Here is a 72,089-nt window from a genome sequence, read left to right on the forward strand (position 1 = left end):
TTTAATCTCTAATTTTTGGTTTAATTCCTTTGTTTGTCTACAATTATTTTCAGAGTTAATTACCCAATCTTTCCTTTGTTTTGGTTACTATTTTATAAGTTGTTTTTGGTTGATTTTACATTAATTTAGTTAAAAAGTCCCTGTGGATACGAACTTTGATGCTTTGTCACTGTATTACTTGTTGCCGATTGTGTATACTTGCGCATATTTTAATTGTTAGAAAATTCACAACAGTATTCAATCTTTTGTGGCATAAATCTAATTATATACATTGACAACAATTATTACTTATTTTCTTGCTTGTCGTAAGAATAAGTATGTAAATTATTTAGTGATGATGAACATTTAAATAATTATTTATTTAAATTTTATTTTTTCCTCCAAAGTTACATTAAGGTCCATATGAGTAATTAATTATCCTATCTATAATAATTATTTGGTAATGATGCTTAATATAGTGAAGAAAGTCTATCGAATTTTATGAACCACAATTTATCTATCCTCTAGATAGTAAATTCAAGTATTTTATTATAATGCTTAATAGATTGTTCTTACTTATGAATGAGTTTCTATCTTTTGTTTATTTACTTATGAATGAGAACCACTCCGGCTCCGTTCTCTCTCTCTCCTCTCATCACAATCTCTCTCTCTTCATCTTCTTCTTCAATGGCGGAAGCTTCAGCCATCTCTTGGGTCCAAGGACCGATCTCTCTCTTCTCCAAAGAGTTTTCTCCGTCGTTCTTTTCCTCTTCTCCTCCACGTTCTTCCTTTCCTCACCGGCCAACCTCTCTATTTCTCCGATTCACCGCCAAAGGTTCCTCCTCCAATTTTTTCTACGATGACTCTTCCAGCTTGTTCCCTTGATCTGATGGAGACTCTGGTAACTCATCTTTTACATGTTCTTTTCCTTCCAGCAAGTTCTTAATTGATTCGCGTAATTGTTGTTTAGATCACAAATTGGTAACAGAGTGTAGTTTGATCAAAATTGGGTAGTTATATTATTATTTGAGAGAAGATTAATGTAACGGTATTGTACCAAATAAATATAAAAATGTATAATATTATAAAAATAAATATTTTATTGAAATTATTTAGTTATTAGAATATTACTTATTGCCTGTTATAAGTGACAACTCGGCCAGCACATTGTTTTGGCCTCTTTTCTATTCAACCACAAAATGCAATCCCCATGGTTAAGTCCTCCGATGATTTATTGTACGTGCCTTTTGAGAACAAAATCAAGTTTTCTAATCATGGTTTAACAAGTATCAAAAGTACATAAAACTACTCAAGAGAAAAGGGATTAAAATGTGATCTTTAAACGACCAGGTTGCCGCCGACCAAGCACTAAGTCAACAACAAATCGGCACTATTGAGAAAATTTGACTGTTAAAACCAAATTCAAAAAGTAATTTTAAATTAATGAAATAAAATTTCTTCCAGTGACAAAGCTCAAGCTGTTATCCAATTTCTTAACTGAATGGGTACCGAATTGCTCGTATAGCAACAACATTTTTAATTAGTAATTCCAATAACTGAATGAGAAGCCATGTAGTCATGTACATCATCATTTATCACAATCATAATATCCATATAAAAGTTAATCGCCTGTACAATTATGCAGTTGATATTTTATGCTCAACATTAGAGTCCTATAAATATACACGTATATATAATTAATAAGAGGACAAGGGCAAATCTCTATAGGTAAAGCAGATTATTCCCACATGTCAAACTTCAGATGTTGGCCATCTGTGATCCATGAAATATAAACTATATACCACAAAAAAATTTCTATGTTCAAGTTCCTAGATGGTCTTATTGATTAAATATCAGATGTTGGGTTAGAAAAATCCTCTTAAACTGTTAAATAAGGTCTCCCAAGATGTCACCTATATAGACTAAAGACACATAAGTTTATTCAGTAGTATTTTCTGACCATCAACTCTAGAGTTTTCACCAAGTCTAAATATAACACCACTATTTCTTTAGTCTCTTTTTGTTTTCTAGAAAAGAATGAATAAATGATAGTCAAGAACCAAATTTCTACTAAGCTTAAAATGGGTTGAGGTCTATGAGCATGAATACTAAGAATTAAACCCCATCAAATAAAAGTCAGTTCCATGTTAAATGTGGGCAGGATGAAGTTCACCTAATTAAATCTCTAAAAGAGTAAACTGACCATCTCTATCTATGACAAACTACGCAATTCATCAAAGATGTTCAGAAATGATGCATCCTTAGAAAACCTCCTAATTAGGCGAAACACTTGAAGTAGAAATTTAATTTAGAACAAATAAGTCTTCTTCCTAAGTTATTCAGATGTTAAAACAGACTACTCGTGCAAAACAAAGCTAACCATTCAGCCAATGACAAGTCTCACCAAAACTATAAGAACTATAGTCTAGAATCAAATCTCGATGGACACCATTTGAAAATACACAGATATCAGAGTCTCCCAACATTTATTTGCATAATTGACTAAATCATATTTGACAAGGCTTATCACTTCTACTCCTAAAAAAAAAGGCATCAAGACAAAACATGAGAAGTTCTGATTTGATTCCTACTAAATAGCTGCACCACTCATTCCTCTAAAAGGGGAGAACCTCTTATACACCTCCAGAAGAAATGTCCCAGAACACAGCAGATCGTGCATTTATCACCTTATGTCAACGCAGACAGAAATTTGTGATATATATTTACATATACACCCTGCATTGCAAATCTGCAACTTCATTCTCTCCATAAAATCTTCAATATCATCTTCCAGAAAAGCCCCCATTTAAATAAGTAAACTAAAGTCTCCTATCTCCATAGGAAAATTAAAATCTTAACCTGAATCCTTTTACCTCAAGTAAGTCCCCACTTTGTCTCTTTCGAATCACAAGTTTAAATATCATCAAGAAATATTGATCCATACCAACAATTATAAATAAAGCAGAAAATGAAATCTGCACTTATGCACAAGAACTCATAACTCAAGTCATCAACCCGTTCATACCTAGGGGTAAAGGGGGCATCTCTGTACCTCTCCATCATATGAAAAGTAAATTATAATCTTACTCAGGAATCTTAGAACTTGGAAGACAACCTAAACTCGAAACTCTAGCACTCTGGATACTCTACCAAAAATATATATAAGAGCAAGCCATGAGGAAGAGTAAAGTAGAAAAAAGCAAGGAGTAAGAAGGGAAATGATATGGAACTTCAGCTCTTTCAAACAGCAAGCCTCTAGTCCATCAGAAGAGTTCCTCATGCATTTTCATGCCCACCTACACACAATATATGAGAACCTTTGAAACATTGAGATGGGTAATCATTATAAAATTCAAAATCATCATTGCAAAGGAATTTTTATTACCAAAGTTCCTTGAGATTAATAGTAGTAGCCACCACCATATGGGGGATCACCTCCATAGTATGATGAATAAGGACCTCCAGCATTCTGCAAGGCCAGCTGAATAATTAGAGATATCAATAAAACATCATTATCGTGCCATATCATTAAAAGCAACAATTTCTTACATCAGGGCCATAATAATCACGAGGATAGACACTGCTGCCGGCTCCATTAGTATCTGAATTTAAAAATACAAAAGAACAACATGATTAGAATATATATTATACATGTGTACATGACGGAATTGATGAGCAGATACTAGAGGTAAAACCAGATGTAAACACCCTTACCATGATAACGGCTTCCACGAAAGGAAGCTGCTGGATCAGAATATTCTAATCTTGGGCGAATTCTGCTTGGCTCCACAAAATCAGGATCAGGGTCCTAAATCCAGGAGCATAGTACCAATCATAAGATTCAATAGATTATAAGATAAACCATATTAAAAGTTAACAAGAAAAAAAGGACATCTTACCCTCGTGTACAATGGCCGCTTCATGCCACGCATACTGTCATTATAACCATAAGGGTCATCAAAGTGATTTCCTGGGAAAGGTCTGTCAAAATGGCCTTCCGGAGAATAAGGCTGCCTCATAGGAGGGTAGTGCATTTCCCGTTCTCTGTTGGGGACACCATGCCATGATCTATCAAAATTACGTCCAGCAAACCTACCAGAAGGGTAATCACCACTTCTGAAAGAACCTCTCCTTCCACCTATTATTCGTTGGTAAAATCTTACTTTAAAGAATTGACTCAGAAAATTGGAACAGGGAAGACAAAAATAATTAAAAATAAATAATAATTACAAGAAATTTGAAAAATAACCTCGTCCAACGTTTTGTCTCCCATGAAATTCAGCATGCGGGTTATCAAATCCATATTCGTTAGGAAAATTCATTCTGCCCATATGACCACGTCCACCATGATGAAAACCCCTGCGGAAATTTGCATTGTTAGAGGAATTTCCACCTCTTCCATTACCTCGCCCTGCAAGAACAAGTAAAAAGGACATGACAAACTATCCTCTGCTGAGCTACCACTATAAATAAGCAAACATATAGACATATGAACACACCAGATTTAGGAAAATATCCATCACCATGACCAATTCGAAATCCACCACACATTCCACCCTTCACAGCCTGAGTTTTTGGCATAGGATTTGAGAGTCTTGCTTTTACTTTAACCTGTATTGCAAAAACAAACTTATATCATCAAAACCAAATCATATTGCACTATTGAAGTTTGAAAGTAAAATAATTTGATGATAGGAACTGAGCCATTCATATACATGGGCAAAGAGAAGAAAACAAGAGGAGGAAACTGAATAATAACACAGATGACGTTAACTTAAACAATTCCTTCCCAGTTCAACCACAAAATTTATCTAAACATAGATCTCTCTCTCTATACATGTATGAGTGTTATTATATGAGGTCCTCCCGTTGAACAATGCACATTTATTTCAACATTCCTCATAACCAATATCTCAAAAATTGTTAAGCAAGAAAACCATAGACCTACCTTTGAGTCCCCATCGTACAGCTCAGCATTGTTTACACCATCAACACAAGCCACAGCTGCTTCATGTGTAGAGAAATCAACAAATCCAAAATCTTTTCTCTTGGCTGTTGACATATTTCGGGCAAGACAAACACGTACAATTTCTCCGTAACCTTTTAATTGCTCCCTTACCTGGTGTTCATCCCACTGAGGTGGAAGCCCATCAACGAATATCGATTTAACCTGGGCCATGACATCTGGATCAGGCTCACGTAAAGGTTCAGCAAAAGCAACTTTTGCAGATCTCTCAAGGTGGCCAAATACAACGTCAGGTTTTTGAAGCCTCTTGTAGGCAAACATGGCTTCAGCATGACATGAAAATTCAATGAATGCAAAACCTCGACTCAATCCTTCACGTTGAACATCAGCAACAAGAGTAATGTTCTCAACACCTTCAATACCATACTCCTTCAGCTTTTGGCTTATCTGACATGCAATGTTGTATAAAGATTAAACACAAACCTAAAAGTACATGCTCACTAGAAAATTTAATTAATTATAACTATTCTATTAATTTATAGAGTCACTCACTGCTTCCTTGGTCCAGGTGTTGCAGATATTTCCCAAGAACAACGTGTCATTGTCCTCGCTTGGTGCAGTCCCACAACGCTTTCCATGAATCTGCATTAATTTTAAAATATTAGAACAAGACCTTTCAAATTTGGAATCAGAGGAAAACAAGTCGAACAGATGCATACAACTGGATTTTTCATTTCTGACAAAGCTCGCATTGCATGCTCCTTCTTTGCATATTCAACAAATGCATATCCTTTATTCTTATGCGTTGAAAGATTCTTGTGCAACCTAATTTCAACTATTTCCCCAATCTTCTCGAAAACCTTTCTCACATCCTCCTCCGCAGCATCCCGATCCAACCCACCAACAAATACTTCACGCTCTTTCCGTCTCTTGCGCTCCTTAACAATGGCAGCCAATTCCCTTTGTTCCTCTTCCTTTTTCTTAGTTTCTTCAGAATGATCATCAACATCAACATCATCCTCTCTATGCTCTTCATTGCCATTTTCTCCAAGATCCACTTTTTCTCCATATTCCATTTCATCACGATCAACCTCCTTCATCGGCTCATTATCTTCTAGTTGCAAATCCTCTTTGTCAATTTCCTCCATGTTAGAAGGCCCAACATCCAGCTTCTCCTTAACTCCACCATCCCTTGACTTCTCTTGATTCACACTCCCTTCTAATTCATCCATTACGCCACAAGATGCTACTTTATTTAATACTGCAGTGACTTCCTTACCACTAGGCTCTTTTTGTTCCAAAGTATCTGCTGAGCTCTCACTGTCACTAGAAATTGTTACTAGTTCCATTGTGTTTTGCTCATTCAAAGTACATTCTCCGACATTTTCAGTTACTGGTTCCTCATTTTCTTCTGCGTGACCATCCTCCTTCACAGGTTCCTCCAGGGTACTTTCAGCCGTGAGTTGTCTCGGTTCCTCATTCATAGACTCCACAACCTGGGCTTCTATAACTACGGTGGGTTGACTCGGTTCCTCACTCATAGGCTCTACAACCTGGGTTTCTATAACTACGGTGGGTTGACTCGGTTCCTCATTCATAGACTCTACAACCTGGGTTTCTATAGCTACAGTGGGTGGACTCGGTTCCTTCTCCGTAAACCTCACAACCGGGGCTTCCCCCACTTCATACTTAGACTCTTCAACATTTGCCTCGCCGGACTCCCTAATGTCAGACCCCTGTGGTGAAATACATTTGCTTAAAGTAGGTGTATTAGTCTTCCCAGTTGTTCTGTTAGCCACTGATTTTGTTACTCTACCGACCTTGGAAGTTGTTGTCACATGACAAGCACCAGGCGATGCCTCGTCATCTTCCGTACCTTCTCATTGAAGATAATGCAATAAAAACACAAATTAAATAATCAAACTTCAAAAAAAAAATTAGATTCAAACTGAATTGATCTCTTCAAAGTCCTAATAATAACGAGATTTACCAATAGCTATCGGTTCAAAAATCAAAGTTCAGAAAATTAATTCAAACCTACAAAACCAATTTCAAACCTCATGTTTCTAATCAATTAAACAAAGAAATAACTCAAATACTTACCCGATGGTTGTTCGAGCTTCGAATCAGTCAGGGGTGTGGTTTGGTTCTTCTTGATCGGCCTGCCTCTGGTAGCAGGGGAGCGCTTGGTTTCGCTAGTTTTGGGTGTGGATGATTCAGAGCCCACCTCAGCAGATGTCGCAGTGGCTTTGACGGCGGATTTCTTGCCCGGTGGCGTCTTCTTCGGAGTGGGTGATTTCAGATTGGCGGCATTACGGGTTCTCATGATGAGAATATGATTGGCTGAAACCCTAGTTACCAGTTATGAAGATCGGGAATACTCGTTTCGATTTTGATTGATAGAGATGATCAGAACGAATCTTCGGTTTGGCCGCAGATGCATTGGTGTCCATGTATATATAGGAGAGATTGGGCCCGATTTTATTTTTATATTTAAATAAAAAAAAAAACATTTGTCGTTAATTATAAACGACAATAAAAAAACATATAAACGGCATAATCTAAGCATCAATACGATATCGTTTTACGAAAATAAAAATTTATTAAGCGAATGTATTGGTAAAACAAAAAGGTTATCTAACAAGAAAAAAAAAGAGAAAGAAGGCGAGTAGAGGATCAAGCTCATCCATGGAGTCCTTTTTCTCAACTTTCAAGTTTCTCATCTTTCAAATTAATAGGTACACTTTTTTATGGGGTTTGTTTCGATTTTTCTCTTTTAGTTTTAGAGTCTAGTATGGCGTTTTCCCTTGATGGGTCCTCATCGTTTGTATCTGGGGTCTCTCTTTGCACTTAAATCTGTACTGGGTTTTCCTTCAAACTTGTGTTTATATGATTTTAGTTTTGGTTTATTAAGGTGGTTGATAGTTCCAGCAATTTTACTATAAATGCTTGAATTTTGTTCGTGTAAAAAGTGCATTTTTACTTGTTTATTATTTTCTGGGCTTGCCCATTTTTATTTTGGTGGTCTGTTATTCCTTTATATTTGTTCTACACCTTTCACTTTGCTATTTGTTCTACCTGTCTCTTAGTTGTTCCATATTTAACCGATATGTATACATGTATATATATTTAAAATCTTTTGTTCAATGCTTGTATGCAGTTGAAGGGTTGAATTAGTGTATTTAGAAGAAATTAATCCAATTTACTGATTAAGTGTCTTTTGTTGTGTTACTGGTTAGTGTTGAAAGTTGGATTTTGAGTTGTTTATACGAGAACTTCTAAGCAATCTATTGTCTTATTGAGGAATCAGTATGAATGTAGTATGAAAATTCATCAAAATGTTTGTGAATAATTTTCTGTATTTTATTAAAAATGTTTTTGATAGATAAAGCATTGGTATTGGCAGAATTGTTTGATAATGGTTGATGACAATGATTTCCCGTTTGATTAACAGTACAAACCATTGAATCTAAAATTTATAGAAATTGGCACATTTAGTTTTGTCCAATTGAGGTCTTACACTGTCACTTCCTATACCTGTTTAGTTTTGTCCAAAGCTGAGTAGATTTGATATGTAGATATGTAGGTTCTTTGTTTCTCTTCCCAATCCAAATTATAGTTTTCCCTTATTCTTTAAGACTATATTTAAACAAAACATTGGAATAATTTGTAGATTGTTTGATGGTTTTTCAGAAAACCCAAAACATAGGATGGCCTTGTCCTGTTTTTATGTCCTGTGCCAAGTTCTGACTTGGATTGATTAGAGGAGACACTCGTACCTAAAGATTTCGCGGCCTTCTTCCTCATTTCTCCCGTCGGTGACAGCCTAAGATTATAGACAGAATCACACCCACAAAACAGTGTGTTTCACTCATGGGTGCCTCAGAGTCGATTCTTTCAAACTCACAGGTATCAATGGTGAATTCACCTTGTTTTTTTTTATTTGCAATTTCCCCTAAAATTTCCCAACTTTGTATTCTAAAGCTCCAATTGATCATGCTTGAAGAGGCCAATCGACGAAATCACAACTGTATCGGAGCGATCAGAAATCGCTGATCCCATCTTACAGCGGCTCAAATCGCTCAAAATTGTGAGTGCTTTTTTTTACTTGCCCTATCCAATGTCCCAATTTAGGAATCAATTTACAAACATTTTGGTTTATAATTATCAGGGTTCTAGTTTTTGGTTTATATTATAGTTTAAAGTATTAAGGTTCTTTGGTTTATATGATTGCAGTCGACGCCGATTTTGACTGCTCCTCCGATTGAGAGTAGCTTGACTGACATTCTAGTGAGGAAGCCTTCATCTTCATCAGCTCCAAGTGAGTTTTTTTTTTTTAATTATGTAACTGTATTGAATTTTTTATTTTAACTGGCCAACTGGGTCAGAGAAGAATTACTGATACATGAAATGGGATTGTTGAGAACTTGAGAGGATGATAATGGTTACTCTATGTTTAATGGTACCCTTAGGTACTGTTGATCCAAAGGTGCTACTAGAACTCTTCTCAATGTACCGTGACTATCATGAGCAGAAGGCCCAGGAAATTAGCAAAAATCAGGTTTCTTTTACTATACATATGTGTGTGTATTTATGTATGTATGTATAGACACACATTGAATTACACTTGGATTACTGGATTGTGTATCTTGCTCATATTTTCATCCTAGTTTGATCTGCTATGCTAAAAAACTTTCTTGTGTTAGTATTTCATCTTTTTTAACATGCTAGTAAACTTTGTAGTATATGAAACCTGATTAAATACAAATCAAATCAGGAAGAGATAGAGAACAAGATTGAAGTTGCAGATGCCTTGGCTTTTAAACTTCTGCAACGTCTTAATTATTCAGTGTCAGCAATGAAGACTACTACACAAAATTTATCTGAAGGTACTTGATGAGCATCTCTCTCTGAATTATTGGTTCGGTTTTAGCAACATCTCAAACTTCTTTATCACAAAATTTGTCAATCTTCCTTGCCCTTTTCTATCAGCTCTGGATTTCTTTTAGTTTCACATTGGAACATACAGTTCATTCACTGCAGGTGGAGATTGGGGAGCTTAAAGGAAGGTTGACAGAAGTTATTAGTAACTGTGACTCCTTATGCAGAAGAATTGCAGCAGAAGGACCAGAATCTCTTAGGTTATCTGTAAAGCCATTTGCAGTCCCAGTTGCTGCTAAAGAAGATAGTTCTGGCCCATCGTCGTCTATGCAAAGTGTCGTTCGAAGAAATCCACCTACAGAACAAAGTTAGGCCAAGATTTTTGCATTTACTTTTCTTTTTTCTATGAACAGTTGAGATTGAGTTTCAACCTTGTATTCTGATCTTATATATTTGTATTCTTTGTTGAATTAGCAATGTCTTGGAATGAAAGAGAGGAATGCTTATGGTGAAATATTTTCATGTGATGTTGGTTCGAAAACACTTTATACTTCATCTTGTCAAATCTTTGACAAACATAATTTGAGAGTCACACATGTCCAAAATTGTAATATACTTTTGGAAGTAACAATTTGTAACCTCCAAAAGTTCACCTATTAATGTGTAAAATAAAGGTTACACATTCTTAAATTGAATTTATTATGTTGAATAGCTGTTGGAGATGCAATTTTTACTCCTATTAAGTGTATGGAAGTTACAAAATCAAAAGGAAAAAAGTTTGGACTTTTTGTGGCAAAGTGCAAAAAGTGGGGTTGCAAGTGCTCTAGGCCTGCTTGTTTTGTAACTTTTGCTTTGAGTTTGTATTCATCTTCTTCTCTTTTTCTATATTCTCTATATTTATTTGTATTTTAAGCATACTATTGTAATTTTATTTTGTTAATCATCTTGTCAAATTGTATTTCTTATTTGTAATATTAGTTTCTATTATTTCCGTTAAAATATAATATTCTCTAACAATCAACAAATATAAAAATGTATACATCAATATACCCAAATTAATAAATCTTGGAGAAAATTATGTAGAATTTGGATTAGTTTTCTTTCTTTTCATAAATATGGAATTTGGATTAGTTTTCTTTCTTTTCATAAATATGTACATGTTAAGAATTTTTTTAATCTATGACTTTTCTAATTGTATGGAAAAATATTTCCATGTTTTAAGTTTTATTTTAAATAAAGCCCTATTTTCTTTATTAGTTTAGTGTTTAGAGATTTGTGTTATTTTTTTAAGTATTTTTGTCATTACATCTTATTAAGGATTTTATTTATAATTGTGTATATATTTTTTAAATATATTAATTTACGTTGTAGAAAACTTGATAGGTCATTTCTATATAATGTAATATATAGATGAAACATACAACTTGATCAATAACTTAAAGTTTGTTGTGTGCTATCCCTGTTTTTCCCTCAGGACACGTGGCATAACGCAATGGGTCCATGGGCTCCCTTAAAGAGAATCAGGCCCATCTTGAGCTCGATGAACAGGGAAGAAGAAAATCCTAATGGCTCAATCGTCAATGAGCACAAGTGTTCAATGGGCGTGACCATAACAAGGGAACCGGGACCAAGATGCAGATCCAACTCATATTCCCGGTCCCAACCTATCTGTATCCTCCGAGATGCCAATAGAGGTGGTTAGTTCACTAGTCTGGGAATAAACCTTGCCACGGAAGAACCCGTCCAAGCGAGCGAACCAAGACTCTGGCAAATGAACTGGGACAATAGTAAGGGAACCCGGACCAAACGTTCGGATAGGGCAAGATTGATTTTCCCTGACGCTGACATGTCCCCAAGAAACACGGAAGTTGGTATCCTCAACTAACATGTAGAATAGGTTATGCACGAAATGTATGCTGCTACTAGGAAACAGTTCTGCCACTACTCTAACAGATCCTGTCCCCAGGATCCTGTTGATCCCAAAAGAGGGTGTTTTAATAATTATACTCGCAAGTGCACGAATCGTTTCGGAATATAATGCTCATGTAAGTACGAGGTCGAACTCATGGGAGTTGACTAACATCAAAAGAAACTATTTCAAACAAAGCAAGAATATTCTAACCTAGTTCCAAATATTTGATGAGATTTTGTTTTAGAAAAATAAAAAACAAGTAATAAAAAGATTTAAGATTAAATAGAAAAATGGTTTTCAAATGAGATATGTAAAATAAGATTATTAAGATATTAGAATCCCCAAAATGCAAGTTCAATAGTATTTATAAGTATATTGATTCCCAAGTTTAGATATAGTTGAAATAAATCACACTATATATTTTTTCAAAATATATTTTCTATTCAAGCACAAGTTACTTTAAAAAATGTAGGATTTTTCTTCACTTATATAAGGTATAATTTCTAAGCATTAGTTGTATTACAACCTAATGAAACTACAAGAAATCAAAGAGATTATGTTTAGGCAAAATATGATACTTATGCTCTAAGAATTAGATGTGAACAATTTAATGAAAAACATTTAATCAAAGAATATCATATTTTTGCATAATGAAGAACTAAGTGTAATATGCTTTAACACTCAATAATAGATGAAAAATGCATATCTTTGATAGAAAAATCCATAAACAATGTTGTACAAATGGGAAATCAACATACAACAAAAAAATACTATCTAGTTACATTTTGCTTCATCATCATCTTAATAACCTTTGAAAAAGATTAGAAGCTCATAACTAGATTGAAATAAAAATTACAAAATAACATACTTGTCTTCAAAAGATGAAGATGGTAGAGAGAAAATAGTGAAAAGAAGAGAGAAAAATATGTGTAGAAGATGTTGAAAAGATGAAGAAGAAGAGCCCTCCAAATGGTCTTACAAGACTCTATTTATAGGCAAAATATGGAGATTAAATAAATCAAATTAAAATAAATAAATTGATTAATTTAATTGTGTTGAAAAGTGGTAGGATAAATAGAGTAAGTGTAAGAGTATTGGAAATATAAAATGTTTGGTTGGGTAAAAGATTAGTGAAAAGCTAGGGTAAAAAAAATAAATTAGGAATGTTTATTTAGGTAAGAAAAATAGGAAAGAGTGAATTGATATTTGAGTGAAAAATATTGGGAATAAAAACATGATTTTTTTTTTGTCTTATTTTTGTGGCTGTGGCAGCTTGGTTGACTGGCCATTTGGGCCTTGTGCGTGATGGGCCTTGGGGTTGGCGCAGGTCCATGGTGGGAAGGGAGGCAGCACTTGGGCCTTTACTGAGGAGGCTGGCCCACGTTGGTGGCATATGGCATATGGGGCGATGGCTGAATGCTAGACGTGAGCTTCAGCTGGGATTGTTGTAAATGCTGAAGGCTTGGAATGCTGAAGAAACTTGGGACAGCTGGCGTGGAGGCTAGAGGGACACGGGCCAGGTGGTTGCTGATGGTGGATGGTGGCTGCTGATGGTGGGCCTCGATTTGGGCTCCTGGAGGCAGGCCCAATGGCTGGTGGAAGGGAATGACTTTTGGGCCTTTGAAAAATGTCAAAATCTCTTTGTCTTTCTCACAAAATTATCACTTTTCTCTTCTTTATTTTCAAGCATAAAAATTTCAACGTTCCCTACAAAATAAATATAAAATAAATCATAATAAAATATTTTCAACTATAAAATAAATCAAATTAATTTTTTTGAAAATATTAATTATAACTTAATTTATATTTAACATTTAAGCTCAATAATACAACATTTTTTACCACTATCTTAACAATAATAATTCAAATAATTAACTACAACATTTTACAACAAAATAATTATAAAACACACAAAAGTATATAAAATTAAATTAAAGCTAGTAAATTCAAAAAGTAATTAAAACTTAATAATTTAATTAAAAACTTAAGAACTAAATCATTTTTAGCTTAAAAAATGTGGTAAAATAACTCTAATTTCTAGAGTTATCAGATCCCCTTAGAAGTCCACGCGGACCAGTCTAAGGTTGTGTACTATTGTCAGCTGTAAGGCTTGGCCATGCCCAAGCCAGCCCAATGGGTCTTGATTAATATGTTTACTTTAGCAACATCATTTGTATTATGCCACCATTAGCGAGCAAACCATGATTACATCCCTATTGGGCCTGGATTAGTCTGGCCTAAGCTCATTGCATCTGATTACTTATAAATAGGACCAGTTGTGAACTATAGTGTGGATCCCAGATTTTCTCTAGTAAGCAATTACTCTGCTCAAGTTTGCAGAAAACTTCATTGTCAAAAGCTCTCTAAAATCTAATACAATAGACTCGTGGACTGAGGCTCATTAACGCCCCAACCCACGTAAAAACTCTGCTTGTTTATCTTCGATCATGTCTTTTTAGCTCTCATTTCTCATTATATTTATAGTTTTCGAAAAACTCGGTAAATTTGATGTATATTATAATTCTATTAATATATATAAATATATGAGAAAATTTTAGGTGCACCCGTAAAAATGAGCATATTGGTGCACCCCATTTTAGTTTTTGACTCAAGAAGTATTTTCGGCGCAAATTTTTTTTATGACCGACTAGCCGTGCAAATTTTTAATAACTAAAATAAAAAAAAACAGATTTCTTTTATTTTTATTTTTTTAAAAAAAAGAAAGAAAATTTTATTTTATTTTATTTCTGTGGGGTGAGTTTTTCTCTCTCCCGTACACCCTCTCCCTCTCTCTATCTCATCTCCTTCTCTTCTCTCTCTCACAAGCTCTCTGCCAGCCACGACCGGCATCTCTCTGGCCACTGTCCACCTACACGCGTCGCCCAGGCGTGTTCCCTGGCCCCCGAAACCCCTAGCCCCGTGAGCCCAAGTCGTACGCGTCGCCAGCCCTCTCGACGATGCCTTTAAAGTTCGGTGACTGTGTGGGTTTCCAAAACTTCTTGGGAATTTTTCGACCGTCTCGAGGCACCCCAAGCCAAATGACCACCACCACTGCAATCCTTGTGCTTTGGGCTTCAAAACCGACTCAATGATCAGGCTCAACAATCGTCGAAATTTGAAGTCGATGTTCACTGGAATCCATGGAGATCCGAGAATGCATGGCACTATCCGGACACTCTAGGTCGTTCCAAGGGAAACCGTCAACACCACGAGACTCCCTGAGACCTAGGCTTCGAAACCTAGTAGCTATTTTTCCCCAACCACCACCTTTGAGTGATGCTGCCATAAAAATGAAAATTTCCCTAATTTTAATACTAATAAATAGGCCCGCGCTTTGTGCTGTCTTTATAAAATTTTTAAATTATATATATAAAAAAAATTATGTTTTGTTTAATATTATTAAATAATAAAATCGTATGAAATTTCAATTAATTCTCCCATGAGGAATTATATACATTATCAAAATTTCATATTTAAAATATATAGTTTCATTTTATATATGTATATAGTATGAAATTTTAAGACTAATATTATTTTTATTATTATGTATATTTAGTTATACATTTTATTTTTATTTGAGTTGTTTATTTCACTACAACAATAAGAATTTTATTACTTTATTTGGGAGACATTGTAGACTTTTAATGTCTCCCGTTAGGGGAAACATGGTAGTTGTAAGTGTACATCTCACGTCTCTCAATGGGAGATGTTGAAAGGTGTCAAAGCATATGGACTTTCAATGTCTCTCACTGTGAGACATGAGATGTCTCTCACCATTCTCAGTGGGAGACATTGAAAGTCCATTTGAGACTTTTCAATGTCTCCTACTGTGAGACGTGAGATGTCTCTCACCTCTCCCAGTAACAGACAGTGAAAAGTCTCCCAGTTTCTTTTTTAAATATATTAATTAAATGAAAATATAATTAATATCGATTTAAATGATTTAGTAATTAATTAAAATGAATTTGATTTGATAATTAATATAAATTTAAATTATTTAATAATTAATATAAATTATAATTTATTTAATAATCAATTAAAATGAAATTTCTTTTAATAATTAATTAAAATGAATTTAATTTAATAATTAATTAAATTGAAATTGATATAATTACTCAAAATGAAATTGCAAATATTCATTAATGCAAATTTAGATTGTTTTACAATATAAGCAATATTTGTTAGACATATGCAAAATTAACAAATATTGCACTATATATATATATGAAGAAAGCATTAAAAAGTAAGAAAACCTAACAACAAGGTCAGGGGCTTTGGATTATTGGTAACATATCTTTCGCTCATTTTTGTTGCAACTCATCAATTTGTGCCTCTATATATGGCGTACTTGTTGGCTGCAAAAAGTAAAATATATTAATTAATTATTCGATTACATTTATATATATATATGGTTTCAAAAATAATTTGTAAACTTTAATTGATAATATCATTCTCAAGTAATGTCCTCTCCCATGTTCAATAAAAAAAACAACACTAAATAAGCACGATATATAACTTATGTCTATATAAAACTAATTATTTGTAAATTTGGGCAGCATTCCTCTTATATTATTAACCTAACAATCTATTGATTTAATCAAACCAATTAGACAAGCACAACATAATATAAAACACAAGAGGAAAAAAATATAATCCTAGATAAAATCGGGCAACATTTCCCCTATAATAGTGACCTAAACATCTGCATGTGAATAGCAAAACACATAAAGTTCTCAACCTTTCGTTATCACCGCAGCACACAATTTTAATCTCCGAATTTACTTCACTATGGATGAATATTTAAGATATTCAAACTCTTCTAACATTTGTTTAATAATATTAAAAGTAGAAGTAAGAGAATATATATATATATACCTCTTGCAATTAATAATCCAACAAAATTAAATTAATAATTAATAAATAAAATATCACTAAATATCTAACAATATATAACTTATTCTTGTAATTTTATAAACTTAATTACCTTAAATGCGTGCTTGAAATACAAATTTTAAGGCAAAAAATACCCTAAAATCTCACTTCAACAAAACTACAACCTACAAAATTAATTTAATTAATATAGAAAAAATTACTAAACAAATATCACTAAACAATTTCCAACCTAAACAAAAAATGTGGTATATATAGAGCTTAGACTTATAAACTCTAACAACTAAGTCACTAAAAACTCAATAATCAACAAAAATATATAACTTTTCATATACCTCTAATTTTTTAAATTATTTAAAAAATTTATTTTAACATAACTATATATAATCAACCTAGCTATAATGTTAATAAAAAAATTAAAAATATATATATAAAATATACATAATTTTCAAATTAAATAATAATAAAAATAAAAAAAATCATAAACATATACTTGAATCAAATCTATACACAATGTGATATGTAAAATTAAAATTAATTTCTACATTGTCAACAAAATTATTTTATTAGAAACCCACTCAAAATCTCCAAATAATCACAACAAATATAGAAAAATATCACTAAATGTCACTTTAACAATGATTAATACTTATAATTTTGAAAACTTACTTCAAATGTGTGCTTGCAATAAAAATTTTGAGTCAAAATCTCAAGTTCCCACATTTTCTATATTCTCCTAGAAAATCCTAAAAAATCTAATGAAAAAACTCATAATCATAAAAAACTAACACAAAATCAAGTAGACATATAAAAAGTTACTATTTAATTTTTCTATAACTTCATAAAATTATTTACCATACTAAAGGAATTTATTTGTCAAGGGATTTTATTAAACTACTGGTCCTTTAATGTTATTTGTTTTCGTATTAGTATTTATAAGCTCATCTCATATCTTTTTCTTCCGGGAAATGCTCAGTTTGAGACCCGTGGATACTAGGATAGATGGAAATCTAATGTTTGAATTTTTCCTAATTTATTCCAATATAGTTTTCTTCAAAAGTTTCATGTTCAAGGAAGGTGAAGTGTATGACTTAAGAATTATTTTAATTTTATTAAGGTCAGTGAGGTGGATTTAAGCTAAGTTATTTAGTTTTAAGGAATTATAGATATGCTAAGTATAATTTTAGGTCCGTTCAGCAATCATTTTTTGAAATGGTTTTCCGTTTATTAAAATAAAAAATTGACAACAAAAGATAAAAATATGTTCGGTTAGATTATTTTTGTTTTTTATTTTTTAAAAATGTAATTAAAATTTCATAAAATATGAAAACAACTTTTGGATGTTTTTAATTGTTTTTTCCGTTTTTTCTTCTTCTTCTTCTTCGGAGGTCAGTGTGCCAAGGCCATTTTTTCTCCGCTCCACTTTACACAAATTTTCTTTTATTTTTAAAAAGAAATGGTTAATAAACATGTTTTTATTTTCAAAAATAAAAAATATAAAACTTAAGTTTATTTTCTATATTAAAGAAACAAAAACACAAAAGTTTTGCCGAGCAGCCCCATAATGATTTACAACTTATTAAATTTAACTATTTTATAACTACATAAATTGGGGTATTATTGTTCTATATATGATATTGAATGACCCTAAACTACTAGTTTACATTTGTGTATTATTTTTGGAGTTATTCCATTATCTTTAAAATTAAATTTATATTCCTTTATCATATAAAGGAAAGTGACATTTATAAATTTTATTTTTCCACAAGGGTCAAAATATGTGATCTTTAACTACCCAAGTTATAGTTATTATATTCTTCTATATATATTTAACTAGTTGTGTTTTTTGGAATATTTTCAAAACTAAAATTTACAACAGTTATAAATATCTATAAATACAAATTCTAAACAAGGTCTTATAAATATCTATTTTCTCTCATAAAATTTTTCGATACTAAAATACAAGTTCCAAACAAGGTCTTATATTTCTTGAAAATTAAGAAGGTGTGTTTAACTCCTCAACTAAAAAACTATTTTTTGTTTTTAAAACTTAAAAACTGTTTTCTGAAAACAAGTATGGTGTTTGACATTGTTTTCAGAAAAAAAATTTTAAAAACAAAGTTACAAAAAATAGAAAATTTTAAGAACAACAAAAAATTGTTTTTTAGTTGTTCTCAATTTTTTTTTGTCAATTTTTTTCTCATATAACATTTTTTGTTATTATTATTTCACATCACTTTCTCTCTCATTAATTTATCTCTCATCACTTTTGATCTTCTCATTTTTTTTCTTGCATCAATTTTTCTCTTCTTAATTTTTCTTCCTCAAAATTTATCTATTTATTTTTCATCATTTTTTATTTCACATTACTTTATCTCATTATTATTACAAATTTTAAAAATAATTTTCTCTTTGTAAATATATTTATTAATTTTTTATTTAAGATTTAAAAAAAAAATTAAAACTAAAAAATTATTTTTAGAAAATATTAAACAAACACATGTTGTTTTTTTAATTACAAAAACTGTTTTCTGTTCTCATTTCTGAAAATACATTTTAAAAACAAAAAACAGAAAATAATATCAAACAGACCTCTCTAATTTTGTAAAGTCTATTAATTTTGTTCGTATAATTTTGTAAACCAGAGTATATAATAACTCAAATATTTTTTATGCATAGTAAAGAAGATATGATCCATTGTCTAAATTCAACATATACAATCTACTAACCTCAAATCTTTTAATTCGCTTCTCCTTTTAGAGTATAAAAATCTACTAAATTAAACATAATAATAACACTTTTTAAAAAAAAACATAATAATGAAATAAGTTTTTTTTTTTTGCTGAATTAATAATGAAATAAGTTAAGTACTCTTTCACGCTGGTTATGCTATGTATCTTATGCATTTTTTAGTCACTAATGTTTTCGGCAATGATGGGCAGAGGAAGCCAATTTTTTGAATAAAAATTATATAAATACATATGTGTTGTGTTGTAAACAAATAAAATTACGAATTAAACTCAGATTAATTTAGTTTTAATTATAATTGTCTAATATTTCAAATCCTCAAAAACTAATATATAGAACCGCCAATCATGCATGCATGGTTATAAAATTATAATAGCAGAAACTGTAAAAATAAATAAATATAAATATGTATATATATCCAAAAGTTCCAAACAGTACCATATGCTTTTTTTTTCAAGCAAAAATAATGATAACATTTTTATTTTAACTGTGTAATTAACAACTACAATATTGTAATAACAATGTTCTGTGACTTGTCAAATAATTTTTTTAGGCCTTACTTGGAAAAGTTGGGATACTTTGTTCATTCCTGAAGAAATTTTCTGGATCGACAGCAGTCTTGACCTTGACCAACCTATCAAAATTCTGACCAAAGTACTTGACCCCATAAACCTTTCCTTGTTCATAGCTATATTTACCGAAGTCATTAACACCAATATCCAAGTCCCTGTAATTCAAGAAAGCACTTCTTGGATTTTTGGACACAAATGGAGTCATGTAACTGAAAAGCCTCCTGATCTCAGTAGTGTAATTCTTCTGTAACTCTACATTAGGGTCGTCCCAATTCACTGAGTACTGAATCTTAAACAAGTTCCCAGCTCGGTGTGGGAAAGGAGTCTCATAAGGTGAGATTTCGTTCATTTTCCCACCATAAGGATTGAAAACGAGCCCAGTTTCGCCTATCTCGATCATCTTCTTCCATATCCATTCCAACCCATTTTTCGAAATCGGAGTCTGAACATAATCCGATTTTCGTAGCCCAAATTTAGCTTGGTTAAGTGATCGATTGAGAAGAACTTTTGGTGAGGTTCCATTAACGAAACTTGCCCAGAAAAGAAGAGACTCCATCCAACTCATTTCCGTACAATCTTCCTTCTTTAATCCCAACAGAGGAAGCTCCTTGCCTAATAACGACACCAATTCGTTTGCGTTTCCAAGATACTCAGCTGTGATCCTAATCCTAATAGTTTTCGTACCTTTCTTCACTTTCGAACTTATTGGCTGTACCATCATCCTCATGAAAAGATTGTCGTTTGTCGTAGGCGCCACTTGTTGCCACTGGTAAACGACACCAGTCAAGTTCTGGTCTTGGTCCAATATTTTCTCAACTCTGAAAACCGTGACGGTTTCAGGAACTGAAACTAATCTCAACTTGTACGACAAAACGACACCAAAACTTTCAGCTCCACCTCCTCGAATGGCCCAGAAAAGGTCTTCCCCCATTGACTTTCTGTCAAGAATTTCTCCATTAACGTTTACTATCTGAGCGTCGAGGACGTAATCAACAGCCAAACCATACTTCCTTATCAAGTTCCCATACCCTCCGCCGGTTATGTGGCCGCCGGCGCCGACTGTGGGGCATACTCCGGCAGGGAAACCAAGGACTTTACTCTTCTCCCAGATTCCGTAGTAGAGTTCTCCGAGTGTAGCGCCGGCCTGAACCCAGACCGACTGGTCGGCGACGTTGACGGAGATCGTTCGGAGTTGAAACATGTCGAGAATGATAAACTTTTCGTTGGAGACGTAGGATCTTCCGGCGAAGTCATGGCCACCGCTTCGGGTTCTGAGTTGGAGGCCAATGTGTTTGGTGCAGACCACGGTGGCTTGGACGTGAGACTCGTGCGCGGCCGTGACGATGAGAAGGGGTTTGTTGGTGGAGGAGGTGTTGTACAAAGCGTTTCGGATGTAGTTTTGGAGAACGGAGCTGTAGGACGAGTTTGATTGGGAGTAAACTGAGTCGAAAACTCGATCACTAGTTTTGGTGTGACTCTCTAAGCAATGTAGGAAACTGGTGTAGATCAGAGACGAATCTGAGGCGGTTGATAAGGCTAACAAGAGGCTAAGAACCAAAAGGATAGGAATACGAACCATTCTTGTTTTTCCAATATTTAAAAAAAAATAAAAAATTGAGAGTTTGTAAAACTTTGTATAATATTATTATTGGGGTGGTTTATATAAAGGGAAGAGAGACCATTTCGATGCATTTGATACGGTACAGCTTTAGCCGTCTCTGTATTTTTTATTTCTTCGTTGCCAAAGTTGAATATATATATATAAATATATTGTTCACATAATTATATATATGTCCGATAGTGATCCCATCAATATTCTCAATTAATATACTTGCCAAAGTCAATGGAAATGCCTTCTCAAACTAAGCAAATTTTGGTAAACAAAGCTTGATTAATTAAGAGTGTCGATATTTGATATCTTAATACGTCCAACATTACACGAGGTATCAATTTGGTTAGCGATAGTTCATAATATTTATTAAATTGAAATTTGCGGGGCCAGTATTGATTGTACCTATTCCAACTCATTGTGGTCTTGGCTACCAGTGATACTCCTTTGCAATACTCATTAATTAATGAACATTGTTGTTAGGCATTTTAAGATGTCCAACACCACGTGAGGTGACACCCAATAATTGATTATCGATACTTATAATACCCATTAAATCAAAACATATGGACCCGATATTAAATTACATTAATAGTAGAATGCCTCTGCTTTGTGGTGTTGGACATCACTTAACAATACTCTTAGATGATGTTTGATTGGAGACAATGGAATGGAATGGTGACGTTTGCTTCCTGATCATTAAGTTGTTCATGTTGGCTAAGTAATATCCATTTGCAGCTTCCTATAAATTGAGTTTAAATCACCATGAGGCTCTAAGCAATCACTTCAAATCTAAAGCATTAAAAGCGCATACAACATTCTATGTCCGAAATTAATTTAGACTATATACAATAAAAACTTGAAATTGAACATATAAAGGGCAATATTTTAGAGCAAGACAATCGCCGAGATTATCTGGCTTTGCACGCCGAGAATCATTAAATCGAAAGTTAAGTGAACAATTAACACAACTTCCCTAACAAAATGAACAATTAAGTGAACTATCATATTAAAAAATGACGAGGAAAATATTGCTCAAGCAAACACAGTGTAAACTCAATTTCCTTTTGTAATGGTTTTAAACTAGATACATCAATAGTTTTGGCACAACTAGCATTAAAGAAGAGACAGAGCCTAGTGATTATAGATTTAACATAATTATGAGAAGTTCCTCAAATAGCAATAGGGAGTAATTATTTCATTAAAGTATACTAGTATGATTTAAGCCCAATAATTCTTATTTCTTTCAAGGAAACCAAATTACAGATGTTTAATGAATAATTATATGGGATTTTTACATTGGTCAAAGTTTCACAAACTTGACGTTTCTTCCTTAATAAGCAGCTGGTAATAATTTTATTCTTTCGATGACTTTATCACGAGGAGTTAAGTCTATTCTAATTTCCATTTGTAGTAGATCTTGTCTAGTTACAAAACCCCATCTTTTGTCTTTCTCGAAATGTTAAGCAACGTTTCAATTATACTTTCATAACATTTTTCTTAACGTGCATGATATGAAGATTTTCATATAAATAAACACATCAATGATCATATTTCATTTATTTATAAAGCAATAAAAACTTCAATAAATGAATAGCAGAAGTACCATCTATCATTTTTGTCCGTAATATTAAAATAACACACACAAAAAAAGTTATATTTACACACAAAATAATTATCAATATATTAAAAAAAAAACCACATAGGATTAAGTGGTGCGTTAATGCTAGGATTTTCAACATCAAAATGCCCCATTTCCATTACCCATAATCAATAAAGCCTAAAATTAACTAATTCCCATAGCAACACGCATTAATTACGTACGCAAGCTTAAAATTTACAAACATTTAGGTTTATAATTTTGTGTGAACATTTGTGATTGAGTTTCAACCAATGTTGCATTCCAATCTTATGTATTTATATATATATATATATTGAATTAGCAATGTCTTGGAATAAAAGAAAGGAATGATTGGAAATCACAAATGAATTTTGTCCCCTTTTGTAAAATATGAAATACATCGCGTTATGCACTGCATATTTTGTTTTATGTACTTTGATTAATATTTAATATACTTTAGGCTTAGTTTGGTGTACTTTAACTTCTAATGATTAACAAACTTTGGATCAACCCAACTATTGATCAAATAGTTATGAGGTTTGAAATTCCGTTTTTAGTAATTACCAGATTAATTAAAAAATGAATTAATTAAAATGCGGAATGGTAATTAGTTGTTTACACAGAAAACGGTTTTGTCGGGATGGAATCCAAACTTGTCACAACAGAACTGAACACAAAAAATAGACAGTGCAAAAATTAAAGAACACAACGAATTTTTACAAGGTTCAGAAACCCTTTCGGATATCCTACTCCTTGGGGCCACACCCAGAGAATAAACCAATTACTAAAGAAACAAAGTGTACAAAAGCATTGACTTAAACAATGTAAGACTCCCTCTTAAACTATTGCCGCAATCTTGTTGTACTCTTCTCTACGAATCTGGTTTGATGAAACGCTGATTCTCGTGAACTCCCTTCAAAGAATAGCGAGTGCACACTTCCTCCCGAAGTGAGACTTAGGTAGAATCCTCTCCCGAAGATCCTTATGAACACGTTCACAATAGACACTATCTGTTTACAATGGACTAGATAGATATCCACAAGTACACTCAGCACTCTCACAAAGATTAAGGTGAACAAACTTAATCTCTACAAATAAAGACACTCTTCAAAATAATGTTTACAAATATTAAAAATGGAAGAGGTGAAAAATCCAAAGGCCTTGGCAAGGTATTTATAGGAAGGGAAATCGTCCAAGGCCATGATTTTCTGGTATCTTTGAAATCAATTTGCGAATTCCTTTGATTTAGGAAAACAGCCAGCCAGATGGATTCTGAGTCGACAGAAAAGGAAACTGATGAGTCAGCAACGTGATCCGTTTGATCTGGCAGAACGAACATGGTCATTTCTCTTGACCATGTTCATTTTCGACACCTTCTTAATTTCCAGGATAACCATAATCTCATATAATCCCTGAAAATAATCTCAAGATATTTGCACAAATATATTGTTACCAAAAATTGATTATTTGAGATAAAAAGGTAACAAATATATTCACATGAAGAGATATTTTCACATTACAAAATCAGCTGAGAATATTGCTAATAAAACCGAATATCAACAAGGAGATTTGCTACTGATTTTTCTTTAAATAATTAAAATATTTTGTCTAAATTAAAGTTTAGCCAAAAAAGAATTTTACAAGGTCGGCCGAAATGCATCCCTTCACGAGACAAAATTTACTCCAAAGAATAATTATAATGAAATATTATGATATGCGGATTGTAAGAAAAAGGAGAGATCCTATTACCAAAGAATTTTTATAAAATTTAAAGAGTATTTTAGTCTTATATAAAAAAAATTGATCAAATTTGAACATACAAAATAATGATCCTTTGAGAATTTTTTTCAAACAAAGAGTCTAATATGGATTTTCGCTTACATACAAAAAAAAAAAAAAATACTGAAATTTTTAAAAAATATATATTAAAATGATATATTCATATATACGCAATGTACATTTATAGATTTTCAAACATCATATCTCATGATTTGGAAATTGAGGAAATTACAACCAAATATGAGATTTTTTTTTAATTTGAAAAAAATGGCATTTTTTTTTTAATTTTTTGTTTAAAGAAGAATTTTTCTTAAGTTTCTTATGGTATATTTTGTTGTTTACATTTTATGGGAGTTTTTTCCCATATTTTATATTTATAAAGTTTTAGTAACTAGTTTTAATATGTTTTGAGCCTATTTTTATAATTTTAATATATTTGTATTATTTTTTATCATTCATATTTTTAAACACGTTTTTTTATATTATTTTTTGGGAGAAAAAAATGAGATCTTCATCACCATGCTTTTTACTTCTTTTTTTTTTTTCCATTTTTTTTTCTCTTCAATTAACATTTTCTCCGCAGAAACCGGTTACAACTATAAAAATCAAATTTATTTTTTAAGTGGAGTTGTAGTAACTAGTTACAACTATAAAAATAATTATGATTTTTTTAGTAATGTACCATTATCAATATATCAAATGAATTGTAGTTGTTTACTTAGTGAGATTTGGAAAAAATAAACTGATATGAAAAAAAAAATCAAATTGATCGTGAATATAACTGGTTGTAGTTAGGTCTGAAAGAAAAAAAAGAATATATTGCATGGTAACCGGTTACTTAACCAGACCTGGAAACAAATAGGATTCAAACAAAAGATCTAAACTAAACCAATCGCCATGGTATCTGGTTACTTAGTCAGGTGTGAAAACAAAATCAAATTTAAACAAAAAACTCTAAATTAATCGTTATCGTAACTGGTTACAGGTATGTCTAAAAAAATCAGATATGAATAAAAAGAATCATGTGTCATTGTACCTAGTTACTTAACTAGACTTGAAGAAGAAAAAAAAACCAAAATTCAAAACGGATTGTCATAGTAAACAGTTACAGTTAGGTATGGAAGAAAAAAAAATTAAATATGAGGTGCAAAATCAGATTTGAAATGACAAATTCAGATGTGAAAAGAGAAGAAGGAGAAGAACAAAAAGAATAAGAATAAAATAAGATATGAAGAAGGAAGAAGAAGAAGAAAGAAAAAAGAAGAAGAAGGGCAGAGATGCGTGGGGGCAGAGTGGCATCGCTAGCAGATGGCTGAGATGAGGGAACCAAATAGGAGAGGAGAGAGGAAGAAAGGAAAAAAGAGAGAGATATCGTGAAGGAAACTGGAGAGAGTGATAGTGAGTTTTGTATATTTATGATTATGGTAATCTATTTTTTATATTTTATGAAATTGCCATATTTCAAACTTTTTTTTTCAAAATTTACCATTTTTTGTAATATTTTTTCCTTTATTTTTCCCATATATCATATATACGTAAACTTCTCTTCGAAAAAATACAATTCAAATCACAAGAGAGTTCAAAACAGTCCCCATAAATAGAGGAACTATATTTATTTTTCATATATATATATATATATATAAACTTCTCTTGGAAAAAATACAATTCAAATCACATTATAAGTGAGTTCAAAACCGTATCATACCAGGGTGGCCAAACTTTGTGGAGACCTTAGCAAAATTTAAAATTATGAAAATAAATAAAAATCTTGATATGTTAATTTGTTTCCTATTGTGCAAGTAAAAAGATAATCATAATTAATATATAGTAAAAATTAGAGTTGGTTGTTGTTATTTTTTTAAGAAAAAAATAATTATTGAGTTATATGAGAAAAGAAAATGTTTTCCACATTAAAAAAAACTATTTATTTTTATTTTTTTTGTTTTTTTTATGTAAACGTATTTTAAAAGATATTAATTTATAATTATTAAGAATACATCACTACCAGTATAACTCAGTCTCAAGAAATGTGATAAAACTAAAATGTAAATTATATTCACCTGTTTCACACTAAATTGTATTTTTTAATATTAATTCAGTTTCTTACTCACTATTTTAAATATTCTATTGTACGCAATATTAGGGTCAACCATAGTTTCATGATTAAAATAAAATAAATAATAGGATTTTTTTAATGTAAAATTATTATTTTAAACTATAATTTTAAAAAATAACTATTATAAAGATAATATTTTCTATAATAAATTTAAATAAAAACATACCATATTTTGCTTAACAAATTATATAGTTAGTATCTTTATAATATAATTTTCAAAATTAATAATATTTATTTTAAAAAATTATCTTTTTTTGTGATTTCATATAATAAGAACAATATCATTATTTGAACAAACTAATAACAGGTAATAATTCAAATTCAAATTCAAAATTATTGGTTTTTTAATAAGTACCTAAAAATTGAGTTTAGAATTATATTTTTTAAAATTTGATTCAGAAATTTTCTTTTATATTTTGTTTAAATTTAATTAATAATAATCCAAATCCTAATCCTAATCCTAATCAGTCTCAACGGCTCAACCATATGCAAAAGTCCTATAAATATATTATATATATATATATATATATTTAATTAACTGTGTTTTATTGGAACGTTTTCCAAACTAAACACATTTGTTCTACTTGAAAACTAGGGTTTCCTAGTATCGATCAGTGTTTTACATATAATTTTGTTTGAAGACATAATAAACAAGCAGGTAACAACTCAGATCGTTCTTCTAATAAATTCAACATATATGTGGAGGATGATGGATTCAAACACAACAAGATCTAATAATAATAACAACAATAATAATAATAATAATGATTTGCCTCCTGGATTTGAACATGGTATTCCTGTAACTCAAACAGGAATGAAAACTTCAAATGTTTTTTCTCAAACTCAATGGAAATGCCCTCAAATTGTAATTAATCATATATATATAGTTCTAAATGAAAACTTCAAACTAAAACAAAAATACTAAATAACTCAAATTGTTTTGTTGTGCTTTGCTTTGCTTCCTTCCTTCATGTGCTTTCCTTCTTAATATCATCGCTATTATAGTATTTCTTCCAATACCAATGCTTCTTCCATACTCTCTCAGTCATCTCGTCAATGGGAATTCCTTTAGTTTCCGGAAGGAGAAAGATAGCAAAGAGGAACATTATCAAAACCCAAGCTGCAAAGAAAAAGAATATACCGGATTGCATATGACAAAGCATAGTCAAGAAGGCTTGAGCTATAAGAAAGGTAAAGAGCATATTGGTAGCGACGGCAAAGAAGAATCCCGCATTTCGAACTTCCAATGGAAAAATTTCACTAGGAATCAACCACCCTAGCGGACCCCATGACCATGCGAATCCAGATACAAAAACACATATTAATAACAACACTATCATGGCATACTTGTTAGACATAGAGTTTGTTGCTTTTAGGTGGGTTGTGAGTATGCCTCCCATTACAGACTGCAAACAAAACAAAACAAATTAAAGCAGCAAAGTTAGTTTATTAGAGCACTCTCAATGGATGATATAAAATACCTCTAAAAAACACAATTTTTTTTATTTTAGCTCTAAATTTTAGATTATAAAATATTATATACTAAATGAGAGAGATAAATCTTATAAAGAAAAATAATAATATTAAAATATTATATAAATGATATGTAAATGTTATGTAATGGTAGATATTGATTAATTGGAGTTTGTGCATAGCTATTATAAATATATGTATAAATGAGCTGATGGAAGATGTTTTTGTGAGTTTTATCTAAAATATTATTGAGAAAGTGTATTACAATCACCAAAATATATTTTTTTATAATTTACCTCAAAAAAATTTACATTATACCATATACCAACTTCTCTATTTTTTCTCTACATTATTTAAATATTATATTTGCAAAAAATATTTTATTCATTTTAATAAATAAAATAATTAAATATAATAGTATCACACTTATATATATATACAAAAGTTTATAAAAAAATAATACTATTCATTTACGATTTAACTATTTTTTCTCTATATTATAAAGAATTAGACATGATAAACGAAACGAAAAAACAAATTTTGATTCTAATTTACCTGAGCAATAAACATCTGAACAGCTGCCTCAATCAGAAGACTTTTTCTTCCGGCCTTATCAACTATAAGATTTGCAACAAAAGTTGCCAACACATTCACTCCGCCGGTGACCACCGCAGACAGAAGCGAAGCATCACTCCCGAAACCAATCGTTTGAAACAACACAGGGGCATAAAACATAATCACATTAATCCCAGTAAACTGTTGAAAAATTTGCAGAGCAATAGTTACCAAGAGCTGGGGTCTGTTGGAACGTTGCATCAGCTTTCGATACGAGTGCTTCTCTATAGCAGCTGATTCAGTGGCACGTAAGATCATTTCGTATTCTTTTTCGACATCTTCGACACCTCGGATCTTTCTCAAAATTTTTAAACCTTCATCTTTCTTACCTCGCTCGATCAGACTTGTTGGAGTCTCGACGATTAGTAGAGAGCCTACGAGTAATATTAGGGCAGGAACGGCAGCCCCTCCTAAGGAGATTCTCCATCCATATGGATGAAGACGTGAAGTGCCATAATTGACAAAATTGGCTAATAGTATTCCCACGGTAATTAGTAATTGGAAACAGATGTTGAGAGCTCCTCGATATCTTGTTGGTGCAATCTCGGATATAAACAATGGAACTGCCTGTATATAATAAATATAAATGTGTTATTTGTGGTTGCGTTTGGTAACACTTAAAAAAATAATTTTTTATTTAATTAATTAAAAATTTAATAATTAAACATAGAATGTGTTTAGTAACTCTGTTTTTATTTATTATTTTTTAAAATTTTAATTAAAATTTATTAAATAAAAAAAAAAAATTCATTTTCAAAATTTTTTTTTACTTTTTTTTCTTCTTCTATTCTTCAAATCAACACCTCATATTATTAAACAAAAAAAAAAATTATCAAACGTGTTTATTATTTTTTTTATTTTAAAAACAAAAAACAAAAATAGTTACCAAACATATTTTTATTTATTAAAAACAAAGCAACAAAATAAAATAATATTTCTATTTTTGTGTTTAAAAAATTCAAAAATAAAAATTTTACCTATTTTTTTATAATTAAAAAAAGTGACAATTCAAATCAAATTAATTGGTTTTTTTTGTAAAGATTACTAACCAATTACAATATTCCAAATTAAAATATTATATAAACAAATTCAGAGGCAAAAAAGGGCTATAAAGGCACATTGCGGCAAAAGCCTCTATAATTAATATTTTTATAGATAAATATTACCTATTGCACAATATTTTAAATTAGATAAACTTTTATTATAAACTAAGCAAACGACATATTTCTTTGAAACGATAATATACGACAAAGTTTTTTAAATGACAATATTCTTGATAATGAACAATTATCACAATTTAAAATAAATAAATAAAATAAACGCCATTTTTCTTGAAAACGAATTGGTTTTTTTTTTTTTTTTTTTTGTAAAGATTACAAACCAATTACAATATTCCAAATTAAATTATTATATAAACAAATTCAGAGGCAAAAAAGGGCTATAAACGCAAATTGCCGCAAAAGCCTCTTATTTAGAAATTATTTTTCTATAATTAATATCTTTATACATAAATATTTCCTATTGCACAATATTCCAAATTAAATTAGATAACTTTTATTATAAACTAAGCAAACGACATATTTCTTTGAAACCATAATATTCTTGACAAACGACAAAGTTTTTTAAATGACAATATTCTTGATAAAGAACAATTATCACAATTTAAAAAAAAAAAAAAGAAATAAACGCCATTTTTCTTGAAAACTATAATATATAAAAAAAACAAACATATTATATAAACACTTTTTAACAAAAATATTAGTATATAATTATAATCAAATTCTGTATATATGTTAGATACCTGCCCCGAGAAATTTTGAAAATGAAATTTTTTTATTTTTAAAATTTAATAAATTTTAATTAAAATTTTAAAAAAATAACAAATAAAAATGAAATTACTAAACACATTTTATGTTTAATTTTAAATTTTTAATTAATTAAATAAAAAAATTATTTTTTTGTAGTGTTACCGAACATCCCAATAATAATCAAATTCTGTATAGTAAGTTCTTTAAACAGTAAAATATATATGTTGGATACCTGATTGCCGAATCCAACGCCGACCCCGAGACAAATCCTTCCGGCAATCAACATGCCGAGATCTTTGGCAGCGGCGTTCAAAACTGAACCCATCACGAAGAAAACAGACGCTGCTTGAATCGTCACCTTTCGCCCAAACTTCTTACAAGTCATCGAAGCTATAAAAGAAGCAACAATGGCTGCCAAGTAAAGTGACGACGTGAACAGCTGAAGATACTGATTATCGTATTTACAATAATTGTTCTCCTTCACGTGGTGCTTTTTCGCGTACACCAATGGAAAAAACTTGATCAGAAAATCATCCATAGATGTAACTCCACCTAATAAAAAAAACAAAAATGTATCAACTATATCATTTCCTTCCCAGAAAAATATATATATGTATGTAAATATATAATGTACCAGATATGCCAATATCATATCCAAACATGAGACCACCACATGCCGCGATTATGCTGCACACAATAACTTGCTTGGTGAGTTTGGCAGGAAAGTCCTCGCCGCCGCCGCCGCCGCCGCCGGACTCAGCAATGACTACCCCAGGCATGTTGTGCAATACTAATTTGACTCTGTAAAATTATGGATATAAGCGTGAATGAGATGAGGGTATTTATAATGGATTGTTATTATGTAACAATCTACCTCCTATTTGAACTCCTTATTTTACTTTTCTTCTTGGAGAAAAATACTCATTTCAGTTAATTATATTTATCCTATTATTTTATTAAATTTGAAATTATAAATCTGATAATATCTAATATCAGTAGTATCTGATTAGTTATATAAGACATATATAATCACCACCACCACCCCTTCGTATAACTCAGTCTCAAAAAATATGAAAGAAACCTAATTTCTAATCAAACTAGGGTTTATATTTTTTGGACCCTATGTTTTTTCTCATTACTTGTTTGGAGTCAGTATTTTGATAAATTATTTTTTAGACCTTATGTTTTGTAAAATTATTAAAATAGAATCCTAAACTCAATTTTGACGAAGACAAAATTGAATATAACAATATAGTTTTTAAGCAGAATGATTTTATTTTTGTTCTGAATTGTTAGTTTGGTAAATTATTTGTGAATTTAATTGAGAAAATATTGACTAAAATCGAGTTTAGGATTATATTTTAACAATTTTACAAAATATAAGATCCAAAAAGTAATTTGTCAAATACATGGTTCAAACAAATAAGGAGAAAAAAGACATGGTAAAAAAAGTATAAACCCATAAAACTAAAAGGAAATTATATCACCTGCATCACACTAAATTGTATTTTTTAATATTAATTCATTTTCTTACTCACTATTTTAAATATTCTTTTGTACGCAATATTAGGGTCAACTATAGTTTCATGATTAAAATAAAATAAATAATAGTATTTTTTAATGAAAATAACTATTATAAAGATAATATTATCTCTCTTTCAAAAACAAAAAAAAAGATAATATTATCTATAATATAAATTTAAATAAAAACAGACGAGATTTTGCTTAACTAATTATACAGTTAGTATCTTTATAATACTATTTTCAAAATTAATAATATTTTATTTTAAATAATTATCTTTTTTTGTGATTTCATAAGTACAATATCATTATTTGAACAAACTAATAACAAGTAATAATTCAAATTCAAATTCAAAATTATTGATTTTTTAATAAGTACCTAAACATTGAGTTTAGAATTATATTTTTTAAAATTTGATAACAATAATCCTAATCCTAATCCTAATCAGTCTCAACGGCTCAACCATATGCAAAAGTCCTATATATATTTAATTAACTGTGTTTTTTTTGGAACGTTTTCCAAACTAAACACATTTGTTCTACTTGAAAACTAGGGCTTTCTAGTATCGATCAGTGCTTTACATATAATTTTGTTTGAAGACATAATAAACAAGCAGGTAACAACTCAGATCGTTCTTCTAAATTTAACATATATGTGTTTTTTTATTTTAAATTTTAAGTAAATTAATTCGATTCTTCTTTTAGAGTATGAAAATTTATTAAATAAAACATAATAATGAACTAAGTAAATAAGTATTCTCGTGCTCGTTATAATTGTATCTATTAAGTGAACTTTGTCACTAAAGTAATGTTTTTGGCAATAATAATTGGCCAGAACCAAACGGTATGAGTAAGAGTGGCTATTTTTTTTTAATAAAATATATATGAAAATTTTAATAAATATATATTTAGAGAGCGGTTATAGTAATAAGGAACGATCCTGACCATTCGTTAATGATTATATACAATGGTTAAGTACAATCCTTACCATTCATCAATGATCAGATATACACCCGCAAAGAACTTTATGATCCTAAATAGTGAAGATCATATATATATATACCCCTTCTATATTTCTTTATTTGAATTATTCTTCAAATTTCTTATATTAAATTTTATTTTTTTAAAAACTATGAGGCCATGCATGTGATAACTTATTAATTTTTTTCATTTTAACAAATAGGTGAAGATGTTCAACACTAAGGATTATCCGACCAAAGTTGATATGAAATATAGAGAAAAAACACAGAGAAAATCCATGTGGGGGATGATGAATTCAAACACAACAAGATCTAATAATAATAATGATTTGCCTCCTGGATTTGAACATGGTATTCCTGTAACTCAAACAGGAATGAAAACTTCATATGTTTTTTCTCAAACTCAATGGAAATGCCCTCTTAAGGTAAACTACTAGATTTTGTTTAACAAAGCTTAATTAATTAATGGTACATTAACATTCTACTTAATTATATATTTATATATATATGACTAATTAATAATTTATGTAATAAACATACACAGATTATGTTAAGTCCTTCTTGGAGAGTTGTTTCTGGTGAGGAGAGTGAAGAAGTCAAGCATCAAAAATTGAGAGAGACAAGAGTGTTTAAAGCAATTTATCCAAGACTTTCTTCAATTCCTTCAAAGTAATTAAAAACTCTCTCATCTAAATTTTTTTATTAGTACAACTTATTTATATATCATTACATCACTAACAGTTATTTATTTCTTAATTATTGTTTTTCAGCCCTAGTGTTTTTCCTGAGGTGAAAAATGGGTACTATGATGATGGTCGAACTCCACTTGTCCCATTAATTCCCATTGAAGAAGAATCAGCAAAATTATTATCAGAAAATTTTATAGACTTGGATTTACTCATTAAAATTCTTAGCAGTCCAAAAATGATTAACAACTTGATGAAATTGAACAACTTTAATAATAATGTTCCAACACAATGGGGTATTGCTGAAGAAATAGAGACTACTAGTGCCAAGCGAATTAAACTGTATTAATCAGAATTTTTTTTACATTATTACAGTGTTATTTAAAAAAATCTATAGTGTACTTAATTTGTTTTATTTTAACATTAGCTTGAATCTGATAAGTTCATATTTGATTGAATGAAGGGGTTTTTTCATTTTTCAATTTTATTTTTTACACTAGATAAAAATACTTTCACACACTTCACAAAATGTAATATATAAGACTTGAATCTCTTTTCATAGTCCATTCCTACTAAAGAAACTTAAATAACTAAACATCATTGATCATATATAGTCCATACACTATAAGAAAAAAATAATTTTTAAGTGCTAATCGAAAGTATTTATAATATATTTTTTAAAAATATTAACGTATAGTCTTGTTATTAAAAGTCAAGACTTTTCGATAATAATTTTTAGATACTATTTTCATTGTTATTGTAAACCATTTCATACCACTTTTTCAGTGTTTATAAATAACAATTTATTAGTGCAACTGATAACTCTTAATAAGCATTTAAATATTTAATACATAAAGTTATAATTAAGAGTAAAAAATAGTTAATCATCTCATTATAACTTTATCAACTAACTATGCAATTATAATACCTACAATTTCTTCAATAATAGACATAGTTGGTGTAAGCCTCCACCAAAGTTATATTCCTAATTTCTTAATTCACTACAAAAAACGTCATTTTTGTCGGCGCGTTTTATGCGTCGGCAAATGCTGACTACGAAATTCTGTCGGTAATGAGACTTTTGCTGGCGCAAAACGAAATGCGCCGGCAAAAGTACTTTTACCGACGCAAAAATGCGCCGGCAAAATAACAGTCACCCTGATGAAAAATGTTTGCACGAAATTGTGATGACAAAAATCTTAGCCTTTGCTGGCACAAAATCACGCAGGCAAAAGTCACACTTTTTAGCATCATAAAATTGCGCCGGCAAAGGGTAAGACTTTTGGTGGCGCAATTTTGCGCCGGTAAAAGTCTATTTATGCGCCGGCAAAAGTCTATTTATTTTTACCAATAAAATCTTTTGCCGACGCAATTTTGCGCCGGGAAAAATAATATATATTTATTTTTATAAAATTAAAATTAAAATATGAAATATTTAAATATTTTTATTTAATAATTTTTATTTAAAATATGAAATATTTAAAAATTTTATAAAATATAAAATAAAATATTTGAATATTTTTATTTAATAATTTTAATTTACATTGAATTAATTCTCTATTAATTTTTAATTCATTTAGTAATTATATTAATTTATTTAATAAAAATTAATTTTTAATAATTAAAAATTAAATTATAATTATTAATGTTAATTGTCTCAACTAAACATAAAAATATTAAAGTAACGTAGTAAATTAAAACATACATTGTGTTCTAATAATATAAATTAGAAATATAGAAAAAATGTCTACAAATGGGTAGTGTTGTGCTCATCATCCCCGCCTTTGTCAAATGCACCATAGTCATCGTCATCTTCATAATAACTGGTGACCAACGATTCCTAGCACTCATTCAGCTTCTGTCGCTCCATATCTTCAACCAAAATAATTAAGAAAACATTAATAATTATCTTAAATTAAGAGAAATGATAGTCATAATTCATGACTCTTTGTCTGCCTAATTATCATTAGGTGAGAATAATATTTGCAAAAATAAATATTTATAATTACCAAAGAAAATGTAGTTAATTATGATTTCTTATTTTTCAAATATAAAATTATGATGTGTTATGCAAGAATAAATTATTATGTTATATGCAATTTTATTTTTTTCCTTATAAGTAAATTAGTAATATTATATTACAATTAAACTTTTATTTAATAATTTAGTTGATTATTAATTATTACAATATTATTTTAAAAAATCATTTAATTATTTATTAATTATAATTAAATTTTTACTATTTTATTTAGTTAAATTTTAATTATACTTAAACTTTTGTTACATTAACCTATTAATTAGTAAGTAATAACAATTTTATTTTTAAATTATTTATTTACTAATTAAATTAATTATTATTTTTACTTTTTTAATAATAATTAAATTTTAACTGATTTATTTATTTATTTAAGTGTCATTATATTTGCACCCCAAAATTTGATTAGTACTACTTTGTGCTTATATTTTTTCTATTACATATTCTAAAAAATACATAAAAAAAATATGTTTAAATATTTAAATAAAAAAATTAACATAAAATATATATATATATATATAATATCTTGTTAAAAAAGAGTTTTTTTTCTAAAAAATTATACATTATTTTAAATAAAATGATGAAAATAATTAAGGATAATAATTAAGTATTTGACTAATTAATGTTAATTTTCCTAAGTCTAAAAAAATTTAGGCAGCATAACAGCTATATTTTTTACTATCAAAAAAATTTTAAACCTGCAAATTATACACAAAAATCCAGAATATTCCAAGAACATGCAAAAATAAAAACATAACAAATAATAATTTTCTACCAAAATTAACTATACACATATTTATCTTTAAAATATATATACAAACACATACATACACATATTTATCTAGAAAATACAATTTCATAAACATATATACCTAAGAAAAATATATACAATATCTATTTTTTTAATAACACAAAAATAACCTACACAAATAATATGATTTTTTTTAAACATATACATATATATACACACACAAAAAAGTACATATTAACAAAAAAAAATTACAAAATATATAATTGACAAAAAAAGTATAACAAATATAGAAAAAATTACATTGGGGGCTCGGTAAAGGGGCAGAGGTGCTCGGGAGATCCTTTACAGTGTCTCTTGGAAATCCCTAAAAAAAATAACTTAGCAAACAAAAATATATTTAAACCATTAAAATGAAATAAAAATTAAAAGATAATACCATGGATGGTGATGGTGGAGGTCGTGCGTAGGGCGGAGTGGGGCGGAGAAGGGTGGGAGAGGGGCGGAGAGGGCCATGAAACCAGAGAAAGGGAGAGAGTAGAGAGAGAGGGTGAAGGAGAAAATCTGTAAAAATTTCAAAATGAGGAAGAAGGGGTGGGCGGCTGTGTTTATCGCTAAGACTTTTGTCGGCGCGTTTAGTTGCGCCGGCAAAAGTTGTCCATGCTGCCCTAATTCAAAACGACATCGTTTCATTTAATGAGACTTTTGCCAGCGCAACAAAACGCGCCGGCAAAAGTCAACCCAACTACCATAATTAAAATGTGGACTTTTGCCGGCGTGTTAGGTGAAACATGCCGGCAAAAGTCTTTCCCACATGAGTTTCGAAATGGGCAAGGTGGGAATTTTCCCGCTCAACTTTTGCCGGCACATTTCGCGAAATGCGCCGCTAAAAATCTATTAATGTAATTTTTTTAATTAGTGTAATTGTTAATCTTGAGTCACATCAGCCATAATTAATTTTTTTCATTTTAACAAATAGGTGAAGATGTTCAACACTAAGGATTATCCGACCAAAGTTGATATGAAGTATAGAGAAAAAACACAGAGAAAATCCATGTGGGGGATGATGAATTCAAACACAACAAGATCTAATAATAATAATAATAATAATGATTTGCCTCCTGGATTTGAACATGGTATTCCTGTAACTCAAACAGGAATGAAAACTTCATATGTTTTTTCTCAAACTCAATGGAAATGCCCTCTTAAGGTAAACTACTAGATTTTGTTTAACAAAGCTTAACTAATTAATGGTACATTATTCTACTTAATTATATATCTATATATATATATATATGAAGAATTAATAATTTATGTAAACATACACAGATTATGTTAAGTCCTTCTTGGAGAGTTGTTTCTGGTGAGGAGAGTGAAGAAGTCAAGCATCAAAAATTGAGAGAGACAAGAGTGTTTAAAGCAATTTATCCAAGACTTTCTTCAATTCCTTCAAAGTAATTAAAAACTCTCTCATCTAAATTTTTTTATTAGTACAACTTATTTATATATTATTACATCACTAACACTTATTTATTTCTTAATTATTGTTTTTCAGCCCTAGTGTTTTTCCTGAGGTGAAAAATGGGTACTATGATGATGGTCGAACTCCACTTGTCCCATTAATTCCCATTGAAGAAGAATCAGCAAAATTATTATCAGAAAATTTTATAGACTTGGATTTACTCATTAAAATTCTTAGCAGTCCAAAAATGATTAACAACTTGATGAAATTGAACAACTTTAATAATAATGTTCCAACACAATGGGGTATTGCCGAAGAAATAGAGACTATTAGTGCCAAGCGAATTAAACTGTATTAATCAGATTTTTTTTTTACATTTATAGTGTTATTTTAAAAAATCTATAGTGTACTTAATTTGTTTTATTTTAACATTAGCTTGAATCTGATAAGTTCATATTTGATTGAATGAAGGGGTTTTTTCATTTTTCAGTTACTATCTATATCTATCTATATATATATATATATATATATATAATGAGAGCTCCAAGGAGATGATGTGGCACTCTAAAATTACTCCAAACTATTTTTTCTATTTTCTTCTTTAATCTAATTTTTTTATTCATTTTTATTATTAATCTATATCTCTTCTATATAATAAGTATGTAGATAACGGAAATTCTTGGTTTTAACGGTTTTTTATATTTTTAATGTTAACTTTAACGGAATATTTTTATATTTAACGGTAGTTTGTAAACATCACTTAAACCTAAATAAAATAAAAAATTAAAATATGATATTTTTGAGATATTTTACAATAATAATTATTTAAAAATAATAAATAATTAAACAAATTAAAATATGATATTTTTGAGACATTTTACATTGATAATTATTTTAAAATAATAAACAATTAAACAAATTAAAATATGATATTTTTGAGATATTTTACAATAATAATTATTTAAAAATAATAAAATCATATGTTTTATAACTTAAATAAAATTTAATTAAACTTAAATTCACTTATAAGAATAATATCATATTAAACATACTATCAATTAGCAACAATTGTTTTTTTTTAAAAACTAGCAAGAAACTTAAATTTAAAATTCACGTATAATATTTAATATTACATTAAACATATAATGTATAATCTCTTGTTGTCACTCACAAATTCAAAAACTAGAACAAATATAAACTTACTTGTTATCACTCATAAATTAAAAAACTAGAACAAACATAAACTTAAACAAAAATAAATAAATTATTTAATTAAAATAAAATATTTATTCGAAATTTATACGATATTAATATAAATTTAATAACTAAAACTAAGCAAACGTGCATATTGCACATTGCTTGTAATATATATATAAACTACCGAACCAAAATCCCTTTGGATGAATATTTGGACCACGTTACCATGGGCTGCTAGCTTGTAACAACTATATATAATATATATGAGCATGTATATCTCTTATATATAAAAAATATTTAGATATAACGAAATTAAATAAATTAAAATAAGATATTTTTGAGATATTTTACAATGATAATTATTTAAAAGTAATAAAACCATACATTTTATAATTTAAATAAAATTTAATTAAACTTAATATTATATTAAACATATAATATATAATATTTTGTTGTTACTGAAAAATTAACAAACTAGAACAAACATAAATTTAAATAAAAATAAATTAATTAATTAATTAAAATATGATATTTTTAAGATATTTTATGATAATTTAAATAATTAAATTAAATTTATTTAAAAAATAATAAAGGCATACATTTCATTTTTTTTATTATCTTATAAATTTGTGTGATAGTTTATTTTTTATCAAATTATTGGACTTATTTTTCTTTATCAAATTCACCAAAAGACATTGTGAGATATATTATAAAGTAAAAATAGTTGATGCATATATATTAAAGTATACACTATTACTTTTTCTATCCTTATTTTATTTCTTTTATTAATTTTTTTTATATATTATTATATTTTATATATATGTCATGTAGTAATATAAATATATATCTATGTCAACCTTGTGTTTAGATGTCATATATGTAAAAATTATTGATATAAATATAATTCATTCTATCATATATATATATATTTAAAAAAAAAGAATGAACCAATTTTTATTAAAATTATAGATAATGTGTACAACTTTAAAAAATTAAGCAAACGTGCATTGCGCGTTGTTTTTACCTAGTATATATATAAAGGAGAACTTCAAGGAGGTGATGTGACACTCTAAAATTACTCCAAACTATTTTTTCTATTTTCTCCTTTAATCTAATTTTTTTATTTATTTTTATTATTAATAACTATTTTTTCCTTTAATCTAATTTTTTTATTCATTTTTATAATTAATTATTTAAACTTTATTTTTTTAAATATTTAATTAAGATATTTTTTTAATATCTATATAAAGGAGAGCTTCAAGGAGATGATGTGACACCCTAAAATTACTCCAAACTATTTTTTCTATTTTCTCCTTAAATCTAATTTTTTTATTCATTTTTATTATTAATTATTTAAACTTTATTTTTTTAATACAAAAAATAAAATAAAACAAAAACTACATTAAACGTTTTTTTTAGATATTTTTTTAATTAAATACCTAATAAACTAACAAAAAATAATAATAAAAAAAAAACTACAAATATATACTACATAATATACTAATAAAATAAAAAATTTGAAGCGGTATATAAAAAATCATATGGTGTGGTGATATATAGTTAGTTTGGAAAAAACATAGACACTCTATTATGTTAATCTATATCTATATATTATGAGTAATCTATATATAATAATAAATAAATAAATAATCTATCTATTTTTATTTATAACCTGTTGACAAAATACGAGATCCAAATGTCAATTTTTAATAATAAATTATCTAAACGAGTAAACACAAGGTCCACGAGTTAATTTTAAAAAAATAAAGGGTCCAAACTGGTAATCGGCTAAAATACAAAGTTCAAAATGGTGTGAACCCTTAAGTAAAACATAAATTATATATATTTATATAATTTACTTTCTATAAAGAATTTTTAACACTTTGAATAAATACATAGTCCAAAGGTTAATTTTTAAAAATAAAGAGTTAAAACGAGTAATCGGCCAAAATATTGTGTTCAGATAATCGATCTATCTATTCCTATTTTTAACATTTTGACAAAACTTGAGGTCCACAAGTTAATTTTTAAAAATAAAAGTCCTAATGGGTAATCAGCTAAAATACAAGGTTCAAAATGATGTGAACCCTTACAAAAAACATAAATTATATATAATTTAATTTTTATAAATAATTTTTAACCTTTTGAATAAATATATGGTCCAAATGTTAAATTATAAAAATAAATGGTCAAAATAGGTAATCGGCCAAAATACAATGTTCAAATAATCGATATATCCAATCCTATATTTAACCTTTTGACAAAACACGAGTTCTAAAAGTTAATTTTTAAAACTAAAGGGTTCAAACGGGTAATCGTCCAAAATAAGTCTTACACAAAACATAAATTTCCATATACGTAATTTAGATTGTTTATAAAAAAATTACGTAAAGCATATAATAATGATAATAATAATAAAAAAATAAAAGCTCATGTACAACAAATTTTTTGAACTTTGTTTTCGGTATTTTAATTATTCAGAATTTTTCAAAAACTTGCAAGAGGTTTGATATACAATGGACACTATTATGAAAAAAAAATTGTGATCAATACGCCCTCACGTGTCCATATAAAGAACATGTTGTACAAGTAGGGTGAAAAAAATCCATATCGTAGCAATCTCCTAAAAGTATTTTAAAATATGTATATTTTGTAATAATTACAAAAGACTGCGCGAAGCGCGGTTATGTTTTCTAGTATATATATAAAGGAGAGCTTCAAGGAGATGATGTGGCACTCTAAAATTACTCCAAACTATTTTTTCTATTTTCTTTTTTAATCCAATTTTTTTATTAATAACTATTTTTTCTATTTTCTCCTTTAATCTAATTTTTTTATTTATTTTTATTATTAATTATTTAAACTTTATTTTTTTAAATATTTAATTAAGATATTTTTTTAATATATATTTAGGAGAGCTTCAAGGAGATGATGTGACACTCTAAAATTACTCCAAACTATTTTTTCTATTTTCTCCTTAAATCTAATTTTTTTATTCATTTTTATTATTAATTATTTAAACTTTATTTTTTTAAATATTTAAATAAGATATTTTTTTAATATATATATAAATGAGAGCTTCAAGGAGATGATGTGTCACTCTAAAATTACTTCAAACTATTTTTTCTATTTTCTCCTTTAATCTAATTTTTTTATTCATTTTTATTATTAATAACTATTTTTTCTATTTTCTCCTTTAATCTAATTTTTTTATTCATTTTTATTATTAATAACTATTTTTTTTATTTTCTCCTTTAATCTATTTTTTTTATTCATTTTTATTATTAACTATTTAAACTTTATTTTTTTAAATATTTAAATAAGATATTTTTTAAATATATATATAAATGGGAGCTTCAAGGAGATGATGTGTCACTCTAAAATTACTCCAAACTATTTTTCTATTTTCTCCTTTAATATAATTTTTTTATTCATTTTTATTATTAATAACTATTTTTTCTATTTTCTCCTTTAATCTAATTTTTTTATTCATTTTTATTATTAATTATTTAAACTTTATTTTTTTAAATATTTAAATAAGATATTTTTTTAATTAAATACCTAATAAACTAAACAAAAAATAAAATAAAACAAAAACTACATTAAACGTTTTTTTTAGATATTTTTTGAATTAAATACCTAATAAACTAACAAAAAATAAAATAATAAAAAAACTACAAATATATACTACATAATATACTAATAAAATAAAAATTTTGAAGCGGTATATAAAAGATCATATGGTGTGGTGATATATAGTTAGTTTGGAAAAAATATAGACATTCTATTATGTTAATCTATATCTATATATTATGCGTAATCTATATATAATAATAAATAAATAAATAATATATCTATTTTTATTTATAACCTGTTGACAAAATACGAGATCCAAATGTCAATTTTTAACAATAAATTATCTAAACGAGTAAACACAAGGTCCACGAGTTAATTTTAAAAAATTAAAGGGTCCAAACGGGTAATCGGCTAAAATACAAAGTTCAAAATGGTGTGAACCCTTAAGTAAAACATAAATTATATATATTTATATAATTTACTTTCTATAAAGAATTTTTAACACTTTGAATAAATACATAGTCCAAAGGTTAATTTTTAAAAATAAAGAGTTAAAACGAGTAATCGGCCAAAGTATTGTGTTCAGATAAGCGATCTATCTATTCCTATTTTTAACATTTTGACAAAACTTGAGGTCCACAAGTTAATTTTTAAAAATAAAAGTCCTAACGGGTAATCGGCTAAAATACAAGGTTCAAAATGATGTGAACTCTTACAAAAAACATAAATTATATATAATTTAATTTTTATAAATAATTTTTAACCTTTTGAATAAATATATGGTCCAAATGTTAAATTATAAAAATAAAGGGTCAAAATAGGTAATCGGCCAAAATACAATGTTCAAATAATCGATATATCCAATCCTATATTTAACATTTTGACAAAACACGAGTTCTAAAAGTTAATTTTTAAAACTAAAGGGTTCAAACGGGTAATCGTCCAAAATAAGTCTTACACAAAACATAAATTTCCATATACATAATTTAGATTGTTTATAAAAAAAAATTACGTAAAGCGTATAATAATGATAATAATAATAAAAAATAAAAGCACATGTACAACAAATTTTTTGAACTTTGTTTTCGGTATTTTAATTATTCCGAATTTTTCAAAAACTTGCAAGAGGCAATGGACACTATTATGAAAAAAAATTGTGGTCAATACGCCCTCACGTGTCCATATAAAGAACATGTTGTACGAGTAGGGTGAAAAAAAATCCATATCGTAGCAATCTCCTAAAAGTATTTTAAAATATGTATATTTTGTATTAATTACAAAAGACTGCGCGAAGCGCGGTTATGTTTTCTAGTTTTAATATATAAGAGTTGAATCTCAAAATACTAAACTCTTTTCTACGTCCATTCCTACTAAAGAAACTTAAATAACTAAACATCATTGATCATATATAGTCCATACACTATAAGAAAAAAAAAATTAAGTGCTAATCGAAAGTATTTATAATATATTTTTTCAAAATATTAACGTATAGTCTTGTTATTAAAAGTCAAGACTTTTCTGACAATAATTTTTAGATACTATTTTCATTGTTATTGTAAACCATTTCATACCACTTTTTCAGTGTTTATAAATAACAATTTATTAGTGCAACCGATTACTCTTAATAAGCGTTTAAATATTTAATGCATAAAGTTATAATTAAGAGTAAAGTAAAAGAGTAAAAAAAAAGTTAATCATCTCATTATAACTTTATCAACTAACTATACCTACAATATCTTCAATAATAGACATAGTTGTTGTAAGCCTCCACCAAAGTTATATTCCTAATTTCTTAATTTTATCTCATGTTTAAATTTTGAATGATTCAATGACTCCTAATTAGTTTTATTGACGTTTTGAAAGTTTTATTAGATCTTAATCATTTTGGAGTTAAAAAGTGACATGAAAATGTTAAAAAATGTTCACAAGAAAAATTTGCCATATAAGAGCAACTCTAATGGGAGAGACTGGAAGGGTTTTTATTAGAAGAAAACAGACAACATTGTCTCTGCTTGGCAACGTTGTCATCCTATTTTCTTTTAATCTTTCTTTCTCTTTTTCTAATTGGCTAAATTTATTAAAAAATTGTAGTGAGGTCAATTAAGCCATCATTATAGTTGCTCTAATAAGCGACACGACGCTTCCTGAAGGATGAGAGACGCCAGGTCACTTAATAAATTGTTAGAACAACTATTTTCTTTCATTAAATCTCTCAAACGTTTACCAACCTCAAAAGTTATTTAAAAAATATATTGGAGGCACTCAAAACAAATTATCAGATAAACAAAATATTGATAGAAAATAATAATATTGCTTTACACAAAACTAGAAAATATAAACGTGTTTCGCGCAATATTTTGTAATAATAAAAAATATATTTTTAATTTTTTTTTAAGAGATTGTGTGGTAGAGATTCATTTTCACTCTACTTGTACAATATGCTCTTTATATGGACACGGGATGGCGTATTGACCGCAAATTTTTTCATGATAGTGTTCATTGTATAGCAAATCTCCTGTAGGTTTTCGAGAAATTTTGAATAATGGTTATTCTGGTCGATTACCCGTTCTACCATTTATTTTTAAAAATCAACTTTTAGATCTTGTGTTTTGTCGAAAGGTTAAAAGAAATAATAGATAGATCGATTATTTGAACACTATATTTTGGCCGATTACCCGTTTTGACTCTTTATTTTTAAAATCTATTTTTTGGACCATGTATTTATTCAAAATGTTAAAAATTCTTTAAAAAAAATAAATTCTCATTTAGAAGCATGCTTCAGTCGAAGGATGTGCAATGTAAATTCTTCCAATTGTTACACTATTTTTTCTTCTAGTCCATATTTTCTCCTTTGAATTCCAAACCCAACTTGTAGGGAAATTCGAATAAGTTAGCTCTCATGCATCATCATAATTTTTGTTTGCCTCCAAAAATAATTATATAAGTTTAAATTTATATTCATATATAGAAAGATATTTTATAAATATTTTTTACAAAATATCTTTAATTTAAAAAAAAAAACTATAAAAATAGATATGAAACAAATTCTAAGATTTTAAATATCTTTAACTAAAAACAATTTCTAAATAAGGTTAATTTGACTTTTAATGCATTAAGTGACACTACATTTAAAAAATACCATATCACTATATGACTCTCATTTTGGTGCTACTAATGACCTTACTACCCAAAATACTCATGGCATTTTTTCTCACAGACTCTCCGTATTCTTTCCCAAAGTCCCGAAGCAAGCAAACACTACTACAAAATACCATTTACGGGACATTTTTTTAGGACACGCATATAAATGCAAGTCCTTAAAAATATTTATGGAGTTTTTAGGACTCTCAATGAGAGTCCTGAAAAAACACAATTTAGGACTCGCAATGAGTGTCCTAAAAAAATATGCGAGTCCTAAAAAAATGTGGGCTAAAAAATGAGTGTTTTACTTAACAATTTTAAGGACTTGTTTTGGAAGTCTTTAATACTCTTTTAGGACTCGATTTGCGAGTCCTAAAAAAATATTAAAGACTCTCAAAGCAAGTCCTTAAAATTGTTGTTAAGTAAAAAAGCATAAAATTATTTTATGTAACAATTATTATAAGTTTTAAGAGAATTTGTATAGTTTTGATTTTTAAAATTATTTTTTATAATATTAGGAATATCACATTTTTTTATATGAATAATATACTCTTATTTTTATTTATAAAATAGATAAATAAATAAATAAATAAAATATAAGTGCCAAAAATCCCTTTCTCTCTCCCACCCTACCCGATCCATACTTGCATTTCTCCATCTCTCTCTGCTCTGCTAGGGCCGAACGGCTGCCCTCCGATGGTCACCGGCGTGCAGACACCCGATCAGGAGTACCAGACGCCGCTGAAACTCCAGCCTCGCGAGCCCTTCGTTGCCGTTCTCCGCCGCGAGCAGAAGCCTCCAGCTGGTGGAGCGGTGGCCTCGCAGGGGTCGCGACGGTGGGGGCATTGAACAATCAGAGGTATGCCGTCGCAGCTGGTGGAGCGGTGGCCTCGCAGGGGTCGCGACGGTGGTCTCTGCTCTAAGTATGCTTTCTTTAACAATTTTTTTTTCCATATGTATATAGATTTGAGAAATATATGTATAAATATTATATATATGAATAGATTTATAATGCCTATATATTCTGTTTTGTAAGGTTTCGTATGAAGTTGTTTGGAGGCTTTGATGTATTCCAATTATTTGGCTTGGTGTATTTTGAGATTTGGGATTCCTTGGTTTGGTGGCTGTGTGATTTGGGATTTAAATTTTTACTTGTTTATCTTAAAATTTTCTTGTAACTCTAGGATATTTTCTGGTTAGTTTCTGATTTTATCTTTTGGATGTTTTTTGTCTTGAGCTGGAAAGTAGTGTAAGGAAACCAAGGCATATGGATCTCTTAAACTAATGGTTGATGCTCTTCAAGTGTTTGAGAAATTGATGCAAAGAAACTACAGAATATGATTTAATGAAACTATGAGTGATCACAACAAGGAAAATGGGTTTTTACCTCGGTTTTTAAGCTTGATTTACTTCGGTTTTCGCTAAAATTCGCAACTGCAGTAGTTCGGAGCGAAGTAAAAACTAGCTAAAAACCGAAGTAGAATCCCCACTTTCTACTTCGATTTTTATATAATAACCGAAGTAGAAAGTGAATATACGCTACCATCCTGGACACTTTCTACTTCGGTTTTTAGGTAAAACCGAAGTAAAAAGGCTACTTTCTACTTCGGTTTTTAGGTAAAACCGAAGTAAAAGGTCTACTTTCTACTTCGGTTTTACCTAAGAACCGAAGTAAAAGGGGACATTCTACTTCGGTTCTTAGGTAAAACCGAAGTAGAAAGTAGACCTTTTACTTCGGTTTTACCTAAAAACCGAAGTAGAAAGTGCCCGCCTTTTGTTGTTTAATATATATTTTTGATTATTTTTAAATGGACGGTTTCTATTTTTATATATATATATATATTTTGGCCTAATTTTATTTAATTGATCTAATTAATTTTATTTTTTTTTGCTTAATTATTTTTCAACGATTTAATTATATGATATTACAATTATATATATTTTTACAATTGAAATTGGTTAAGAATTTTTTTTGAATAAAAATATGATAACTTTTATTAATTAAAAATGTTGTACATAAGCATATAAAATACAAGTACTTAAGTAAGATAACTAGCCTTAACATTAATACATTTACAAAAGACTAAACTTACAACTAAACAAAATAGGCTTACTGATAAAATGTATGTCATCAATTTGCCTAACCATTCGTGTTGGATTGGCAAGAGGTCTGCAATCTCACAATATTGCGTCTTCCCACCAAACTGTAAAATTAATAAATATAAATTAATTTCATAGATTATCGATAGCAAATAAATTATAAAAAATGAACTTACTTTTTCTTTTAGGGTAGTCATTGCATTTGATGCCCGTACAAGATCTCTAATGTACTTCAAGACATAAAAACCACATTCATGACTTTGTGGTTGTCTTGGACATGTAACATTGAATATCTTTGTGGGATTGCCGAGTAATTCATTGGAATAAGCCCTATAATATGCACTATTTAAAAAGAAAATTAACAAAAGTTATTAAAATGTAGTAACATGTAATATTTGTTGCATATTAAGAAATATTTTAAAAAATTTAAAACTTACCTCATTATCATTGAATCAATTTCTTCAGGACGTTTGTGTGATTTCAATGGATCTAAGAACACGATTTTTCCTTTTGGCATAGCAATCACCAACATCCAATGTTCCCTAAAATAAGAAGCGTATGTTAAGTAAAATAATTAAATTTTTAATATATGACTAATCAAAAAAGAAAAGTTTACACTATTTCTTACCGTATGTTCCAAGGTATAAAGTAAAGTTGACCAACTCTATCCATGGTCATCAACCAATTCGCCAAGTCAATGGTTGATCGCTCTACATCGTTAACATTATTAATGCTAAGACGTTCAATGTCATAAAACTTGTAATAGACACGCTGATTTGGAAATAGGGACTCCCAAATGCATCTGCAAAATTTTCTTTAGTGTTAAATATTTTGAAAAATTTCGGCAGAGTTTCCCCTATAAATAGGACTTCCCAAACCTGTAAACATTCAATGTCTATGAAAATTTTCAACAGATCACAGAGCAGTATTCATAACTGATTCTAAATTTCTATCATTCCAAATAATTAGTTTAAGGGATACCTTAATCCGAATATCATTGCTGAGCCTCTAATCATATGCAAGGTAGCAACTTGTTCCACATCCTCTGAAGTTAGGAAGATTGACTCGCGATTCATGAATGATGGGTCCACTGGAATGGAGACGACTGAGTTTATTCCCTTAACTCTGCAAAATTCTCTCACCATAAACTGAAGGCTAACATGGATGCGATTCATGATGTGATCGGCAAATGGTTGGCCTTCGGTCAGAGTGTTTTCTGGATTGACGTGAGACCCAGCTGATGACAGATGCGCGCTAGTCAAAGAATTACGGTTCGTCTTATCCTTGGATGAAATTTTTGACATAGGAGGTTTCTTTTTTAGAGGACCCTACGCAACATCAAGTAAAAATAATATTAAAATAATGGACCAACAAATATTTTAATAGGTAACAAATTAAAGAATTCGTTTATACCTGGTCAGTCATAATTAAATCTTTTGGCCAAGGAAGGAATGCGTCATAAGTATCTCGAACATAGTGTATCTCCCCAATAGAACATGGGATTTCAGCATCCTCTTGTAACATTTTGGTGACTCGCACCCTCGCGTATTCGTCTGTCAGTTGAACACCATGAATAGTCAGTGGACCCACCCCATCAATGATAACACCTTCTGCCACCACATTATGAATATTATCCGAACAAAGTAACACATCCTGCATGTACGGTGTGTCATCCTGCATGTACAGTGTGTGGTATTCTTCGTCGCTCTGCTCGTCATCATTGTCGTGTTCATCCATATCATCTATCCCACCTGCTTGTTTAGCTTTTTCCTCCTTTAAAGCTTTAAGTTCTGCTCTGAGCCTCGCAATTTCTGCATCTTTCTTACTAACAACATCAGCCATTTCTGTTGCTATTTTTGGTTTTCTTCCAAAGACGGACGAAATCTTCGCAAACGACCTACAATAATCAACCAAATTTATTTTAAAACTAAAATATTATAGAATTAAGTTAAATGCAACAGATAAAAAATAATATCATACCCAAGTGCTCTAACATGCCCTGGGTGCTCAGGTGTCCCTAAAGCTTGCGTTAATATGTCATTCCGACCCTTTGCAATGATTTCTCCACTACTAACTTTTTCTTTCAACTCATTCTGTGGAACAAACCAGTGGTCACTTATATTAGTGACTTATAAGAACTTTATCATTCCTAAATTACTTTAAAATACTTGCTTGAAACCACTTACAATTCTTCCTTCAATTTGTTTGTCCAAATCTGTGACAAGAACCTTCTTCTTTTCTCGTGCTCTTATCCAAACTTGGTACCGTTCTACATCTGCCACACCTAGTTCAGTTTTCTACAACATACAACAATTAATTAAAGTTGGTGAGTGCAATATTCTTCATAACAGGTTGACAGTTATAAAATAGTGATGCGAATTACTTACCAGGTCCTCTCTAACATTGGCAAGCCCTCTACGAGATGTACGATGCCTCGAAGTATATTTGAGAGCTCTTTCACGTTGTGCTTCCCGCAAAGCCTACATTAAATAGGTAACAATAATTTTTTAAGCAATTATTATTATTTCAAAACTAATAAATCATATACATAATAGATATACATAATAGTCCATAAACTCAGGAGATAAACGGTGGCTAACAAATGTCCTCCAATCTTCTAAGTCAAGTTCTGGATATTTCTTAGGAAGGATTTGGAGTTCATCTATCAGACCGTCTTCTGCCAAAGGGTAGATGTAGTCACTAGTGATGTTGGTCTTAAAATCTCTCATCATTCTTCCCGCACTTTTCATTAATTCTGGTTTCCAATTTTCTGGAATGTTAAAGGCACCCTAAAATAGAAAGAAAATGATTAATGAAATGCAAAGTAATTCATGAAAATGATCAATATATTAAAGTAATTAAAATATTTTCTTACATATACATCCTCCCATATTCTATTCTTCAATTCTTGTGGGACTTGTCTCCAATCCTTATAATTGAGAGAGACCGTTCTCCTAGTTTTAACTCCAAGGTACGATTGCATCTCACTATATGCTTTCCCTATAGGTTGACCTTTATCATTAAACTGAATATTTCTCTTTATTCCCTTAGCTTTTTTATTATTGATATTGTTCTTCTTTGTTGAGCCTCGCCTATTTGGTGTGTTCTCCCTTTCAGAAATTGTCATCTGCACATAAACAAGAATTAACATTACAATTATGACATAAATAAATACATATTTAACATAAAAATGAATACATTACTCACTGGACACATTTTCTTTTCTTTTCTTTTTTCTTTTCTTGGTTGATCCACAATCTACCCATATTTCGTCTCTAATATCATTTCTAATGTATTCCCCATCATCATCATCTTCATGGAAATCATGGATTTTCTCAACTTGCTCATGTATTGGTTGTCCAACAATAAAATTGTCATGAAACAAATCACTAACTCCATTTTCTGCTTTTATGTTATAAAATTTAACCATTGTGGGCAATCTTAGTTTATTGCAACCACTGAACAATTGTATGTCTGCATCTCTAACCATACTATCAAATTTTTCTGGATTATGAAAAAACTCTTCTTGTGCTTCATCAAGCAATTCTATAGGATGATCATCAAAATCATTACTCTCAAAATCATCTACACCTCGCCTACCTAATGGATATGGGTCATCATTTAATAATTCTCCATGCCAATACCATTTACTATAACTCATATCAAATCCCCGACAAAATACATGATCCTTTATCATGGTAATATTCCCCTTTACTCCATTACCACAATCGATACAAGGACAACGAATTTTTTGTGGATCACAACAATTCTTTAGGCAAAACTCTAAAAATTTGTTGAATCCATCTTGAAATTGTGATGTTTCTCTCCTCTCAAGCATCCATGATTTATCCATACTAATAACAATATTCAATTCCTAATAAGTTAGAAAAAAACTTATATTAGGTTCTAGTCTTATAAATTTTTTTAAAAAGTCGACAGAGTATCCTCTGTTTCTATAGCATACCGTAATTTCATAATTACCTATAAAATCAATACAAACAAACACAATAATCAAGCATATATGAATCCATCATTATTAGGTTCTAGTCTTATAAATTTTTAAAAAAATTCGGCAGAGTATCCTCTGTTTCTATAGCATACCGTAATTTCAAAATTACCTATAAAACCATTTAAAACAAACACAATAATCAAGCATAGATGAATATATCATTATTAGGTTCTAGTCTTATAAATTTTTTTTAAAATTCAGCAGAGTATCCTCTGTTTCTATAGCATACCGCAATTTCAAAATTTCCTATAACAACAACACAAACAAACAAAATAATCAAGCATAAATCAATCCATCCTTATATCACCACAGCACGCAAATTTCCCAGAGCCTACTTCACTAATTTTCAAACATAACTTTCACTAAATCTAATATGCATGATTACATTAGTCTTATCTTTATACATAAATCTTGTAGTAATATAAATAAAAAAAATAACTAACCTTCAAAATTAATCTTCAATGCACCCGAAATGAACAACAAAGTTCACCACTCAATCAACGACCCTACTAAAACATTACATAATTAGTAAACTACATAATTAATTATCAAACCAATAAATAAAAAAAATCAAACTAGTTAATGAAACTAATGAACAACACTTTGATCATCTTCAAGCTATTTATTTTTTTCAAATATTTAAAAAACAAATTTATCTATTGTCAAAATTTCTAAAATTAACTAATATACATATATATTTATAATAAACCTAATTTTTATCACATTATTTAAACTAACAAAATAAACAAATAATTATAAAAATTAATAAAATATTAATTATATTAATTTTAAATTCGGAATAATAAAAAAAAACATAGAAAAATAAAAAATTATCATCAAAACCACATTTTAGTAATCTATACCTGTTTTGAAGTTCAAAATCCCCTTGCAATGAGAAAAATCCGGTCAAAATCCGGCAAGAAACACCACTTTCAAATGGAGAAAATACCCACGGCCAAATGCTTTTTTTTCTCTAAAAAACAAAAAAAAAAAGATTTTTGGACTATATTTCGGTTTATAGGGTAGAAATGTTGCAAGAAATAAAGAAAAGACAAAAAAAAAGGTTTGGAGAATGAAAATGGGTGTTGGCTCACGGTGGTTAATGGAGGTTTTGGGGGGTTTTTTTTGCACAGAGGGAGAGGAGGGTTTGAGAAAGATGACCGTTCGGGTCTAGGGAAGGGGTTATAAAGCCCTTTTACTTCGGTTTTTACCTAAAAACCGAAGTTAAAGGTCCATAAGTGGAAAGTCTTGTGCACTTTTAACTTCGGTTTTTAGGTAAAAACCGAAGTGGAAGGTGCACTTTCTACTTCAGTTTTTACCTAAAAACCGAAGTTAAAAGTGCACACGGGCTGCGTTTGGCTTGGCCATTTTTTTTCATTTTTACTATCTCTAAACATAATATAAAGGCTTGTGCAACCAAACACGGCCCTCTCCACTATGAATTTTTCACTTCGTTTTTTTAAAAAAGCGAAGTAGTATGTAATTTTTTTCAGAGCGCCAATTTCAAAAGCGAAGTAAAATAGTTTGAAAATGTTTTTACTTCGCTTTTTTTGTATGCTCACTATAAAAACCGAAGTAAAAACCTATATTTCTAGTAGTGGATTCTGGTTTTTGTGTGCTCAAATTACTACTGCCTTTTGTTATTATTATTGTTAGATGATTAAATATAATATATATTTATAATTATATAACTCTTTCGTGGCCTCTCTTTATTATATTGAGATTTTTATTAGTATATAACATGGTAGCTACTTGTGTGTATATACTGTATATATATGCTATACTATACATATGCAGGAGTGCTTAAATGGAGAGTTTCTTCAAGTTGGTTTCAAGTTTGTTCCACTAGCTGGATATCACTGGTATCTACACATCTTTTCTTTTGATCATTTTATAAGTTGTATTAATCAAATTATAGGTAGTGAAAAAAAGTTGTTACCAATTTTTTAAGTTTTGGAGGCAATGCCACTGCCAAAGCCATTGCTTGAAGTCTTTTTCTTTTTTCTCATTTAATATTGCTTTTCCCAAAACCCCAAATATTGTTTATATTTTTTGTAATCCTTATAATGCTATTACACTGTGTCATTCTCCATATTCTTATCCTTCTTTACTATTTGTTGGGATATTATTACTAACTAGAACTAAAATAGAGTAATAATGGATTCGTGTTTCTCTACCTTGTTAACTGGAAATAATTTGCTTCTTTGTCTTGGTATTGTATTTAATTGAGCCTATTGGTGAAGTTGGAATCCAGAAACTATAGAATAACAAAGAAATAAAGTTTGTTGACATTAGGAAGAAGGTTCTAATTTGTTTAATGTGTTTGTTTGTATTAAATGCTATCATTGTGTTTCCCTCTCGATTTTTCAACTATAAAGAATTTATATATTCAAGTAATACTATTTTTATTAGGTGATGAGGATGAGGTCAAAGAAATGGAAAATAATCTATATGTCTGACTGATTTGTTCTCAATTGTGCTTGTTTAGTTTTGCTCTGTTTTCACAGTGTGCTTCTGTTTTTGGTTTTAGGTATTTTAATAATTTTATTCATCACGTTTTGGTCTCTTGAAAACCATTTTTTTGATAGATTTTGAGCTTAGTTTATTTTGTTTCGAAGGGTCACATTTCTCTTTTTGTCATTTAACCTCCTTATTGGAAAAATCATAGCGTAATAATTTTTCAGAATAAATAAATAAATTAACTAGTTCAGATGTAAACTATTATTAGGTGGTTATCTAATAGTTGGAAACAAAAGATTTAACTTAACTGAAAGCAATAAAAAAGAGAAAAGAGTAACAACAAGTCTTGAGCTTTCAAAACTCTCTCAATGATTTTCTTACTTTGAATAATGTAAAATGCTAGTCTACAGATAAGAAACTGATCTAGTTATTATACATAGGACTTAACCAAACTTACTAAAATTAGTAAACCTAGGACTAATAACTGAATAAACAACCTTGTATTTTATATAAAATTAAAGTCTTCTTGAATTGAGTGTTGTCATCTTGATCATTTGAAACTAACTTGTATATTAGGTGTCAGATTTGGACACTGATTTTGTTTCCTTTGCTCTGTGTGCAGGTTTGATGGAGATGGGTATATATATTGACTTCATTATTCTAAAAACTTATTTAATGAGTATATATATTGACGTCTTCAACAAGAAGAATACTTTGGAGCTCCCAAATTCATGAAGGTAATAATAACAAGAATTACTTAAGAATTTGATTAATTTTCAATCATCATTTAGGCTCAAGTTGTCAGGTGATTGAATATTCATGAAATCAAAGTTTTCTTCAAAATTATTGGCTCTCCCTTGTAATAATAATGCTTATGAAAGATTAATTAAAGTGTCCAAAGTAATTCTGAGTTGTAAGATTACAAAATCTGGTTTAATTAATTGAGCTTAGATTTCAAATTAATGTTTATTAGTTTCAAACTTCATTTGATTTTAATGCAAACTTTCAGATTGGAGACCTGAAAGGGCATTTTGGATTACTCGCGGTGATCATGCAAATTCTGAGAGCAAAGCTCAAAGTATTAGATCTTTCGTATGGAAATGGAACAGGTATAATTAAGCACAACTCAACTACACATCTGGTACTGAAATATCTGTCTTCATGTGAATGTAATTTTAGAAATTAGTCAATCCTAAATGTAGAATATAAATAAGGATTGGTAAAATAAAGTGAAGCCTAAGAATGCAAACTTCACGCCATTGAAGTTTGGTACACTCAATCTCTATTAACAATTTTATTATTTTTAAGTGAGTTATGTCGGCAAGGATAGGAATGTCCTATGGAGGCTTTATGAGTGATCTTTTTCATGCCATATTAGTAATCTCTTTAAACTGTATATTAGTCAAAATTTGAAACTTGTGTGCACAAAATGTTAGTTGTTATTCATATCTTGGCTTCCTTTGTAACTGTATAACATGAATTTGTTGAGGATTATGTAATTTTTCTTGAAATGTACAACTAGTAGTACTACTGTAAAACAATCACATATAGCTTCTTAAGTGGACTCAATCCTCCTTAGCTTAGCTATACTCAAAACTCAATTAATATTTAACTAATCTTTATGATTTGATTTACCTTAATTACGGTTGTGGTCTACAGACTACTCATCTCTAAATTAATAAGTGTAATTATAAATAATTAATATAGGAATATCTTGGACCATGCCGTGGTTATATTTTACTAATTTATATTTTGATGCTTTCATTAACTAATTATTTTGAGCAGCACGAGAAATAGAAGTTGTACAGTGTTAGAATTTTTTCTTTCTACATATACATATGCGAAACAGCTACATCTACTTGTTGTAGTATCATAAGGAAGAATAAATTGTCGGTTTCTTTTTCTTGTGTGATGGTTTTGATTGCTGGAGTCTTTTTTAGTAGTTCATGCTATTGTGGATTTTATTCCTGCACTACAGCAATAACATTTAGAATATATTTTTGCTTGAAATTGGTCTGTTATTATAAGCACTATGAATTGCTTTTGTAAATAATCTCACTGCCTTTACTTCTCACGTTTGCCACTGTTAATAGGATGTTGTGGACGTCCATGATAGTTTAGCTACTGAAGTTGAACATGGTGATGCTTCCAGAAAGGAAAGGTCCTCAGTTCAAGGTGTAGAACAGGTAATTAATACCAAACATGTTTCATGTAATTAGAAATTGATTGCAGTTTTACTTTCATAAATTTTAAAGATTTTTATTAGAGCTTATCTGAGTTTGAATTATAAAAAAATAGTTTCCTTGTTGAGTTAAGACTTCTTATTTATGGCTATCTGTCAAATATTTTTGTACTTAGTGGAGTTTGAATATCTTAGATATTCATCCGTAGTGAAGTAGGTTCTGGGAATTCTGTGTGCTGCGGTGATAACGGAAGATTGAGAACTTGCATGTCTTAGTGAAGTAGGTTCTGATAATTTTGTGTGCTGCGGTGATATATGGATGAAAACCTGTGTGCTGTTTGATTTGTTTGACATGTTGGTGTTGATTGTGACAGATGGCTAGGCTAGTAAATTAGGGGATATGCTGTCCGATTTTCTATAGATTTTTTTGTACTTAGTTTTGTGTGGAAATCACATTCTAGTTGGTATATATGTGATTGATTGGATCTTAAAATCCAAATCACTCATTGTGATTTGGATCCTATTTTTTACAAAATTTTGATGATTTCATGCATTGCATGGTAAAAACATAATAAAAAAAATTGGATTTGGATTTGATTAGGTAATATTATGAGATAATTCATTATTAGTATATATACCAAGAGAAGAGAGATCAAGGATCTATATTTGATCACATCAAGGAAATTTCTTTAAGTGTTTGCTTTGTTTAGTTTAAGTGGAATAATGATGAAGCTAAAGTAACTTATGTCTTACATTTATTCATCTTTCTAGTATTGTTGAAATCAATGCATATAAACACAAACCATTATTATTAACAAACCATTAGTATTGTTGAAATCAATGAAATCAGTGGCTTTAATCTTTCCTGTGTTACGTGTCGATGTAGCTGGGATTTAAGTTTAAGGGCTTCGTATTTGATGGATTCTTGGCATTCTGTGATGGAAGGATGCTCTAAATTTAAGGTGCCAAATGCCTAGTAGTATTAAACCGGGATGTATTGGCATGCATTGTGGTTCCTATGTCTGTTTTCATGCATTGGCATTTTGTTGGAAACCGGGATGGAATTTTTTCATATTTTGGTTACAAGTAAGTGTTATTGACAATTATCCCCATATTATTTGGCATGTGTTAGAATGTAGATCCTTATAAAGTATTTCATGTTTTTATGTTAGTGATTGATACTAGCTCTTTATTTCTCTTCTATAGTAACTAGAATGACAGGAAACAACCCCAAAGAAAGTGAAGGTGAGGGATTTCGTTTTTAATCTACAATATGTGTATGTGCCTGGTTTTTTTTGTTGATTTTTGTTCAAAGGATAGATCGGGGCTGGGGAATGAAGAAATCTGGGTTTTTTTCGAGATTTTTTATGCACCTCGATAGAAATCGATAGGACTTGATAGTATATGCCAGGGTATGTATTTGACTGTGCCTCGATAGGCCGCGATGGGACTCGATAGGACTCGATGAAATTTTAGGCTTATAGAAATTTTGGCATATAACTCGATAGGACGCGATGCTATTGGCCATATGGCTTATGTAGCCTTTGCCTCGATAGGCCTCGATGACATGGGCTTTGGGATTTTTAGGACTTACCTCGATAGGACTCGATGATACGGGGCTTTGGGATTTTTAGCACCTACCTCGATAGGCCTCGATAGGACTCGATAGGCCTCGATAGTAACCAGATGATATCTTGCTTTGGTATTTTGGGACATACCTCGATATGCCTCGATAAGACTCGATAGTAACCAGATGATATGATTCTTTGGGATTTTTAGAACCCACCTCGATAAGCCTCGATAGGACTCGATAGTAACCCGATGATATCATGCTTTGGGATTTTAGCACCTACCTCGATAGGTTTCGATAGGCCTCGATAGTAGCTGCCTCGATGGGACTCGATAGGCCTAGATAATAACTGCCTCGATAGTGACCAGATTGTTTTACATTTTTAACATTTATTTTTGTTTTTTTTTCAGATGCCTGAACTTATTGTGCCGTTGGAGAAGCACTTTCCTGGCCGTGTCACTTATAGGGGTAGTGCCTACTTGGATACCCTTATAGAATAGTTTCAGAGGCATGGTCTTATTGAAAGGGCAGAGGCATGCCCGTTGGGACAGTTCTTTAAGGCGAAGCCGTTTAGTTTTTCTGGGGTTCTGCTGCATCAGCTAATGTTGCGTAAGGTAGAAAGCAAGAAGCCTGAAGAGGGTCAGTTCTACCTGGGCAACACTTTGTGTAGATTTGGTATTACAAAGTTTGCCCTAGTTACCGGGCTAAATTTTGGGAAATCACCGTCCCCAGATGAGTTGAAAGAGCATCTTTCAAGTGATCGGATCATCCAGGAATATTTTAATGGTGATTCGAAGGTTAGTTTTGGTCAGTTGGAAGATGCATTGAAGGCCTCCACAAACCCAGAAGATGCATTTAAGCTGGGTTTGTGCTATTTGATAGAGAGGGTACTGAATGCCCCAAAGAAGACAACAACGATATGGGGAGATTCCCTGAGGATGGTTAAGGATCTTGATTACTTTTTCAAATATCCATGGGGGAAGTTGTCATTTAAGAAGGTTAGCAAAGGAGTTCAGAAGGACATGAAGAAGCAATTGAAACTCTACGAGGAGAAGAAGAAAGAGGGGTCAAGCAAAAAACAGAAGGAGGCGAAGTATAGTTTCTATGGCTATGCACCCGCGCTTCTTTACTGGGCTTTTGAGGCCATGCCATCTCTCGGGAGTAAGTTCGGTGAGAACAGTGGGAACCAGATACCGAGGATGCTTAGCTGGGCTACGAAGACTAATATCACTATTTCGACAGCTCAGTTGGTTCCTATATTCGCCAACCGTCGAGTAAGTTCCATTTTATCTTGATAAATGTCACAAATTAATTGATTAACGATTTATTTTATTAAAGTTTTCCTGACACATGTTATTTAACCATGCAATTAGTGGTATTTTCCATGCTGAAGCCACCCGGTGAGGTAGTCTACTACAATAGCCTCCCAGAAGTTGATTCCAGGTTATTCCCTGAGTTTGAATCAACTGTGGGGGAGGCTAGGACTGCAGCGGAGGAAGTAGTGGTACCTGAGAAGGAGGCAGAGAAGCTGGCAAAAGTTGCAAAGGAAGCCTCCATTTTTTATGAGGATGTCCCGAGGGTTGAGGAGGGAACTTCACAGGCCTATGCAGCTTCATCTAGTTAGGTTGCCCAGCCTGATTATGAGCAATTGATGCAGAGGCTCAAGAGGGTTGAGGAGGGCCAGGCAACCTTACTACAGAATCAGACCACGATCATGGCTCAGTTGGCGCAGCTGCTTTCACTGGTCTCAGGTCGATCCACCGACGTAAAATCAGATACAGAGTCTGATATCTTACCTGCAGACTACGAGCGCGGTGATCAACCCTCCACTCCACAGGCCCATACATCTGTAGTTGCCAGTGATGCTGACAGTCCCAGTGTACGAGTACTGCAGCCCGAGGAGGCAGCTGGCCTTGAAGTTGTCAGGAAGAAATGCATGCCCAAGCGTTTTGATGACTTCACCGACCCAATAAAGAAGATCAGACTAGATAAACAGGGCTAGTTGCTGAACCACTGAGGAAGTGTGACCCACAGCAGGAGAAGAGCTTCCATAAGTGGATCATCAGGAAGATTGACAACAAGAGAGACCGGAACGTCTATACTGGGACCCACGGTGTGGCATGGTTCTTGCAGTTGCACACAGTCCAGACTTGGCTGTGGGATTCGGTATGTAAATTACATTCATGTTTTCAATTCAATCTTAAAATATATTGATGGTACTAACGAATTTTCATGTTTTTTTAGCATATTGATGCCGCTTTGCACATGCTACGCCGCCGACGCCACTTTTACCATGCTGCATTTCGGCAAGATGCTGCGATCATGAACACCACCTTCCCCCAGGTGTGCCTAGGTCGTTGGAATCATTTCAGAGAGACTGGCACTAAGTATACATGGGACGACGATGTGCTGAGAATGTTGAAGGGCGATGATAATCAATTCCTTGTATCATGGCAAAATGTGAGTGAAGTATATTTTGTCTTGCACGTCGAGAAAGCCGCACATTGGATCGCCATTGAAGTCTCCATTCCAATGTGGTGCATCAACATTTATGATTCCAACCATAGCGTGCTCAGTCCCACTCTGATGGAGGAAGCGATTAAGCCTTGGTGCTTATTGTTGCCTTCGTTGTTATGGTGTTCTGGCATGTTTGACGACCATGAGGACCTCCAGGTATATCCTGAGCAGAATGCAAAGCCTTTTTCATATTGTCGTATTCCTCCGGAGGAGTGTCCTCAGACTAAGACAAGGTATTCCCCTATTTAATTAGTGTATTTTGAAATCTAAAAATTAAAGTTATTTGTATCTTCTATTGACACAAAATCGATTATAAGCAGTGGGGATTGTGGTATGTTTGCCATCAAACATATCGAGCATCTGGTTGCCAGGCTACCACTCGATACCGTTATCGATGAGAACATCCAGCATTTCAGGACCAAGTGGTGTGTGGACCTATTCTATCAGAATTTGTCCCCGTGATGCTCTTTACATTTTTGTCTTACACATCTTGTACAGTATAGCATATAGTTAGTTTTGCATATTATTTTTTATCAAACAATATTTTTTGAAAAATTTATTAAATAAAAAAGTACTAAATTCATATCCAAGCCAACAAAGTATTAGAAGAAGTACTCCATATAATAATTACATAATTACTCCAAAATCAATTAAATAATTACATAACACAATATTTTAAATCCTAGCCTTACATGACTTCCTATTGTGCCCATTACCACCACATCTGCTACACTTACGTGGCTTGACAATCTTTTCCCCGCGTGAAGCATAGCGATTTGTATTTCGCCTACCCACTTTCTGCTTCCTTGGCCTTCCTACAAGGGTTTTCTCAACGGGGACGCCGACAACCGTATCTCTGATGTGATCAGGGATTACCCATTCATCCTCATTCCTAACAGGGTAAATAGTATCTTTGTAAGTGTCCTTCAATGCCTCGATTCTATAGTAAGGGGAACACAATGAGTAAATGTTTATGCTTCTTTTTCTGGCTGCAGCAAAAGCATGTACACAGGGTATCCCAATGGTTTGGAACATGCCACATGAGCATGATTTTGTGGCCAAGTTCACCTCACCATCACCATTACCATCGACCACAAGAAATTCGTGATGACCAAGGACTTGGACATCCAAAAAAAATTGCTTTATCACCTATTTGCTTCAAATCTTTTTCCATCTCAGGTGATAAAACAATTGTTCCTGTTGCAACTCTTTCATGTCTATCTGCAAACCAAGACTGAAGAGTGAATCTTATGAATTCAAGAAAAGTGGCGACTGGAAGGCTCCTTGCCTCCTTGATTTTATTGTTAAAGCTTTCTGCGTAGTTACTCGTCATGATATTGTATCGGTTACAAGGAAAATAAGCGCTACTTCACCTTTCAAAGCCAATTCCCTCTAGATATTGAGCAATGGGCGGATCAATTACCTTAATCTTGTCAAAGAACTTGTGAAATTCTGTTCTTCGAAATGCGTACGCTGCACACCCCATGATGTCTTACACGTGGTCAGTTTTGAATTTTGCCACAACATTCATACAGATATGGAGGTAACATGCACCGTGATACGCATCTGGGAACACAAGCTCCAAAGCATGATTAATGCTTTTATGCCTGTCCGATACAAAAGCAAGGTTCTTAACGTCCCCTATGGCTTCCTTCAATTTTCTCATGAAATAAGTCCAAGAGTTATGGTTCTCATTGTCCACCAATGCAAACACAATTGGAAACAACTGGTTGTTTGCATCCAATGCAACATCACAGAGCATGTGGCCACCATACTTATTCTTAAAGAATGTGCCATCCATACAAATTACAGGACGACAGTACTGGAAACCACGCCTAGAAACACCAAGGGAAAAGAAGAAATACAAGAAACGACCATCTTCTGCTACAAAATCAGTAATTGTACCTGAGTTCTTATGCTCCAACTGACACAGGTATCCAAGTAACTTGGAGTATGATTCCTCAGGTGTCCCTCTGACATACATAAGAGCCTTTTCTCTGCTTCTCCACGCCTTTTCATAGCTCATTTCGACCCCAAAATGGTGCTTCATGTCCTCCCTTATGTTGTTTGCCATGTACCGAGTACCATCGGTAGCAAATTTCCACTTAATTAGGTGCCCAACAACCCACGGTGATGCTTGACGGTGGTCCTTATCTCGAATTTCTTGTGAGCAAGTGTGTACTTCGTTGTATACAGTAATTTCGAACATTTCAGATCGTATTTTTTTCTTACCCCTCAATCTCCAACCACAATCAGGATCCTTGCAGGTAATGTACCATACATCAGTCCCAGATTTCTTCACCATAAACTCAAAATTATTCTTCATCACAAATATGGATGCTTTGGTTTTCAATTCAAGCTTGTTCTGAAAGAACTTCCCAAGGTGCAATTCTCCTGAAGCTTTGCTGGTTGAGGAATGATGTTGATGTGAGGCCTCTATATCCTTTTTGGTGAACATGGGAGCACTCCATGTTCTACGATCTTCACCTACGTCCAATGGAGAACTCCATCCAAAACTATCATCAGTTCTACTTGGACCTGGACGACTACTGCTAGTCCCAGGTGTTTGCCAATCTTCTATTTTGCGATCATCATCTACCATAACATCTGAACTCTGTGTTGGAAAATCTTCCCTAACATCTGGCCCACCAATATCTGTTGCATCAGCAACAGGATTGTCATTGACATAAGGATCATAGCCATAGGGATCGTACTCCGTCGTGTCATGCATATATCAAGGATCTCTAACCAGGATATCATCATGGACTATAACGTCTGGATTTGTCTCGGGAACACATGTTCCAACGTCACTTTGAGTTCCTTTGAAACCATGACATGGAGGAGAAATGTTCTCTACAAATCAAACTTCTTTATTAACGCTGCCAAAAGCTGATGCATTTCTTATACCTCCCTTCTTAATCAGTGTCACACATAGAGGAATGAGCTTCTCTACAGATTTCGATGCTAACCCAATGAATGCACGCACATGCCTATCATTTTTTATAACGATAGGTTTGACGGATTGTGATATGCATGTGTACGGGACCTCAATTTTTAAGTCATGAACACATTTATCCACTTCAAGCTCATCGTACAGAATGTCAAGCAGTTGCTCATACGTCACACCCTTCTCCACGGGCAGAACTTGATTTTCAGCATCCCTGAAAATCCAATCCCTATTTTCGAGTTCCCAAACACCATTGAATGCAACAAATACGGAAACAGTCGAATCTGCAACAAAAAAACAAAAAAAAAAAGGTCAAAAAATTAAACTACAACATAAAACAGCAAAATGTCGATTTCTATCGAGGTCAACCCATCGAGGCCCACCGATTCCAATTGAGTCCTATCGAGGCAATACTACATAATTAAGTTTTATGCCTCTATCGAGGTAGCCATTTCCCCTTATGTGAGGATGTTATCGAGACCCATCGAGTCTCATCGAGGCATATTGAGGTAGCCATTTCCCATTATGTGAGGATGTTATCGAGACCCGTCGAGGCATATCGAGGTAGCCATTACCCCTTATGTGAGGATGTTATCGAGACCCATCGAGGCTCATTGAGGCATATCGAGGTAGCCATTACCCCTTATGTGAGGATGTTATCGAGACCCATCGAGGCTCATCGAGGCATATCGAGGTATAAAAATAATATAATACATGAGGATTTATCGAGGTCCATCGAGGACCATTGAATCCTATTGAGACAGACAAAAAACCCAGAAAAAAACCAAGAAAGGAACGAAAATTCATTCTGACAGTGAAAAATTACAATAAAACATGAAGGCATACACATATCTGTTCGAAATAGCAAAAGCAATGTTGATAAACAAGTTTCCTCACTACATATAACAAATATATACTTACCCATACGATTTTTTATCCGAAATCCAAAATGAAGTCCTTGCCTTGAAATGATTCACAACTTGCCCTGAAATAAGCTCGAAAAGTTGTATAGATTAAGCTGCCTTATTTTTTTTTTGTGTACAAGAGCTTGAGAGATTGAGAGGGAAACGTGAGAGATCGAGAGGGAGAAGACAATGGGAGAAAAAGAGGGAAATTTATGATAGGGGCATTATTGGTAATCCAAAGAATACTAGAATACAAATGTGAGGTTTTTTCATTTGGTATAATTTTATCATGTAGTGTCACTTAATGCATTAAAAGTCAAATTTCCCTTACTATTATGTTAATAATATAGATTAAATTTAAAATGTATTTCATAAAACAAAAGAATCACATCAAGAACATATATATAGGAATTTTCTTAGGTAGGGGCATTACTTTTTAACCCTAATCCAGGACCGTTACACTGTGTACTTTAAATAGTATCAGACTTGCTAATCAAGTCATTTGGTTATAAACGGGTAACTAAGGTTAACGTCAAGAGTTAGGGTTAAAAAATTTGGTCAAAGGAACTGTTGACTTTTCAATTAAAAAGTTTCATACATACATGGGATCCCAAACTATTACAAACAAACGTTTAAAAGGGTGTATATACTTCAAAAGATACAACCGGCTGACCTAAGCGGCAACATAAGATATACGACCCTAGTTCCTCTGAGATACCCTTGACCCTAGTGGGCGAGCAATCGCATATGCATACGCCACCATTGAATCTCTCCAACTCATGGCTGGTCAAGCTATCATTTCCCCTTACCTGCACCACATGGCACTCATGCGCCAAGACTCAGCAAGAAAACTTAAATATGTGCATGAATAGTATGTACAGAGTCTAAATACATGTTTAGCATGTCCAGCAGTGATAACCCACTCACGCATGTATACAATTACAAATACATGAGCATTGGATCATTCTGGGGTCGCTGCCCTGATTAGTTGACCATAGAGTCAACCCTAGGGCCCTATGCCTTAGCTATGTGACCATGGAGTCACCTGGGGCGCCCGCCCTTAGCTCTGAGTAACTAGCCATAAACAATACAAGCCCTTGACTAAATAAGTCAAGCCCTGAACCAGGTATTCAAATACAGATGCAAATAAGCATACTTCAGACAATACAAGCATGCATGCATATTAATCATATAACACCATCAATTAAATGCAAACACAATAATAACCATGTTTCTTAACGGGGCCAAGCCCTAGCTACGCAAACCACGCAAACAGTCATATAACACTTAATCAGGAACAGAATATTCAAGTATGTTTAATCAACAAGCGAAATGATAACTCAAACACGTACATTCTCAGGGGCCTGAGCCCTACTCATAATTATAATCAACAATTAGGCCAAGCCCTAATCACATATATCACATGTTGGGTGCAGTTTTCTCACCTCATGTCCGAGTGTAGCGTAAAATAAGGACGACCCTCGAGCACGATCTCGGTTCCGAGCCCCTAGTGATAACCTAGTCACAACCATAATATAGGATTTCGTCAATAACGAGTAAATAAAGGCTTCTGAACCGAGTCCTAGCCTCCGAGACCTCAAATTCTACTAAATCGGGTAGTAGAATCGATCCCGAGCCCTTAGGTTTAAATTCCCGTCACTCAAAACCTACGGTGGTCAAAACAGCCCAGCAGGCCGCGACTTGCCCCTAAGGGTCGCGGCGTGCCTCCCAGATCAGAGGTCCCCTCCTGTCGGGAGCCAGGACACGGGTCGCAACCTGCCTTAGAGGGTCACGACGCGCCTCCAAAACAGAAGCTCCCCAGCCCTGGGTTCGCTTAGGTGGCGGCGCCCCAAGAACAAAGTCGCGACCTGACCTTGCAAACCCAGAATTCCTCTGTTTTCTCCAGCCAAAAACCCACCAAACTCTACCCAAATCAATCCTCTGAACAATATCAGCATAATACCAGCAACAAAACCCAGCTCAACGCACTCAAAACTTCACCCAAAACTCATATTCGATCCTTGAGCCACAGAGCTCAAAACACCTCAAGAACACTAAGAAATCTTAACAAAATTCAACTAAAATAGAGATTAAAGCTTTACCTCTGCTGTGAATGATGATCTCCTAGCCACAAACAATCCCAAATCCTAACCCGAGCCTTCAATTCCTTGGTTTCCTCGAGATTTTCCATACCAAAGTTGAGAGATTGTTATAACTTCCCAATGTTTAAGGGATCTAATGTGATATTGTTATTAAATCCCACATTTTATGGGATATTACCGCGTACGTAGTAAATAATGTATTTATTTGCATTACATTATTTGATTCACTGAATATCTTCCCGAAATATATGGGAACGAATTTTGAAATCTTCTCTATAAATAGAGAAGTAAATTTCATTTGTAAAAAGAAAAAAAGGGGAGGAAAAAAATAAAACATTGAGCTCTAGAGAAAACTCTGGGCAACTATTTTCTGAAAGTTTCCAGAATACTCTAAATAACTAATAACATAGACTCGTGGACTAGGCAGATTTTAACTGCTGAACCACGTAAAAAGATCTTGTCTTCATTCTTTTTATTCACATCCTTTGGTATATTATTGATTAATTGCTCTTCTTTCTTAAGTTGATGAAAAACAGCGTCAACAGTTTCGTGCTTTCATTGATAGGAATTAAACGGAGACATAAGCCTATTTAATCAAAGCGCCTCTTGGATCAGTAATGGCCGCGGCAAGCGATCCCAATGTACCGAAGGAAGAAATTCTTCATGAGGAGGAATACCCTCGATGGCCCAGAAAGTATCCTATGGTGGATCCTAATCCTGACGAAAGGAGTGACTCATCCAACTCCCGGAGACCACCTGCTCCCAAGGCCGACGAGGACATGTATTATAATCCAGAGATATATGTTCCAATTGTGGAACTTGAGAATCACCAATTGCGTAAACAGTTGGCGGAAGCTACAAAACGCAATGAAGAGCTAGCCAGACTAGCTGCTGAAGCACAGGCGCCTCCTTGAGACGCTCAAGCCCCGCCGCGCAAGCCCCACCTCGTAGGCCTGGAGGGCGCCCTCGTAAGAATACGGCTGCAAGGAGAGCGAAACAAGCACCACCACCAACGACCCATCCTGTTCCGCCGAGACCACGGCAGAGCAATCGGGCTAAGGCTACTACCAACCCGACTACAGAGGCACAAACAGGAATGGGGAATAACCAAGCCCCCTCAGCAACTCGGACCTCAAATCCTAATGCCACGCAAAACATCCCAGAACCTGATCGAGAAAATTCGGGACCATCTAAGCCCTGCAATGGGTGGCAGCTACCTTCTCCTATAAGGCACCCACCGTCACCAATAAGGCATCCTTCTCCGGTCCAGAGGGTTCCGCGACCTGTCCACCAAGACAGGGATCAACGAGTTGGCCGTACACAGGGAAATGGAGGAGAAGCTACTCGAGAGCTCAGGGCTCCTCAACCTACGAGGAGCCAAATGTCACGATCTCAAACTATTGAGACGAGGAGACCAACAAGAAACCCATCTCGTAATACTGAGCGATGAGCCATGTTAGTGAAAGCTCGGATTACACTAGGTCTGTGAGTATATACAACACAAAGCCAAGAAATTTCGGGAATCAAGGAGATCACCCGGATCTACGGGAGCATTTAAACCATAATCGGGGGCGTGATAATCCCTCGAACCCAGATCTACGAGATCATCAAAATGGTCGCAAGCAGCCAATGTCAATCCTGCACCAAGACAGGGAGCAGGAGTTGTTATCAATGACAACCAGCCCCCTCAGGTCCAGGCCAGGCCTCCTATAGATCCAGTCCAAGAGAGGATTGAACAGTTGGAAAGAGCGTCCAGGCTCTTGCAGAATGAACGTAGCTGGGAAAGGGATGATGAGTATGATGAAGAACTCGAGTCGTTTGCCCCGCATATCTCCAACATTCCCTTTCCTCAAGGGTTTAGGATTCCTTATGTCCCGCCATTTGATGGAAATTCTGATCCCTACAGCCATCTGAGCACGTTCAACACAATTATGCGAGCCAGCAATGTGGGCTACGAGCCCAGGTGTATGCTGTTCCCAACCACTCTCACAGGACGAGCAAAAAATTGGTTCGAAAAGTTCAAAAGACATTCAATCGCATCCTAGGATCAATTGTCAAGATATTTCAAGAAACAATTTAAAGCCATGGTCGGCATTAGGCCCGAGGCTTCAGCCTTAACCAATGTCTGACAACAGCCAAACGAGTCACTAAAAGGTTACCTCACAAGGTTTAACCTAGAAGTGGCTCGAGCTCGAGATGTCGACGATAGTGGTCAATTAATGGTCGTTTGAGTCGGTGTAATGCCAGGAAGTCCTCTCTGGGAAGACTTACAAAGAAAACATGTCAGGTCCTTAACCAAGTTCAATCAAAGAGCTTAGATGTTTGTTAATGTAGAGGAGGCGAGGTCAGCATTGAATATGACCTCTCATCCCATAACCACAACAACAAACGCAAACTCTGCCTCGACCTCAGCAGACCCTACAACTTCAAAACCCCCTGGGGACAACCCTTCTAAGAGAAAGAAAAATGAAGGGAATAACCCTAAGGCAGAGGGAGGAAAGAAGAAGAAAGGGGAAAGATACTTCTCTGTATACAAAGTGTATACCGAGCTCAATGATTCTCGGGAGAATATCTACCTGGCTAATGAAAACCAGGTCCCATTCACAGGACCTAACCCCATGAGGAATCAAAAGGCAAAAAGAGACTCTAGTAAGTACTGTAGATTCCACTAGGATATCAGACATACAACTGATGAACGTCGACAGTTAAAAGACGAGATCAAGGGATTGATCTCAAGAGGTTATTTCGGACAATATGTAAGAAACTGAAATCCTAACCAAGCTTCTACCAGCCAAAGGGCAGCGGCCACGCCACCTGCCTAGAATGATAACTCTTGAGCTCGGGAAGATGAGCGGCCCCCTCCGATTGATGGAGAGGATGTTATAACCATCTCGGGGGAACCTCATATAGGAGGATCGAGCAAGAATGCCCAAAAAAGATATGTAAATGAGTTAAAAATTGGTGACGGTTCTCCCTACGAACCTGAACTAAGAGCTCTGAAACAACAAAGGGTTGAAACTCAACCCATAACTTTCACTGAAGAGGACGCGTCTCATGTCTAGTTTCCCCATAATGACCCCCTGGTCATCACCCTTCAGCTCGCGAACAAGAGGGTGCACCGAGTCCTAATTGATAACAGGAGCTCGGTGAATATCCACTATAAAGTCACTTTATAAAAGATGGGGCTCACGCTTCGTGACCTAAAAACCTGTGCAACCATGCTATACGGATTTTCAGGAGAAGGGATTGCCTATATGAGATCCATTGAACTCCCTGTGACCTTGGGAGACTATCCAGTCTCTATAACCAAGATGATGGAGTTCGTCGTAATGGATTTTCCATCTGCCTACAACGTACTGCTCGGGAGACCCGCCTTAGTTAGGCTGGGGGTAGTTTCTTCTATTAGGCATCTGGCCATCAAGTTCTCGACCTCTAGTGACATCGGGACTTTGAAAGGAGACCAGCTTGCAGGTAGGGAATGCTATAACGTTTCTGTTAGAGGGAAGAATAAACAAGTGTACATGCACTTGTCATAATTCAGCATAAGGACGGAACTATCTTCGAAATAAATGAAGAGATCGACCCCATAATAGAGGAAATGGCTGACCTCGAGCCACTAGAAGAGCTCGAAGAGGTCAAGCTCGAAGAAGTCGATCCCACAAAGACGTGAAGGTGGGGAAAAACCTTTCTGAAAAGGCGAAGTAGCAATTAATTTGCTTCTTAAAAAAGAACCAGGATGTTTTCGCATGGTTGCATTCAGATATGGTAGGGACAAGTCCAAACGTGATAAGCCATGCACTTAATATTGACAAGAGCTTCCCTCCGAAGCAGAAAAAATGAAGACTCATGGACGATGATAGAAAGAAAGCCCTGAAGCAAGAAGTCGACAGGTTAAAGGCAAATCAGTTCATACGAGATGCCTTCTATCCTGATTGGATCGCCAACCCAGTATTGGTTCCGAAACCCAACGGAACGTGGCAAACCTGCATCGACTACTCCGACCTCAACAAGGCATGCCCCAAGGATTGTTTTCCCTTACCTCGGATCGATCAGCTCGTAGATGCCACAGTTGGGCACGGCCTTATGTCGTTCATGGACGCTTATTCTGGATATAACTAGATCACCATGCACGCACCAGACCAAGATCATACGAGCTTTGTAACCGATAAAGGGCTATACAGTTACAATGTCATTCCTTTCAGGCTTAAAAATGCTGGAGCAACGTACCAAAGACTCGTGAACAGAATGTTCTCTGAGCAGATAGGTAATAACATGGAAGCTTATGTGGACAATATGTTAGTCAAGTCTAAACATAACGATAACCATGTAGATGACCTCGAAGAATGCTTTGTCGTATTACAGAAGTACAACATGAAACTCAACCCACAAAAATGCTCTTTCGGAGTATCTTCGGGGAAGTTCCTAGGCTTTATAGTGAACGCGCGAGGGATAGAGGTTAATCCTGACAAGATCCAGGCATTAATTGATTTGCCCTCGCCTCGAAAGCATAAAGATGTCCAGAGTTTAACTGGACGGATGGCGGCATTAAGTAGGTTTATTTCTAAATCTACAGACCGCTGTCTTCCATTCTTCAACCTTCTGAGAGGAGGCCAAAGTTCGAGTGAACAGAGGAATGCAAGCTCGCATTCCAAGATTTAAAGAAACACCTCACAGAGCCTCCAATCTTGTCAAAACCTATCACAAGAGAAGTCTTATACTTGTATCTCACTACTACCGAGCACGCCATTAGTGCTGTACTCGTTCGAGAAGACAAGAAGGTACAAAAATTAGTATATTATGTTAGCAAAAAGTTACTAGGGGCAGAATCGAGATACCCTTTAATGGAAAAACTGGCCCTCAGCCTGATCAATTCATCTCAAAAGCTTTGACCTTACTTCCAAGCGCACCTTATCCATGTGTTGACTGACCAACCACTGCGACAAGTTTTGTCCAAACCAGAGGCCTCGGGCAGATTGTTAAAA

General features: G+C 32.1%; 7 protein-coding genes and 2 long non-coding RNA genes across 9 annotated transcripts; 6 read left to right on the plus strand and 3 right to left on the minus strand.

Annotated features, from left to right (window-relative positions):
• Positions 1–2,869: 2,869 nt before the first annotated feature.
• On the minus strand, positions 2,870–7,381 carry LOC133812746 (uncharacterized). The gene is made up of 11 exons (XM_062246561.1): positions 7,049–7,381; positions 5,665–6,821; positions 5,498–5,587; positions 4,928–5,392; positions 4,479–4,590; positions 4,229–4,390; positions 3,879–4,117; positions 3,694–3,787; positions 3,529–3,581; positions 3,365–3,448; positions 2,870–3,275 (listed from the first exon to the last, which is right to left on the minus strand). Exons 1-10 carry the CDS (start codon positions 7,269–7,271, stop codon positions 3,380–3,382), a joined length of 2,664 nt encoding a protein of 887 aa, XP_062102545.1. The 5' UTR covers positions 7,272–7,381; the 3' UTR covers positions 2,870–3,275; positions 3,365–3,379.
• A 147-nt stretch (positions 7,382–7,528) lies between these two features.
• LOC133812747 (uncharacterized) lies at positions 7,529–10,348 on the plus strand. Its single transcript, XM_062246562.1, has 8 exons — positions 7,529–7,683; positions 8,639–8,854; positions 8,952–9,035; positions 9,182–9,266; positions 9,418–9,506; positions 9,723–9,834; positions 9,975–10,193; positions 10,301–10,348. Exons 2-8 carry the CDS (start codon positions 8,819–8,821, stop codon positions 10,336–10,338), a joined length of 663 nt encoding a protein of 220 aa, XP_062102546.1. The 5' UTR covers positions 7,529–7,683; positions 8,639–8,818; the 3' UTR covers positions 10,339–10,348.
• Positions 10,349–19,925: 9,577 nt separating this feature from the next.
• LOC133781705 (berberine bridge enzyme-like 19) lies at positions 19,926–26,256 on the minus strand. The gene is made up of 3 exons (XM_062220776.1): positions 26,205–26,256; positions 23,382–23,393; positions 19,926–21,484 (listed from the first exon to the last, which is right to left on the minus strand). The coding sequence occupies exons 1-3, from the start codon at positions 26,254–26,256 to the stop codon at positions 19,926–19,928; spliced, it is 1,623 nt and encodes a 540-aa protein (XP_062076760.1).
• A 1,785-nt stretch (positions 26,257–28,041) lies between these two features.
• On the minus strand, positions 28,042–31,748 carry LOC133781714 (sugar transport protein 8-like). Its single transcript, XM_062220786.1, has 4 exons — positions 31,604–31,748; positions 31,202–31,521; positions 29,102–29,728; positions 28,042–28,479 (listed from the first exon to the last, which is right to left on the minus strand). Exons 1-4 carry the CDS (start codon positions 31,746–31,748, stop codon positions 28,042–28,044), a joined length of 1,530 nt encoding a protein of 509 aa, XP_062076770.1.
• Positions 31,749–31,780: 32 nt separating this feature from the next.
• LOC133781722 (zinc finger CCCH domain-containing protein 30-like) lies at positions 31,781–34,505 on the plus strand. The gene is made up of 4 exons (XM_062220797.1): positions 31,781–31,807; positions 33,674–33,895; positions 34,015–34,139; positions 34,241–34,505. Exons 1-4 carry the CDS (start codon positions 31,781–31,783, stop codon positions 34,503–34,505), a joined length of 639 nt encoding a protein of 212 aa, XP_062076781.1.
• Positions 34,506–37,765: 3,260 nt separating this feature from the next.
• Positions 37,766–38,759, plus strand: LOC133781732 (zinc finger CCCH domain-containing protein 6-like). Its single transcript, XM_062220805.1, has 4 exons — positions 37,766–37,774; positions 37,919–38,149; positions 38,269–38,393; positions 38,495–38,759. Exons 1-4 carry the CDS (start codon positions 37,766–37,768, stop codon positions 38,757–38,759), a joined length of 630 nt encoding a protein of 209 aa, XP_062076789.1.
• An 8,179-nt stretch (positions 38,760–46,938) lies between these two features.
• On the plus strand, positions 46,939–47,666 carry LOC133812751 (uncharacterized). The gene is made up of 2 exons (XR_009884018.1): positions 46,939–47,238; positions 47,352–47,666. It is a non-coding gene; the product is annotated as an uncharacterized LOC133812751 (long non-coding RNA).
• A 6,590-nt stretch (positions 47,667–54,256) lies between these two features.
• LOC133812750 (uncharacterized) lies at positions 54,257–56,425 on the plus strand. The gene is made up of 3 exons (XR_009884017.1): positions 54,257–54,286; positions 55,507–55,621; positions 55,894–56,425. It is a non-coding gene; the product is annotated as an uncharacterized LOC133812750 (long non-coding RNA).
• A 4,216-nt stretch (positions 56,426–60,641) lies between these two features.
• On the plus strand, positions 60,642–61,646 carry LOC133812749 (uncharacterized). The gene is made up of 2 exons (XM_062246564.1): positions 60,642–61,386; positions 61,474–61,646. The coding sequence occupies exons 1-2, from the start codon at positions 60,902–60,904 to the stop codon at positions 61,613–61,615; spliced, it is 627 nt and encodes a 208-aa protein (XP_062102548.1). The 5' UTR covers positions 60,642–60,901; the 3' UTR covers positions 61,616–61,646.
• The last annotated feature ends 10,443 nt before the right edge of the window (positions 61,647–72,089 follow it).

Source organism: Humulus lupulus, chromosome 1 (assembly GCF_963169125.1).
Source record: "Humulus lupulus chromosome 1, drHumLupu1.1, whole genome shotgun sequence".
NCBI classification, from domain to species: domain Eukaryota; kingdom Viridiplantae; phylum Streptophyta; class Magnoliopsida; order Rosales; family Cannabaceae; genus Humulus; species Humulus lupulus.

Bases quoted from the DNA above. Each gene is read 5' to 3' on its own strand.
- LOC133812746 (XM_062246561.1), bottom strand. From the start codon at position 7,271: ATGAGAACCCGTAATGCCGCCAATCTGAAATCACCCACTCCGAAGAAG. The intron at 3,582-3,693 runs GTAAGGGTGTTT...TTTTAAATTCAG, and splicing joins TCGTGGAAGCCGTTATCATG to ATACTAATGGAGCCGGCAGC. The intron at 3,449-3,528 runs GTAAGAAATTGT...CTGGCCTTGCAG, and splicing joins GTGATTATTATGGCCCTGAT to AATGCTGGAGGTCCTTATTC.
- LOC133812747 (XM_062246562.1), top strand. From the start codon at position 8,819: ATGGGTGCCTCAGAGTCGATTCTTTCAAACTCACAG. The intron at 8,855-8,951 runs GTATCAATGGTG...TCATGCTTGAAG, and splicing joins CGATTCTTTCAAACTCACAG to AGGCCAATCGACGAAATCAC. The intron at 9,835-9,974 runs GTACTTGATGAG...TGGAACATACAG, and splicing joins TACACAAAATTTATCTGAAG to TTCATTCACTGCAGGTGGAG.
- LOC133781705 (XM_062220776.1), bottom strand. From the start codon at position 26,256: ATGCCACTCTGCCCCCACGCATCTCTGCCCTTCTTCTTCTTTTTTCTT.
- LOC133781714 (XM_062220786.1), bottom strand. From the start codon at position 31,748: ATGCCTGGGGTAGTCATTGCTGAGTCCGGCGGCGGCGGCGGCGGCGGC. The intron at 29,729-31,201 runs GTATCCAACATA...TATTATATACAG, and splicing joins GCGTTGGATTCGGCAATCAG to GCAGTTCCATTGTTTATATC. The intron at 28,480-29,101 runs GTAAATTAGAAT...TTTTGTTTGCAG, and splicing joins TTCAGATGTTTATTGCTCAG to TCTGTAATGGGAGGCATACT.
- LOC133781722 (XM_062220797.1), top strand. From the start codon at position 31,781: ATGGATATAAGCGTGAATGAGATGAGG. The intron at 33,896-34,014 runs GTAAACTACTAG...AAACATACACAG, and splicing joins AATGGAAATGCCCTCTTAAG to ATTATGTTAAGTCCTTCTTG. The intron at 34,140-34,240 runs GTAATTAAAAAC...ATTGTTTTTCAG, and splicing joins CTTTCTTCAATTCCTTCAAA to CCCTAGTGTTTTTCCTGAGG.
- LOC133781732 (XM_062220805.1), top strand. The intron at 38,150-38,268 runs GTAAACTACTAG...AAACATACACAG, and splicing joins AATGGAAATGCCCTCTTAAG to ATTATGTTAAGTCCTTCTTG. The intron at 38,394-38,494 runs GTAATTAAAAAC...ATTGTTTTTCAG, and splicing joins CTTTCTTCAATTCCTTCAAA to CCCTAGTGTTTTTCCTGAGG.
- LOC133812749 (XM_062246564.1), top strand. From the start codon at position 60,902: ATGCTACGCCGCCGACGCCACTTTTACCATGCTGCATTTCGGCAAGAT. The intron at 61,387-61,473 runs GTATTCCCCTAT...GATTATAAGCAG, and splicing joins TGTCCTCAGACTAAGACAAG to TGGGGATTGTGGTATGTTTG.